This window comes from Papilio xuthus, unplaced genomic scaffold, assembly GCF_000836235.2.
Source record: "Papilio xuthus unplaced genomic scaffold, Pxut_1.1 DF824888.1, whole genome shotgun sequence".
Classification (NCBI taxonomy): Eukaryota; Metazoa; Arthropoda; class Insecta; order Lepidoptera; family Papilionidae; genus Papilio; species Papilio xuthus.
The window spans coordinates 1,786,230-1,847,834 of NW_013533761.1; the positions used below are offsets into that span (position 1 = coordinate 1,786,230).

A 61,605-nucleotide genomic window follows, 5' to 3' on the forward strand; every position below is an offset into this window, starting at 1 on the left:
AGAAAAAGAAAAGACAAGGAATAAGAAAGTTATAGAGGTGTTTAAATATTTATTTCGTATGAATTTTTTTTATAAAAAACCTAAATTTCTTTGTTTTTTCGCTGGTTAAACTAACCTATTGGCATATAATTTGTATGTTAAATGCAAATACAAAAAAATAGCTATGTGAATGTAGGATAAATCCAATCTCAGTGTAATGAAGCAACTTTGAGTACTTTAATTGGCTTTCACACGTTTTCGATTTATAAAAAGTGATGTATTTGAATAAATAAATTAGTACTAAAGCTCGTTATGAAAGTACGTGAGTTAGAAGTGTAATGGGTTCAGTTAACATTTAGAATGTATATTTAAAAATACCTAAGCTGTTAAATTGGTGCGTGAGATGATTTTTTTTAATATTATAAGGTGGCAAACGAGAGAGCTGTCACCTGAAATCGCTGCAATAGCGTGATGACCCATAGACATCCGCATTTGCAGATGTGTTGCCTACCTTTAATTGGAGGAGGGGATGCACAGAAAGAGAATTAATTTCTCTTCCTATGCATTATCCGAAAAATCGACTTGTCATGCTTTTAGAATAAAAATGGTAGGAAGTGAATAAATAATCATCATCATCAGGTCACTATATATCCCCACTGAGGGGATCGGATCCTACCCTAAGTCACGGGTGACTAAGCCATAGTCAGTGCGTGTTGGTTAACTTCTCACATATCATTGAATTTCTTCTCAGATATGTTACGATGTTTTCCTTAACGTTAAGAAAATAAATAATACTAGGTACTATTATCAGTAATATTAACTTTAAATATTACCAACATTTCTAAGGGTCAAAGTTAATGTGTCCTACAATTCCACAATTAAAACTAAAGTTTAATTAAAAAGATTAGTATCGTAGTAAACTTTAAAGATTCAATTTAAGATTCTATTCAATAGAATAGGATACCATTTATTTAATTTATAGCATCAAATGATGAAGGGAATCATTTAAGGGTCTCTTCCATTTATCAGTTGTCTGACGTAAATCTTGAAACATTCACACCCTAATAACTAATTTAATTAGGATGGTTTCAATTCGAATTTCAAAAATATTTAACGTATTCTATTTATAGTAGCAAAGAATTTATTTTTCTTTTATTCACAGGATCTTAACTCAATGTACTATGACTGTGATACAATTAAATTTAAGCCAATCTTTGCAGTTTCATAAGTGATTAAGAAATAAAAAGGCCTTAGTATTTTCATTCCTTCCTTCAATTAACCACCATCGGTGTAACTTTTATTTCTATAAAGCAAACGGATGTTTTCAGCCAGTATCAGCTATAGTACTTAAAAGAATTATAGCCAGAGTTATGGGCCATTACGCCCTCCGGTTTTAGGAGGTATAAATTTTATATCAGCTGTCAGCTCTAATTAGGATATTAATCTTCATCTCGAAGAATTAATCCGAAGCACTTTCTTCATAACGACTTAGGGATAATTTACGTTTAAGAATAGGCTGAAAACAATACTTTTGAGTCTCTTGACTGACACCATTAACTGTCCAGTATTGGCCAAGTGAACACGTCTGCATGTGCTATGACTCATTTTGTGTTTTATTTTTGTGTTCTTCTATTTTTAATTCGCTTTAATTTGTAATTGTTTTTCTTGTATGTGTCTGAAATAAATATTCATTATAATTATTATTAGTATAGTGGTTTTCAGATATTTGAGCGGCTCCGAACTTCGCGTGAATCGCTTCGTAGAATACAATTTTTAGTGTAGAGCGCGTAGCGTGATACGGAGGGTGGACACTGCGTAGCTCGCCAATAATCTTAGACCGCTAAGATATTTGAAATTATTATACAAAATACTATCGATCGGGTACAATATTCCAAAGATACAGTATGGAACTCGATATTTTGGTAGACACAAAGTCACTACCATGCATGGAAAAATCGCCAATAATTATGTTAAATTATTTACTTTAATTATTATACAATTATTCATTAATTACACTATACCTAAGTATCAAAGTTAAAATGTTGTATTGATTAATTAAAGGTTCACGTTACTTTGACGATACTGGTTTAAACGTTACATCGAAAATTAACATCTGCTATTGACATAACAGTTTAAACTACACGAGTTACATCAAAGTTACTTGCTTTGATTGCTTTTCATTATTGCTTATCAATACCGCTTTAATTAATTATATGAAAATGGGTTCGACACGTTTAATATTGTTTATATATAAAAGAAAGTCGTGTTAGTTACACTATTTATAACTCAAGAACGGCTTTACCGATATGGCTGAAAATTTGTGAGGAGGTAGACTTAGAGCCAGGAGACGGATATAGGATATTTATTCATTTTTTTCGAATTTATGCCTTGACGAGCTGCTTTTTATACTTTATTTATTAAATTTGGCATACGTATAGATCATAGTCTGAAAGAACACATAGGCTACACTAATTAAGCTTTTATACATCCACGCGGACGGAGTCTCGGGCGATAGCTAGTTGTTTATAAATTATAAAAATTAGCAAAAAGTCATTAAAAATTAAAGATTCTTTTATCTTTCGATGGTATGTGTGAAAGAGGATATGTGTAAGAGGTGATTGAAGTCAGTATGACGGCTAATAAAGATGTATGAAGAGTAATACCAGTACATACAAAACATTGCCTACCGTTCATAGAAAAAAGAGTAACTTGATAATGTTTCTTCCAACAATTCTATAACATTATTCTTTTAATTTTTATGTAAAGCGTAAACTTGGTATAATGTTCAATTTCCTTATTTGGTAATATCTCTCTTTACCTTAACTATTTTAGTATTGTAATTTATTCGAGATGTCGAACTCATTAGCAAATTACAAAAACTCTATGAGATACTTCAAAATATGTACTCGTCTACAGTTAGAGCATCCGTTCAACATCATCAGCTCACTATACGTCCCCACCGAGGGGAGCCTACCGTAAGTTAAGGGTGATTAGGCCATAGTCAACCACGCTGGCCAAGTGCGGGTTGATTGACTTCACACATATCTTTGAATTTCTTCTCAGATATGTGCAGGTTGCATCGCGATGTTGTCCTTCACCGTAAGAACGTCGGATAAATGTACATATGTAAATCGGAAATCGAAAAACACATTGGTACATAGCAGTATTCGAACCCAGGACCTGCAGATTGCAAGTCAAGTGCTTGACCCCTGAGCCACCGACGCTCTGGCATCCGTTCACAATGTATATTTACAAAACAAAACAAGTTAAACACAAAATACACAGTCTGATTGTTTTAATAAATTGTTTGTATTAACGTTACCAATGTAAGTAAATTGTTTCTCCTTTATTAGACCCGAAAGTTTAACCCTAAGGTCGGTGAGATTCGGTTCGGACTCATTAGGTCCATTGCACGGAGGACCTAACTTTGTATCAACTATTCCAGGCACGTGCCAATTCGTATAAATTGTGGTACTGCAATCAATGTTGCTCAACCCTTGATTTTAATCAAAGATGCTAAATCTTCTTTTGTTTATTAATATGTATGCTATACTAGCTGTCGCCAGCGACTCTGTACGCGCGGTATGAAAAACATAATTAGTAGCCTACGCGTTCTTCCAAAGTATGTTCTATATGCCAAATTTCATTGAGATCTGTTCAGCCGTTCTGGAGATACGTTAAACAGACATCGATCCATCCGTCTATCCCAACATTCGCATTTATAATATTAGTAACACTTTACTCTATGGTTAGTCTTATATCTATGCCATACAATCCATTCATGGCCGTCCCTCCCTTGGTATCATCTTTTTAAAAATGTAGCAACTAATGCATTATGTGAACCATTTCCATAGTCATAAAAACATGTTTTAATTCTTTTAATATTTTAAAACAAGCAGCTTATCTATACTTATGTAAAGTGAACATATTTGTATATTTGTATGTTACCAATAAACTCATAAACTACTTAACCAATTTCAAGACAAGAATATATTTTTTTATACAACGCGGACGAAGTCTCGCGCAAAAGTAACTTGGACATAATGAAGCAGACAATAAGTATACAGATTAATTATATCAAGGTATTGAATTTTTAATCTGCGACATGCGCTAATGAACCTCATATAGACGGATTAATTTCTTATACTAACTTTATGGAAAACTTTCAATGTGAGTCTTTGATAGAATATGTAGTATGAGTAACTCAGTTTTAATTAACTCGATAACCATTTTTAAAACCCTTAATGAGTATATATTAATATGTAATATATGCATAGCAATTATATATTTTTTTATACTATATGGTAGCAAACGAGCGAGCGGCCACCTGAATCGGTGAAATAGCGAAGCGACCGTTGCCCATAGACATACGCAATCGCATATGCGTTGCCTACCTTTAATCGACGGAGGAGAGGATGCACAGAAAGAAAATATTTCCATGCATCCTCTCATCCGGAAAGTCCACTTCCACTTCCCATCCTTTCCTTATAAGAAAAAGCGTAGGAAGAGAAAGAGGACTAAATCAGGCCTCCGGGACGCACACTCATCAGACGAAACGCGGAATTGCTTCCACTTCACGCCTGTCTTCTGTGAGGTCGTGGTATTTCGCCGGGCGAGCCGGCCCAATTCATGCGAAGATGTTAAAGCGGACTCTACCACTGTTAACTCAAATGTAAATAATCGCATTCAATAATTGTCTTCCATTACCAAGGAAGTTACGATTTAATTTCTATTTTGTCCCCCTAGTGAGATTGTGGACAATTTTATAATTATCTTATATTAAATAAGAATACAATACAACGTTTTAATATACAGTATTATCTTTTGTATTTTTACTTTAAAGTGTGCATAATGTAAATATTTGTCACCGTCGAAGTATCGAGCTACGTCGATACAAAGCGCTTGTCCCATCTCTCAGTAGAAAATATTTGCTGTTCAATTTTAATTTACATCGCCACGGTCACGAAACTTTAGAGCATGTCACTTATGCCCACATTAAGCTATCAAAAGGTTTATCATCTTTTTAGTGTACATGTACATCTTTTATATATAAAAATCAATTGATGTTCGTTAGTCACGCTAAAACTCGAGAACGGCGAAACGGTTTTTTCTTATGTTGGTCTTGAAATGTTCGTGTAGGTTTAGGGAATGTTTTAAAGCTCAAAAAAATCGTGTAATTGCCGGGAAACCCCTAAAATCAACTCTTATCTTTTTCCTATATAAACGGAAATAAATGTAGATCATAGTCTGGAAGAACACATAGGCTAATAATTAGGTTTTTTTAATAACGCGCGGACGGAGTCGCGGAGTAGGTATAATTTAGAGCTTTTTCTTTTAATAACTTAAGCTATTCTTTTGTTAGAGAAACTGATTATTATTAATTGTAAAAATAGAATCGTTTGAAGAATAAGGATTCCTCCGCATCTAAATCTTTGTTTTCTTTATAACTAATGTATCAGTCGCCCGACATTGTTGTTCTGTAGATACTTTCTAACAAACATTCATCCATCCACTAATATTATACATACAAACCATCGCATTTATAATATTAGTAAGATTTTCTTCACAATGATTCTTTTGTTATTGCTTATTCTTTCCAATAATCAACCCTTTTATCATACTAAAGACTTTTGGTATGACTTCCTCAGCCGCAGGTCATATTTCTATATACATATCCAAATAATAAAAAACAGAAATACAACTTAAAATAAATATAGCGTCATCTATTTTTCAGTCAGTTTTTAATACATTTTCGTCGGTGTTCCGCGGTAGAGTTTCTTGAAATGTTTTGAAAATGTCACTAGATGGCGCTCAACGATTCATTTTAGTATTTCGTGAAGTTTTCACAGGCCTTTGTACGTACACAATTTTACTAATAATTACTTAATAAAAACATTTATATTGTACAATGTCCGCATTTTGCAAAATATATATTTGAATTGTTAAGACATTTGGTTCCATTTTGTTATTGGTACTAAAAAAAAGTACAAAAACACAGAAACATTGGAAAACCTTCTCAAAGTACTTTGACCATTTGATAGTATAAAGATTAAATCGTAATATTATTAGTATCATAGTATTTCCAAAAATCTCGGAAGTAAATAAGGAAGTCTTGTTGACTGTCACTATTATTATCATGACGGTCATTAGTTGGTAACGGCTGCGTGCAAGGCGCTGAGGCTACAGTCACGCAGTCTTGTACGTCCTTGACTATTCTGTTCTGCTAAAAACACGCACGCATTGCAAAAAATATACACGTCATTCAAAGTACAAGACATGAGTCTGAATACACGACTCCACTCAGCTGACCTGACCACTTAGAAAGAAGTTTGTATCATGAATTCTAATTTAGTCCTTTTTCCCTTCTCACCCTTTTTCTTATAAGGAAAGGATGGGAAGTAGAAGTGGAATTGCTGGTTGAGAGAACGCATGGGAAGGGAAAATATTTTCTTTCTGTGCATCCTCTCCTTCGTCGAATAAAGGTAGGCAACGCATATGCAATGGCGTATGCGTATATGGCAACGGTCACTTCGTTATTTCAGCGATTTCAGGTGGCCGCTCGCTCGTTTGCCACCTTATGATATAAAAAAATGTCTAGGACCAATAACCGTGGGTTTATGAGACCGAAATATCCGTATAAACATATCGTCATCCCTGTCATCGCTGACAAAACAGATATTATTTTTCAAACAGATTTTGTTTACAGAAGTCCACGGTAAGTGGCCAACGCCGAACGGTAGTACAGAGTAAATTTATATCAACTGGTTGTTGTGGTTATTTATCAGTATTAAAGTATATAGTTACGTTAATGTTTTACAAATAGTACTAAAATATGAGGAAAACATTTATCAGTTTTAATCTATAATCAAACAATTACAAAGAAAGTGAGTGAGCTAATTTAGCGCAAGGAAAAATGTTATGTTTACAAAGTAAATGCTTATTTCCTTAACCTTGGTGAAAATTCGCGTGATCACAGGAAATGCAGTAAAATTATAAACAGCCAGCTTTAAAACAAACGACAAAATATTTTTATTCATTAATTTACAAGAAAACACGTTAACTTTTTGCAACATAACGTTACACCTGCGTTTATTTTATAATGAACTAGTAATTTGCATAATTTAAAGAAATTCAAAGGCATTTCTCATAAAAATTACTAATTAATAATTTTTAACGACCTTCATTATGCTTTTTCATCGCAAGGGTGTCGGTGGCTCAAGGGTTAAGCACTTGACTTATAATCTGCAGGTCCTGGGTTCAAATCCCGCCGTGTACCAATGTGTTTTCCGATTTACATATGTACATTTATCAGACGTTCTTACAGTGAAGGAAAACATTGTGATGCAACCTGCAGAAATCTGGGAATAAATGCAAAGATGCATATGTGTGAAGTTAACCAACCCGTACCGGGTCTAGACACCCCTGACTTAGTATAGGCGACAAGTCTTTCAGTGGGACTTATAGTGAGCTGACTTTATCCTAAAGCAAATATCAATACTCGTAGAGATGAAATGAAAGTAAAAGTGTAACAAAATATGTAGCAAGTGTAAAAAGATTGTCTAAAGTCATATAATTATAATGATATGGGTTTGCATATCTTAATGTTGGTATTAACTTTGTCATAATTACCAATATAAAAAGTACACTACAGTATGTACATATTTAGCAATTTATTATGCCCCTATTGCATATGACCATGCACGCAAGTTATGTACTCTATTTTACATACCCGATTAAATAATATATGCCATGAATAATAGACTAACTTAATTTAAATGTTTGATTGAAATTAATGTTTGCGTTTGAACAATCGTTAATATTAGCATATTTTTTTTAAAAATACTAGAAAAAAAAACTTGGACAAAAAGAGCATAGTTCAACTACAATAATCCTGAATAATCCCGTATTTTTTTTACTTATTTGACTCTATGTAGAATTTCTAATTACTATATTTTGCATGGTATTTATATTTTCTTTTGTTTTGTAACATTCTTAATTAAAACGTTATACTCAAAATCGCTTTACTTTCAAAGACTTACGGATAATATTTGTTAAAATATAATAGCAATCTACCAATATGATTCAACCAATTCAAAACTGGCAATTCTCAAAGAATACAGTCAATCATTACATCTAATTAACCCATTATTAATGTTGATGATACTTAAGTACAGTGAAGAGTCATAATTCCTTTAGCAAATGATACACGTAGCGAGTCTGGCACTGAGTGCGATGCGCACGCGCCTGGGATCTGGCAGCGATCGTCGCATACAGTTTATTTCGGCCACTCGCTTCACAACGCACAGATAATTAAATTTTTCAGATACCAGACGGTGTTACGTAATTAATATTGACATATTGCGGGCTGTTCCCACTCATATGTCATGATATACTCCCTGGAAAGGTTTAAAGCTGGCCGAAAATAATATAAATTCGTTGTTTCGTTGACGTTGATTTTGTGAATCAAATCTATGTCTCTCACTTTCTCTATCTCTCTCTCTCTGTTATTTTCTCGTTTCTTCTTTGTTTTGAGCGATCTCAAGAGGAATATGATATTTTATCGTAATATTTTGACCTACTATTATTATTATCATCTTATCAACGTTTGTTTAATTATATTCAAATTATGTCATAATATCTTATTTGTTTTTTATTACTATTAACTGTAATCACAATACTTCGTATCAAATATAATTAAACACATGTTGCTCTTGTGAATTTCATCTCTATTTATGTCACGTCGCATACGTTGTTTTCACTCAAAGGATTTAACGTTAATTTATTGAGAAAGATCGAAGAAATTGTCCGTGCTCTTTAATTTGCCATCTTATCTCTAAATATAGAGGACCTCGTTAGCTTCTTTGCAGTTCTGCAAATAACGTTTCTTGTTTGTCGCTTTTACGTTTTACATTTTCATTCTAATTTATTTCATGTTTTTGGATAACAATGTCCCATTTTATGTAATGTGTTTAGCGAAAATAATATTGTAATAGAAAATAAGTGGAACAATTCAAACATCACACTTTTAAGAATTTGGCAATTATTTGCCTCAGTAACACAACTTTCTCTAAAATTACGTAAAGATTTATTCCATGAAATTTTGCCTCCAAGCTACCACTTCTACATTGTTCATCTACCGGATTGTTCCATAACTTTTTCGCTTACAATACCATCCTCTCTAAGATATTGCTACCAGTTAGAATATAATAAAGTCATAGACAATTAAAGTAATCGATACACATCGAATACAGGAAATAGATAAGAGATTAACGTAATTATAATAAAGGACAGACTATTAGCAATGTCGGAGTATCTACAATGCGATGTATTAATAAATCTAACATTGACAAAGACCGCCAAAACACCTGGCCAGTGGCCAGACGTGAAAAAAATTAGCCTACGCATACGTTGCCACGTCCCGGAACAATCCCGTGACGTCCCGGATGAACAGTCGTCTGCGCTCTTTAAATACCATCCCGCTGAAATAACAAAGAAACATTATGTTTTTTTTTCTTTCGTAATCCGATAACACGTGCCGCAAATTTACTTCGCTAATGTAGTTGACCTTGTTTGTTCTCGAATTCACAGACCGATCATATTTAAATCTCGCTGAAGGTAATAAAACTAATCTGTGATGATTCTTTACACTATCGGGATGTTTTTTTTATTGTATCTTAATCTTTTTATTGTGTCTGACATAACTGTCATCGCGAAATGCGTTTTCTAAATAAACCCACGTCCATAATAAAATTAAATGTTTTCATGTATTAGATTCGTATAGCGCATTTACTAGTGTTCTTGTGTGTTCAAGTTAAACAAAACCCAAACACGAATAATGTTTTTTATTTGTACCAATGCTACAATACTTAGAATGTTAATGTCCTTTTTCTGTATATAACTACTGATTAACAAATTACTGGCTTAATACGAGATAGCATCTTATGTGACTATGACGCAATTTAATATGAAATTGTTACTTACTTTTGCTCTGTTACATTAGACGTAACAAAAGAAGTAATAACTGTCTCTATTTCAATTTATTTTATCCATTATCTGTTTATATTTTTACATTTCATAATTATATTACTTTACAGTCTTATATAATGAGTGAAGCGTCATAATTCCATCTGGATCGTAAGACTGCTGTCTACGTCATCGCACCGCACGCATCACGCATCAAAACATGCCCATGTATTTATAGCGAGCCTTTAAATCATGTTTAAAATGTCATATATCAAGATTTGGCTGCTAAATTATGATTATCAAAGGTCGTACATAAGATTGCTAGGGAGTAAGCACGGACACAATATCAATGACATTCCATTCATCGCTTTTACACTCAAAAAATAATTTAAAATAAAAATAACTTCGCCTATTGTTAGGCATAATGTAGGCAAGCCTTTTTATTTATCTAGAGTTAACTTGTAAGACTTGACAAGTCGCGGAGACTTAACATTACCTAAATAAACAAACATGCCGACGAAATTTAAAAATTTTCAATTTTAACATTATTATAATTTAACTTAGTATGTAATTACAATTTTATACGTAATTAACAAATACGGAACATCGTAAGCAGTTCGCTTGGAGGCGACTGACGTGTTTATTGAAATGCCTCTTATATAATTGAATCGATCACAGCTGATTACTGATTTAAATCTAGCACTTATGATTGAGACGTAACACGCTTCAAAAACAAAGTTTTGCAATTCGATAGTTATACGGCCGCATACTGAAATGACGATTAAATATGTAACAGCGTCTTATCGTGGGTTTTTGAGACCAAAGTACCCATTTAAAACATCTTTATTTTGTCAAAGATAATGACAGTGATGACGATATGTTTTATTCAGAGGTTTTTGTCTCAGAAACCCACGCTTAAAGTCCAAAATTCTATTGAATTTTCGTAATCCGACAGTAAGCGGCGCTTATTTTAAGATTAGTTTTAGTATTCGGTTGATAGAGGCTTAGTTAATACATTTTTTTGCTATATTTGTTTTCGAATAGATATTAATTGCTTCCAACAAGCCAACATTTTTCTGCAATATAAATTAACCATGTCTTTGTACGTGGTAATTAACACGGATACCGCACGATTTAAAATCAGTTAAGCTTTTATTTGAGCTACAGGTTGTAACAAAAAATGCCAACACCAAAATACATTTATAAACTCTTCAAATATACTATAGACTTAATTAGAGAAATTCCAATTACTAATGTAATTTTTTAAAAACATGTTCGATGTTTTTTTTTTTTCAATTACTTTGAGATGCATTTATTTATTAGCTGCCAGTCATGTTATAATGATGGTTGGATCGACATTGCAGGGACAAAGTGAATCCAATGAAATGCAAGTTCACCTACATTGCGTCACATCACATCTCGTTACATAGTCTGCTAACTGCATTTACATCAAAATCATCCATTAATATAATTACGGAGAACCTATAGCTTTTTTCTCCAACACATTAAGTATTATTAGCTGCCAGAAACAAATATTTTGCTTAGCTTAAAAACAGATTCAAACTTTTTGTACTCATCTTAAGATACTTCAAGAAGACTCTATTTGAATTATGTTAAAAAATAAATGTGCTACAAATATGTTCTAATGTACCGTTTACAGTTTTTTTAAATTCTGTAACATGTTGCTTATTTTCTTTACTCTACGTTGCGAGCCTAGGATATAGAGTAATGACCGAGCTATGGTGAAAGGCATGTGGATAGTAATAAAGTTACGTTTTTCATTTTAGTACAAAGAAAAGAGACACACTTGATGAAGGATAAAGTCATGGCTACGAAACATCAGAGAATGGACGAGGACAGAGTATTTATTCAACTGAAGAATTGTTTTGCCACGTTGGCGACCGAAAAAAATTTTAAAAGTTGACGGCCAACATTCAACGTTGTAGAGGCACCATCAGAAGATGTAAATATTCTTAAAAACTTAAATCGTTGCAGATATTTATAACTTAAAAATTTAATGTTAATGAATGTTATCAATGAGTGACAATTAGTACCTTAATATTTAATCAAATATTAATAGCGGTTAAAGAACGTGTAAATGATGTTACAATCCTGTCTGTTTAATGACTGTTGTTTGTATTATAGTCACTGCTAGTATATTTGCAAAGTTGAATGTTGCCTAACTTTTGGGCACGGCAGTGTCTGTCACGCAAACTTAACACGCTCCTAAAACCTTAGTTGTTCTTTATGTTCCATATCTGGTACAATTAGAACTAGCTTATTATTTCTTGTGTTTTGATAACAAGACAAATAAAAGTGATAAATCGATTTATTTTTAAGTAAAGTGATGTTATGCCTCTAGTTATTCGCAGAACTTTGGGATAAAAGTAATGTAATCTACGTTTTTCATTTTTTTTTGGAAAGGCAAATATTTGATGTGACATTCTGCCATAAAGTCGTGAGCAATGCCACAACAATAAACTTGCTGCATTCTTTTTTATAAAAGGCAAAGTCGAGTGTGATTATTCTGCCACACGGTCGCGTGCAGAGCTCGCTACGTAGCGGGCTACGTTCGAAGCGTGTCGCGAATTAGTTCCCGCGCCACATCACAGGGTGAGATCGCGCGGAAGCGAAGGTTACGCCCGTGACCGCGCCCGCCGCCACCGTCGCTACAGTGCCGGGCGAGCACCGCGCAGTATCGCGCCGCGCTCGCCGCTTCTCGGACCTGGGACCTCGGCGCTCGCGACCCGCTAGTGATGTGCCTCTAGCCGATCATGTGCAGGCGACGATTGTGTTTAGTGAGTGTGTGCGCGCGAGGCTTCAGGCGGCGCCGGCCCGCGCACCCCTAGCCTCCAGAACATGTGGACCCTCCTCGTACTGCTAGGCGCGTTCGTCGCTCTCGGTGGCGGGGCCACTTTCGCGCCAAACAAGGAGCTACTAGAGTGTGCAAGGTTCGTAGAACTCAATGAGTATATAATGAATGCAAAAAGTGACTAGTAATTGCAATATAACAAATGTAGTTATTAGAAGTGAGACCTCGAATGAGCTACAGAAATAATTTCAGATGAGCACGCCAGACATGGCTGTTTGCCCGTATTGTTGAGTGAAAAATAATTATTATATATCTTGGTGTACTCTCAACATCATTTAAAACTACCATTATTTAGGTTTATAAAAATAAATTACGGTTAAAAAGCGTACATATGTGTTATGTTGTAATGTGTTGATTTGACACTAATAATATAAATTCAAATGTTTTAAATTAAACGTCTCTAAAAATCTGGCAACTGCTTTCCCTCGGCTGAATTTCAGCGACTGAAATCTTGCAGTTTGAAAATCCACTTTGTCTCCTTGGCAAGGCCAGTTGTTGACATAAACATGTCTCCCACCACTCGGCATATCGTAGAGGAGATCGAGTGAGCTTGCCCAGATGCTATCTGGCATATTTTTGATCAAACAGCCAGACGATATTGACATTTTTAATTGTAACTAGATAAATGTTCGATGAGTTTTTTACTACCTGACGCCTCTTTCCTGCGTGGTCGCGGTACCGGTCGAGTCTGTTCGTGCAGCAGATGTTATTGCAGGCGTCTACCACTGTATAAAAATATGATATAGCTACGTACTTAGTAGCTGTTTGAATGCACTTTATTTGTCCAACTCAATGTAAGTTTCCGTATTGTCCAAAATCGTCATTTACCAAACTCGTTTACAGCGTAAAAAACGTTGTCGAAGCTTCATTGGTTGGGTACAAAAGTTGAATATACTTGCAACTTTGTTTACATCGAGTGAAAAATTATTATGTATATTTCGAGCTTAAACTATGTCAGTCAGTTAACAAGTCATTTAGGATATTCTCAAGTCTCTGTTTGTTAAAATTTACTTATTAAAACAAAATCCTTATATTCAATACTCTAAAAAATAATTCTTGAAGTTTACTTATACGATGTCTCTTTCATGTTGCATATCATGGTCAATATACACTGTATTACTTTATGTTTATGTCGAAAGAAAGGAAATTAGGGGGAGTTGAAAATAATAATATATTTAATAAGTACTGTTGTGTCCGTTTATTATGAGAATGTGTTTTCTAGTATCGCTAACGTTTACCTAGAAGTAACGAAGAATCAATTACTTGAACGCGGAAAGTTACCTGTAAAAATGTATAGGAACTACTAATTCCTTAGCAACTTTCTAGTAATTCTAAGGCTAAGTATACTATAGTATATTTTTGCATTGTTACAAGACATTAATAGATGTAAAATAGAAAATACATTAACATAGCATAAAACGATCAAATATATTTTAGTACTGCATAAAGCCCGTTACACACCTTCAGTTTTAACTGCACAGTTTTAAATGCTAAAAAGTCAGTTCCTATATTGTAAGTTCATTAACTAAGTTTGTAAGTTCCGTATGAGATTTAAATCCAGTACATCAGGTTTTGTCGAAACATTAGTAGTATATTCTGATATTTAATACTCAACCCATTCCAGCTATTCAGCTGCTAGTCAGATTTTTAACTCAACCCTTTCCAGCTAGTCAGCTGGAAAGGGTTGAGTTAAAAATCTGTATATAAGATATAAAAAAAGAATAATTTGTTGCATTTAAAGTTGCATTAAAATTTGTTTATTTGTTGTATATCAGAAATTTTATATTTGTTTTCTTCAATAAAGATGTACAAAACATTATGCACGCTCGACAGACATTTCCGCTGTCAACATGTTGCACGATATTCACGGTGCAAACTGTTTTGCAAAGTATACAGTGTCCAATGCATTATTGTTTAATCTAAAAGCTGTGGTTCGTGTTCACACAATAAATGAATTCATGGGTTATAGAAAATCATCTCGACAACCAATGTTATTATAGTTCCATGCAATCTATTAGACAAAGAAATCTTGTGGAACCTTTAACATTGCATTCGTGAGTGTATTTTTATTATTCTATATTTACTAATCACGTTATTGTATCGCATTAGTAAGATATTGTAAAATCTACTGGAATATACGCCACTTAGTTTGTGTGTTTTAAAATTAAAAACGAGAGTGTATACTATTGAAAATTGCAATCTATTTCAATTCCAATCTCATCCATATTCCTAAGCCTTTCTTGAAACATCCATAAAGATTTTTACATTTATAATTAGGTAACTAGTTGTCGCCCGCGACTCCGACCGCGCGGTATTAATAAAAAACCAAATCTCAGCGAAATCCTTACAACCGTTCTAGAAATATATACAAACATACATCCATCAGAACATTCGCATTTATAATGTCAGTAAGATAAGATGATGTCAATAAGAACTAAAACTCCACACTTAAACAGAAATGGTAATGAATCGCATTGACCTGATGACAACAATAGCTATTCAGTGGCGTTGCGCCCGAATTGAAGTAGTTTATCACAGCTATCTGCGTCACTAATAACCCAAATATAACGCGACCGACCCGCCGCGGTTACTGTCACAACAGAAATAAACCCTCGCCCCGAATACCACTCTCGTTACAGACTGTACCACGTCTGCGGGGATTATTTGCGATTGCGATCATGCCGCGTCTGTGCGCTCAAGGTCGTTACTGATGCTACAAACATCTCGGGGGTTCTATTAGTAATGTAGTAAACACATCGTAACACCTCTTTATTATAACATAACAAATGAATCCTCACTCAAGTTGTTTATTTCGTTCAGCAGATATTTAGTGTTGGTTTCTCATAATAAATCTATATTAATATATTGCAATTAACTTCGCACTGGACCATCGTGATTGATTAACGTATAGTCAACTTTAACGAAAAATATAGGCTTCAGATTACTGCTGCTGATGACTAAGGAAAAGGAAGGGTGGTAAATTTTAAGCTGTAATAATTTGCTTTAACAATTAAAGAGTAAATTATGATCCTTAGCACTAAAAGTTTTTATCCATACAATGAAACACTCAATTACTAGAAATATAAAATAAATAGATCAAGGTAAAAGGTATTTAAAGCGCTATTGTTTTATTACACTCGCAGAGACACAGATTACATACATATATCTAGATTTTATTATATGCCATCTGTCTAGATAATTACTTATATACTTATACATAGTAAATAAAAATGTCTACGCGTAAAGAAATTACATCAAGTATGACCAAAAAAAAAAGTTACGAATGTACAAGCATACTATAGCCTATCTTCATAGTAGTTAAAATTCTACACTATTGTACTTCACGTAATGTTAGGAAGAAAATCCGACACCGTGCCGGTGTATCGGCACAACATTAGCCTTATTAAAATTTCAACGTTTATGTCCCCTCACTAAATCAAGCTGACACTTGACTTGGGAACGAAAGGGCGCCATTCGCTCCAAAGAATTCTAACTAATAATGTCTAAAAGTTAGTAGGAAACTAAGGCAACGCATCTGCAGTTTCTCTGGTATTGCTGATGTCCATGGGCGTCGTTGAACATCTCGGTGTTCCCGCTGCTCGTTTGCCCCCTGCCGTTATAAAAAAAATATATAGAACTCATAACCTATGTCACATACAAATCATTCATACGCATATGCAGTGCACTTGTAATTAGAGACGTCAGACAATCTGGACTCCGTCCAATACAGATGCATCGGATAGCTTTGTTACTACACTGTCAAATGGTTCAGTTCTTATGTGCTACAATGATCAAATTAATACATTTAAGAAGGTACACTCTGCAAGTAGCTGTTCTATATTTTTATTATTGTCTTTGAATTTATTATACGTAGTATGAAATAAAAGTTACTCGTATAATTACAGATTCTCTGAGCCTGATGTTCGTTGCAACACCATTCATAAATAAAATTGACATATGTAACGTATTCATTTATTTATCATATTTCTAATATCGTACAATGCATATCAAAATAATATATAGGTATATTTTCTTAAAAATAGAACACCACCGGCTGCGAAATCCCATGACTCAAACAACCAGTGGTCAGGGCTGCAGAGACAGGAACCTTCTCACGATGCGCGCGGTTTCTAGGATAACTGCCTTTTGTATCGGGCCCTTAATCCAACTGTGTAGCGAGAGCTTCTTGAGATTGACATTATTATTAAGGTTCTACGATCATTAGAAAATTCTTCCACATTGTGTCCAGTCTGGTTTAAGAACACTTACTTCTTGTCATACACTTGTCTTTATAGATTTAAAAAAATAACTGCATTACATCCTAGCTATAACTACTTATAATACGATTTAACCTCTTATGTACACTTAATCTCATTATAAATATATTGTACAACTAGTAAACATAATAGTCTACTTAAATTATTAAATAATAAACAATCCTTGTTAGTATAATATATTAAAATTAACTATAAAATATTAAAAGTAACTATTTGCTCAAAAGTATACGAATAAAAAAACACCACATTCGTCAAAATAGATTCATTCATTTACCATGGGTTTCTGAATCCGAAAGCTCCATTTAAAACATATTATTATCTTTGACGATACATTTTATATCGAGATTTTGACGTCAGAAACCCACGGTTAGCCTCTAAGCCGTTACAATGGAATTTATATGCATACTACGTCATCCGGGTAATAAATACCTTAGAACACTAACCACTTATTATAAAGAATATTTGCTAACTATGACACCCCTATAGCCCTGTACCTTTATTTACCAGTTGATATTTTTATGCGTTTAATCCAACAATGTGGGTACTTAATAATTTGACCTCATTATATCTACAGGGTCTTCATCATGACAACAATGTCATTTCTAGAATAAGTAGAAGGTTAAGAATAACCTATTTTAAAAAATTAGTTAGAAAAATGCTTAATAGCGAATTTTCATACTTTCTTTCCATAAAACTCGAATATATTTCCAGCTACATTTTAGGGTTGTCAAAAATTCTTTGGCATCTTTAAAATTAATTTCCAGAGCTTTGCTATGCTTCTTGTTTATATTTATGTTGTATAAACTGTCAGTTCTAGTCTGTTGTTATCCGTGACAGATGACCCACGATTATTTCACGCACGCGAAAAGGCGCTTACAATTTTTGGCTATTGTTTTGGTAATTATTAAAAATGAGTGAATTTTGCTGAATATATTGTATACTGAAGAAGTGTGCTAATAAAAGTGTCAATAAAGTAGTTTTTTATAAATAATTTGAACTAAGTTATGTATGTGACATAGCCAAAGGAAAGAGAAAGTGGATTTGATGTAGGATGGGACATAGGAAGGATAAATATTATTTTTTGTGCGTCTCCTCCACCTTCGATTGAAGGTAGGCAACAATATCTATTGGTCGTTTCTACATTTCAGCGTATTTTTGTGGTCGGAGTTCAATTACTCGTTTGCCGCATGATATGAAAATCGGACAACTATGGTCGGTGTTATCGACAAACAATAATTTAAAAAAAATAGTCGGCATGTCACAGACGAATTGTGAACCTCCTCCTTTTTGAAGTCGGTTAAAAAAGGCATGTCTTAACGACATTAGTTAATGTCAGCCTTATATGAACAAAGATTAGCGGTCAAACTCATGTAAAGGTAATTATGTAGGCAGAATTGCATGCGAGAATGTTCACATGCCACGTTATGTGATTGGAGGGAAAGCCTGACTTTAATGTAATTATATGGAGATTTTCTTTTGTTTTACATTATTATAGCCAATTCCATGTCATAAAAAATTTAAAGTAAATTAACTATAGGGTTAAATAGTCAGTAGTAATTCGAAACATGTTTCGAAAGACGGTACCGGGTTATAAATCCCTACAGATATGACATCGACAGAAAAAAAAATTGGACGTCGTATTTAACTCTTGGACATTAATTGCAGTTGTTTTGTATTTTCTTTTAGAAACCTTTTTTTATCTTTATATCAAAACTAGCTACTTTTTACTCCCGCGACTCCGTCCGCGCGGGATTAAAAATAGATGTTGGCCGATTCTCAGACCTACTCAATATGCTCGCAAAATTTCATGAGAATCGGTCAAACCGTTTCGAAGGAGTATGGGAACGAAAATTGTGACACGAGAATTTTATATATAAGGAGTAGCAAACGAACTAACGGCCTCCATACTTCGCCTAAATAGCAAAGAGATTGTTACCCATAAATATTTGCATTTGCAGATGCTTACCTATATTATTATAGAAGGAAAGACAATGAATGAGGATATTTCCCCTTACTATGAGTGCCAAATCCGAGGTGGATTTCCTTCCCATCCTTTTCTTATAAGAAAATGGTGGGCATAAAAAAATAGGACTGTAACACTCACTACTCAGAAGAACTTCTCTGTAGTCGTAATATTTCACCAGTTGAGCCGGCCCATTTCTGCCAAAGACGTTATTGGGGGTCAACGGCTATTAAAACGTTGTTTAATTTGACGTGATGATGACGTAAATATCAAGGTATAATAGTTTGAATTATTTCAATATGGTGGATGTCAAAATATTTACCACGTCTCGACCACGGTAACCTTTAAAGTGTAATCATGCAATATCGATAAGTAAACTGTGAGTGAATGGATAAACGGATAATCGTTTATGTACTTCACTATCCGAATCGACAGCTTGTTTGATGTATTAAATCACTGAACAATCTATTTTATTATCTTTTTCAACTTATAGTTACCACTAAATAGGCTTAAGCCTGCCTCTTCTCTCCTTTGACTGTCTCCTTGAAGCATCTTACTTCTTAATATCTTACTAAAATATTATAAATCCAAATGTTTAGATGAATGAATGGATGGATGTTTGAAGATATCTCGAGAACGGCTGAACGGACCCCGATTTAATTCTGCATAGATATAGAATGTAGTCAGGAACAACACATAGCCTACTAATTAAGTTTTTTATAATAGCGTCACGGAGTCACGGGCGTCAGCTAGTATAGGTATAATTATAAAGTGTGTATGACTTATATGGTCATTACATGTTCAGTTATCACATAAATAAATGAATATCAAACAACCAGATGTCTTGGTAATAATAGCTAAATGCAAAAGCAAGATAACACGACTTATCGAAACATTTTACAAATAGAAAAATCTTTCTAATATCCTACTTCTTACTAATATTATAAATGTGAATGTTTAGATGGATTGGTGGATATTTGTTTGAATGTATCTCCAAAATGGCCGAACGGATTTCGATGAAACTTGGCATACGTATAGAATAAAGTGTGGAAGAACACATAGGCTATACGTTTTTTTTCAAATCCGCACCGAGTCGCGGGCGACCGCTAATACTAGAATACTCTTAAATACGTACTTTAAGCTATCTTCACTATTGCTTAGTTATGTTTATATTGCAAAGGTCATTGATATATTTGAGTTATTTGTAGACAATCCGCTTAGAGGAATACAAAAGCACGAAGCATTATATAAATGCTCACGCAGTCGGTATATAAATAAACACATAAGCCTTTAGCAAAGGACATTGTCTTAATCCAAGCGAAGAAACGTAATTCTATTATATACATTTAATACTTGCGCAGCATGTATATGTGCGGTTTCCTGCTTTGAAATATCGTTCACTTTTTGCCTGCATAGAAACCAGCATTCTTTTGGAAGCGCTTACAACCAAAATGATATTAAAATTATTTCAAGGTCGAACCGATTGATTATATTATAAAAAGCAGGGCACAGTACCGACTCTATGGTAAAGCCCTGGACGCTACAGGTCTGCGACTACCACAGTCTCACATGACATTGTTAACATCCCTCCGGGGGGATGGATTCCCTACCTTTAGTGGGGACTAAAGGTACAGTGCAAAAAGGAACGCCGTTAAAATCGAGCCCAGAGCGCTTGATAGCTAAAACTGATATTGCAGAGACTCAAAAGTTAAACAAGTCAAACACCTGTGCAAAACTGTTATCCTCTTATTTTCTCTAAACAAAAACAAAAATAACAAAATTGACAATCAACAAAATACCTCGGAGCCTATTATTAATATGACTTCATATCTTTATTAGGATTATTGCAACGTTCATAAACAACACGATAATCGTCCGTAAACAATATTAACATACAAACAGATAAAAGGAATGTCAGCTGATTTGTGTAAATATAATTAAGTGTGAATTATTATGCTAAGATTTTTATTATTCTTTCCTAAATTTCTACATTACTATGTTGTTTAAATATCGTGTCGTGTACTTGATGATAAAACTCATACAAATATTTACAACTTATATAAGCACGTGACTTGTAGTAAAAAGAATTAATTATACAACGATTGTCTAAGTAAACTGGTTGACAACAATTCTATCTCATTTTTATTTATTTCATTTTTATCACTTTGTTAAGAAAAAAACACTAAATTTGGAACTTATTTCTTTATTAACTCAAGTAGGGATTGATTTTTTAACATTTTTAACCGATAGAAATATTAAGAGAACCTGCATCCAACTTCGTATGCGTAGATGTATGAATGTAAAAGACGCAAGAAAGTTACATTAAAATCGTGCCAAATAGAGGTCCGTTGTCTCTGCCTACTCCTTTGGGTTACGGGCGTGATTATGTTGTTATTTTTGATAGAAGTAGTGTATTGACTAACATGTGCGCTTATTATTTCAATGTTTAATTTATTGTAACATTTTTTTCAGCCAGATCCTGTACATGAACCAGCACGCGTACAAGATTCCTGAAAATTACAATAGAAACATTCCACCTGGTGAGTTAATTTTGTAAACAAAAGCCTTGGGTGTCATAAAGTAGTAAACGCCCTTTGAAGTTGATAAGTTCTTAATTACTCGTTTGCGTAATCTCATAAATCATACACACTATAATTATTTCTCAATCTAAATTATTATTTATTATATCTGAAACTAGACATCGTCCGCGACTCCGACTGCGCGGTATTAAAAAAAACATGCTTAGTAGTTTACGTATTCTTTAAGACCATGTTCTACATGAGGGCTAAATTTCATCAAACTGCGTTTAGCCGTTCCGCAGATACCTTCAAACATCCATTCATCCATCCAAACATTCGTATTTATAATATTATTATAGTAAGATGAACATTAATGTTATTAAAGTGATGGAACTAATTTTAGAAGCAGCTATCCAGTTAGCCGGACATTATTCAGCAAAATACTTTCGACGCTCGGACGGTCATTATTCAAGCCATCGTCTCCAATCATAACCTCAAACGACATTCTATAACCCTCAACTCCGTTCGCGGCAAAATAAAAAAATAATTAGTAGCCTATGTGTTCCTCCAGGCTTTGTTCTAAATCTATACCAATATCAGCGAGATACATGCAGCTGTTCTGAAGATGCTCTCTAACTAACATCCTTCCATCCATCTATAAATCCAAACATTCGCATTTGTAATATCAGTAAGATAATAAGATTAAAATGCTGACAAATATCACTACGAATATAAACATAAAAATATTTAAATATCTTGGTGAAAACTACGAAATAAAATTATCATTTTTGTCATAATTAGTAAATAAATTTCAAGTCAATGTTGGATCCTTTTATAGACATCGTAATGAGTTGATATTATGTTTACGTATAAAGCTAAAACCCTGTTCCCGTCGGGGATATCGCCGAGTACTGCCATAAAACGTTTGCTTGTAATACTGTTCGTACTGATTCAATAAAACCGCTCAAAATCAGCTATAATTTCATTCGACGTAGTCACGATAGTCTAGTGACAAAGATACTTTGACTTAAAGATATGATAGGATCAAATCCTGTACGTTGTACTTTTTAATTACTGCTAATTAGTGTTAATTATAAATTACTAATTACCTAGTTAAAGACAATGATTATATAGTAAACTTTAATTCACCAAAGAATTTTAAAAGTGCGTTTATCTTATCTTATTATATATATAAAATTCTCGTCTTATATATAAAATTCTAGTGTCACAATTTTCGTTTCCATATTCCTCCGAAACGGCTTGACCGATTCTCAGGAATTTTTGTGAGCATGTTGAGTAGGTCTGAGAATCGGCCAACATCTATTTTTAATCCCGCGCGGACGGAGTCGCGGGCGACAGCTAGTATTTTATACCTTTTAACACCATGATATGGAGAGACTTTTAATACATATTCGATTCTAATCATTGGTGGTTGCATACTTTTATTTAATATAAATATTTTTTCAGGTAAAAACACAACAGTTTACATTGGAATAAACGTCAATCGAGTATCTGGAGTTGATGAGAATAAAGAGGTATTTTCTTCAGTTTACTTTCTACCTACTACTAAGTACCTTTTTTATCGTGGGGAAATTGCCTTTCGCATACCATCGTTGCGGCGACAAAGGTGGTTGTGTCGGGCTTGCACCGACTAATCGACGACACCGACGGCGGTCGCCACTGCGCCTACAAGGGGGTAGGCGGGATATCCGTTCGGAACACAACCGCCACCTCCAACGCCTAGCTAGGTCTTTTGGGTCCAGCTCCAAACTACTACTAAATACCTACAAAACAAAAGCAAGGATCTATATGTGACTTGAAAGGAAAAAGATTTTTAGATATTCTACTCATATCGTGGTAAAAATCGAATTAAAAATATAAGGACATTTCCGTTTTGTATATCCACAATCTGGTGTTCTGAGGGAATAAAATCCTGAATATGATTTCCAGGAAATAACACTGGACGTGTTCCTGCAAGTGTCATGGGAGGACGGTCAGCTGCAGATCCCTCCGGGGCTGCCTTTCATCGACCTACCCTGGGAGTTCCGGCAGCTGATCTGGACGCCGGACCTATACATCTGGCAGCTGCAAACTATGAGGACTATGTCCGTACTGCAGGAGATGGCCTCACTCAGGATCTATTCAAACAGCACTGTCTCAGTTAATATAGGGTGAGTAGGATTCTTTTATCCACTTATTTTTTAAGTTAGTAAATTCTTTGTATTTATCCAAGGTTCTCAAATTTAAACCAGTCTTTGTCTGATATTTTTTTATGATTTTTTACTAAATGTTTATAATTGAAGAAATAATTGTATATTAACGTAAACTTTAATTTATTTCAGAGCTACTATAACGATCAAATGCCAAATGGATTTCGTTCTGTATCCTCTCGATGTGCAGAAGTGTGCTATCGATTTTGGTAGTTGTAAGTATCATGCAATTTTGATTATTAGTTATTTTACGGCACTCTCCTCCGGCAACGCATATGCAATTGCGTGTGTCTATGGGCAACGGTCGCCTCGATATTTCAGCGATTTCAGGTGGCCGCTCGCTTGTTTGCCACCTTATGATATAAAAAAACCTTGGTCAAAATTATTATTGATTCGCATTTTTTGTAATTTCCTATAGCAGACAATGATTTGCATAAAAATATGTACGTCATGTCATCAACGGCCGAGGTTTCAGTTAATAATTGGCAACCATTAATCAGGGTAAAATATAAATTACGCTAGTAGGGTTTAAAAATAGACAATGTATTCAGCTATTATGTTAATCAAGGTTATAACAAATTATAGTCTGATCTAGTCATTTTAGTTTTGCGGTTCATAACATTTAACCTTTACGAATTTTCTGTAATATGTTCTACAAAATGTTCGTAAAAACTCTTTCTTATTTTATTTATGATTACAATTGAAATTAAAGAGAGATCTTTTGAATCATATAAAAAGGGTCTTGACAGACGAACGGACAATCCTCTTATAGGATTCGTTTTTTTCCTATGAGGTACGGAACCCTAAAAATGAATGTGTTCCATTTTATCACCTGCTTTTCTCACTTTGATCTTATTTTCATTGGTATAAGATACTAAAGCTTTTCATCGCAACTAAGCATCTTGTTCTTAGACAAATACACATCAGAGGACGTTCGATTCGAGTGGCACGCAGGAGCCCCCTGGCGAGGACTGGTGGGGAAACAGCGCAACCAGTTCCGGCTGCCGAAGTACGTGGTCACCTTCGTCACGGACAAAAGTAATCATATTCGAAATTTTGGTGAAGGTAAATGTATACTTATTGCTTTGCGCTTCAGTTTGCGCCTCATAACATGTATGTTTTTTATGCTAACGCTCTGTCGCAGTTGCATGTTGCTGCTATGCTGACGAGGATGTAGGTTGGCAGACTTTAGAATTGTATTGTTTGGGGATCCTAGATATGAGTTTTTCCTGGTAGTTTTTGTGCTGCACAAAACTCAACAAAAGTCGACTCGACTCTTATTAACAAAAAAATGTTCAAACAAATATCCAATTTAATATTTACCCTAGTGAAAATATGTTTCTTAGTTAATTTAATCCTTTAAAATAACAATTACTTACATTCTTTATCAACCGAACATCCGCGGCTAGCCCAAAATATCCTTATTGTGTAGTTTTATTTGTAAAGTGTGGTGTACTTGTAGGGAATGCTTTGTGTTAGTTGCACTTTTATAAAACGCACCTTGAACCTCTCCCAATTATCGTTCTGATGTCAGAAGTGCCAAAATACATGTGAAGTCCCCAATATTCCTTCTGGAGAAGACTTAAGAATAAATTTAGAATTGCTACGTGTATTGTCCTAAAAAATCTGTGGTCTCCTAAGAAATTCTATGTCCGTCGAATGTGTTTGATAGTCTTAAGTGATGTTATATTTTGTAGGAGAACATTCAGCAGCCCGTCTGCAGATCAAGCTGTCCCGCGAGCTGCGCAGCTACCTGTTGGAGAGCTACCTGCCTTCGTCGCTGTTTGTCATCATCTCGTGGGGCAGCTTCTGCGTCATCCCGGAGATCGTGCCTGGCCGCATGGTGCTGCTCGTCACCACACTACTCTCTCTCGTCACGATGTTTGACACAGTCAGGTTAATATTGTGTAACTATCTAATGCGTTTTTAGTAGGAGACCGATTTTAATAAAGGAAAACTGAGATAACCAATTTGAGCCCTATTCAGACGGTTTATAATCGTAAGACAATCTTGCTTATGGTAGCCGATCTTTTTCCACGGAAAGACTTTCAAAATATTTTATTAACTTATTAGTTGCATCTTATGGCAACCTATGAATTAAAATCTAGTTAAATTTACTATGGTACACAATTACTGTCTGCAGTACAAACTCGCCCGACGCACTGGAGCTGAAGTGTATAGAGGTGTGGCTGATCTCGTGCACGATCTTCGTGTTCCTCGCGCTGCTTGAGTACTTCGTTGTACTGTTCGGCATCCGCTACGATAAGAGCTGGAGCAAGCGGCGCCAGGACCTGCGACGCGCGCACTCCGCTGCGCAGCTCGCGCCACCACCCCTACACGTCAACCATTCACAGGTGACCAAAGCATCTTGATACTTAAAACAATTGGAAACTCTTTAATTTATTTAAGTTCAAACTCTGTAGAACGTAGGAAGTAGACACACATAGAATTTTGGTTTGAAATTTTAGAAATATTTCCATTAAATTTGTAGAGAATGGGCACACCGGTGACAGGAACGCCTCAAGGCGGCGTCTTTTCACCGCAACTAAGCGTTGAGGACGATGGCCTAAAGCAACAATTCTCACATCAAACTATACAAAGGGTAAATATCATTTAATTTGAACTAGTCTATTGCACAAATAATAAAGGCCCCTGCACACGTATTTTACCTACATTTTTTAAACTAAGGTCACCAATTTCTAGTCGTCCTCCTCGGATAAAAGGAGTTGGAGAGACAATAAGATTGGATGCGAAACAAGATCAGTCAGTAAGGTAAAACTTATTTAAGGCACGGTGTGTCTGAAGTTCACCGTATGCGAATTAGTTTCACGTAATTACAACTAATTTATTGGCGATATAATACGTATCCAGTCTTTTAATATTAATGTATTTTTCTGTTATATACGACGAGTAGATATTAGACGTGCAAATATGTTGTGGCAATATTTATTGCTTCAGAACTTAGAGGGCCTTTACACGCGACTGTGTTGTTAGAATTAAACTTAGCGATTAGAAGTTACAAGCAAAGTTTGCCTTAGGAATTTGTGTAACATTGTTATTTTGGATTATATTTAGTTTTGCACTGAAAAAAAAAATTAGATTTAGAGACTGACAAAACTAGAGAAGCGATACGATCAACTAAATCAATATGTCCAACAGTGAGCTTTTCTGGTTTGTTAAATTGTAGAAAATCTGTATTGAGTAATAATTAATTAAATCTACGGCTTTGTTTAAATGATGATAAATAAATATTTATTTTATTTTAGGATTCACCGATACTGGACACAATGCCGCCGAACGGCTCGTCTAGGGGTTTCATCGCACGAGTGTCCACCATGGTGGACCACGGTGTTATGTTCTGTGGGGCCCAACATGGGGCGCTCGACAAATTCGCCCTCATGCTGTTCCCAATATGCTTTTTTCTTTTTACCGTAATTTACTGGACAACTTACCTTAGCGAAGCTCATCGAGCAACTCTCGAGTAGTGACAGTGTGTAAAAGAAATTATTAACTTATGTGAACAGTGCCTAAACTTACCAAGTGATAAAGACTATTTTTGTAAATATTAGACAAATTGCTAGTCCATTTTTGAAAATTTAGTTCAATCCTAAGGAAATTATATTGAAGCATGTTAATGTCTATAAGTTTTAATATTTTTAAGTTTTTTTTTCTGTTAATTTAAAGTGAGTGCAATTATTTATTGAATAAGGAACAATTATTGTATTAACAATGCTGTTACAATTTAAGGTTATGTTTACATTTGTTATTTGTTGAAAAATTTTTCGTAAATTATTTATTTTTATAAGTGTTATTGTTCTGAACAGTGCCTTCAAAGTGCGTTATATATGTAATTCATACTAGATGTAACATGATACGTATGCAATATACCTTTAAATTAAAAACTAAATAAAAAAAAGTTAAACTATTATCCCACAAAGTAACTCTATCGCGGTACTGAATGAAGAATTGTAAAGAGCATTTTGGAATAGAACTAACATATTAAAATAGTCCAATTAGTTCAATTAGTCAATAGTACAAAACTTTAACCAGATATAGACATAAAATTTTGTGATTACCTAATTCAGAAATCTGAACCCGTTTTGCCTACCTGCACTTCCTATAAAATTATATAATAGTTTGCATCTATAGAAACACAGGAGATCGAATGCTAAATAAAATTTAAAAACCGTGTTTATATCGTTTTTTAAATTAAATTCTAGAGGAACCTGAAAATGAATCGAATTATAAATATCACTTTTAATCATAGACAATTTATTAGTGTAATTTATTGTCGAATTTTTAGGATACTTATTAATTGTATAAGTGCTTAATATTATGACGTAAAATTAATTAATATTATATTATACAGTTAATATCTACAAGTTACGAAATCTTCTGGGGACCATAAGGCTTATACTTAAATTAAAAATAGTTGGCTTTAATTTAGGTGCCTTGTGGTTCATGTCGAATCAAAGTATTTTTATTCATATGACATGAAATACAAATCACTAGACAAATTATGTTTCATCCACTAATAAAGATAAAAGATCTCATGTCATCAAATGATCATATTAGAAGTACAAGTGGTGATCAAAATAATCGCCATTAAATTGTCTTCATTAACTCGAGTTATTTTAAATGTGGTACCATAGAGTTCCGCTGCAGAAACACCTAACCAGACATTTTTTTCAGATTTTCATAGCCAATCTGAGAGATGGCAACATTATTTCGTACAGATGTGCTGCTTTGTAAATTTACCGTGAAGTGTCGTTACTCAACGGTGAAATGCTGTCTTAAAACGGCAGTTGGATTAAAGAAAAAGTTGATAATTTTAATAAGTTGTTATGCTATTTTATATCAATCACTTAGCTTTACAAGTATAATATGAAGCTAAAGATCTAGTCATTATTTAATAATTACAACCATAGATAACTATTAGCACAAATCATTTTACTGCACAAAATGTGATATACGTTATGTATTTATCGAATTGTTATCTAATTATCTTAAAAGTAATATAAAATTGGATATCAAATTAATATTATTTTCAGAAATGCATACATTTTAACTAAAGTAAGATTGAAACTTCGTCCATATAATATTACAATTTGTGCCTTATAAGAATTAAATTGCTTTTGAAATTAAATATAAAATCTTTTAGAACGTTTCAAATAAAAATGTGCACGTCAATAACATCGATCTGTCAAAAATCATCAATTGACAACAAATTAGTAACTTATTAGCGCAATTATCTTTTAACTCAGAGATTCAGACTATAGATAAATATATTTTTATTATTAGTAAATATCTGTGTTGTTGAAATGATTTTTTATTTAAAACGCACATTTTTATTTTAAACGTATTAAACTAAAGTTAAATACCAAAATGTTCTAGAGTTATGTTTAAATTAGGCAATAAACTTGTAAATAGTTGGTGAAATAATGAAATAAAAGACATTATTTTAATCTTGAAATTCTTTTTTATTTCGTTTTCTACTTACAATCTACTTATTACAAACCAGTGTTATTCATAACCATAATATGCAGCCTCTTTGAATGCTCGGAGCATATCATCTGAATTGCGTCTGATCCGTCTACCTATTGGTTCTAAATCAGCATAACATTTCGGAAACACCTTTTCTATAATATCCACAGCTTCCGCTTTACCAATTTGACGAACTGCCATCACAGAGTACAAAGCTTTCGTTTTAACACAATCCTGGGAAACACAACTGAATTTAAATGACAGAATAAAACAAATCATTTGGTTTTATAAAGTAAAGAGCATTGTTTTTATAGTATAGATTAAAAAAGTTATCTAAATTGAACTTATTACCTGATGAGCTTGCTTAACTTTCGTCCAAGAGGCATCACCTTGTGACCAAGCGCTGACAAATGAGCAATGTGTCAGATTTGCGGCACGGATTTCAGAGCAGGCGAGATGTTCCATGTTTTTAAAGTTGAGGTCATTGCGGCAGTAGTCAAACATGTGTATCATCTCATGTGCTAACACACCTTGCACCATACCTTTCCTTGTTGATACATTTTGACATACAACAATCTTGAACAAGAAAACATAAAGAAATTAATTGAAAATAAGAAAAATATCTCCTTTTGGAATTTGGTTAAAATATCAATACATAGAACATTTATTATACAATATAATATAGTTGTCTTTAGAAGTGGCTCTCTATTGATTTAAAAAAAATAAGATTCACATTCAAAGTTATTCACGTAAAAACTTGAAGAATACACATGAAATAATTATTTATGATCTCAAGAAAGGTAGCAACTGGGTTAATTTTCTGATAGTATAGATATTTTAGAACATTTACCTGATTCAACTCAGGATCATAACCTCCACTAACTGAATAATCGCAAACCTCACAAGATATGTGTCTTCTTATATCCACAGGGCTGAAATTTTAGGCTAATAAAAACAACTAATACTTTAAAAACATACATATTACAGTCAAAATAATTTTTAACGTGAAATAGTAATAACAGTAATCTTTTTATCTCGTTATATTATGTAACTTACCAACCAGAACTTTTTAAAGCTGCCATCATCACTTTAACTATAGGACCTGAAATTTAAAAATAACAATAATATTTTGTTTTCTGTCCGTATTAACATTAAACCAATTTCATATACTTACTATTTTTAACACACTCGTATACATTTTTCTCGCACTTGAATTTCTCAATCCCTTCTTTCCCTTCTTTACCAATTAATATGTTTGACAGTTTCGGTGTGAATGTTCCTCGCCTTTCAGGATATAAATCATATCCCCAGGACTCTTGCTTTTGTTCTGTTTTATTAACCTTACTTGCATTTTGTGTTGGATTACTTTTATCTTCTTCAGACATTGAAGATATATTTTAAAATTAGTGATTTTATTTTAGGGCTTTTGGGTAATAAATGAATTAGAGAAGTCTTTTGAATAAATAATTATATTATTGGTAAATAGGTAACTTACATATATTTAAAGGAATTTATGATAAAAATGTAAATAATTGTAAAAATCGTCATTTATGATGACATGAATTCGACATTGACATATACCTGACACTTTAAAGACATTGACAAATGGTGCTTGTCCGGAAACCTATCTTTATAAAAACTATCAATTAAATAAGTCCTATATTAATTTTATTTAGATTCACAACAATCTAGCTCGAGATGAATTTAAACAAAAAGAGTAATGTAAAATTTCGAATTGTACACAATCAATGAGAATAACAAAATTATAACTTCCCGGGAGAGTAGAGTAGTGAGTGGTTAAGGAATGGACAAAGGCGGCCTGACTTACTGTAGTTCCAGTTTGAATATGAAAATTGCTACTTTTAATAATAATCCTAAATTGAAACTAATTTAGGAACAGCGGTTGTTCCACCTGTATACTACTACAACTTAAAACTTTAAATGAATTAATGCCTAGGCAAAAACAATAAAAACTGTATTAAACAAATTATTACAATTACTAATATAATATAAAATGTCATACATTTTTTCTTATTTTCAATATACACCTTTTCATTTCTTGATTCCAATTCAAAAAGACACATTCCGTTGGAATCACCTTATCAACTGCAACATTAATATTATCTGAAAAACAATAGATAATTTAATAAATTAGATTAATTCATTAACAAAATACCAACATTGTTAGCTGTCACTTACCTAATACTTTTAAAAATTGATTAAAAGTCTCTTCATTCCTTATAATACTTGCAATATACACTTGTAACTGAGGATTTCTATTGAAAAATTTATTTAAAACATTACAAAGAGGAAGCAGTATTGATGGGTCATAAACTATATCAGCACCAATCACAATATCTGGGTAATAATTATCATTTATATCTTCCGGGCAGTGCCAATCTAACTTTGTTACATCTGTGAAAGAATGCCATGGTGAAATTAAGTGTTGCTATAAACAATTAAAAAATATATATTTTTTTCAATTAACCTTAACTCTTCAAAATCAATTTAAATTTGGTCAATACTTAGTAAAACGAAAATTAAACATACCTATTACTTTCTGATCATTCTTAAAACTGTGATATTGTGAAGTCGCAGTTTTTTGTAAGTCTGAAAAGTTAATTGCAATATTCTCTACGAGTAAATCAAGGACATCACTGTGGCAATCAGTTAATGTTATAGATTTTGGCATACAGAATTTGCCAACAGTAATTCCTGTAAAGCCAACCCCTGAACCTAGTTCCAGTATTCTTCGGTTATAGAACAATTCTTTATTACATAGTATCCAATCTGATAGCATTATAGCAGCCTATAAAAAAACATTAAACCTTCAAAAACATTATTGAACAAAAAACAAGTCTCATAAAAATCAAAAGGAAGTTTTGGATTGTTGTTTACATCTTACAAAATTTGTAAACTTTGGATCTCTTACCTCCCAAGTTTTCATACCAGTTGTCCCATTAATAACCATGTTATTTGTTTCTTTTATTGTAATAATATCTATTAAATTATTTGCAATAATATAATGTCTATAGGAAAATTTATTTTCCTCATTTTTTATTTTCATCAGAGAACATATAAATTCATACATATCATCATGAACTTCAGAATATTGCTCCAAATATTTAATTAGTTTCTTAAAAAACAATCTACAAAACTCAAATTTTAAGGGATACTTTTTGTAAAGAGAGCTATGAATTGTTAATTGCATAAATATTTCTTGATTGTCTAAAGATAATTCATTTACTTCATCTTTCTGCAACATTACAAAAATAAATATTTTTAACAATAATGACCATTTCTAATACAAATAATTTATTATAAGATGCTTACAGATAATTCATATTTCAAGTTTCCCATAAGAAAGTTCTTCACGAGTTTATGTACTACATCGTATTTTATGTTTTTGTTATCATCAGCCATGGTATGAAAATTCAAGATTTTTATTAATTTTAAAAATTCAATATCTTGTCAGTGTCACTATCACCTGTTCTGTCATCTGTCACTGTATTTTATATACTCTTTGGTCCAAGCCGTCCAAGCCATCGACTTTTATTTTTATTTTTCCACAATATAGCGACATGCTATATTTTACTGGGCCATAAAAATAAGACTCACGTGGAGTCGGCGCACAAGGGCACAAGGTTTGAAAATTATATTTGGTAGAGCTTTCAATATTTTGTGATTTTTTGTTCATGTAGGTATACACTCTTTGACTGACAATGGCAACTGACTTCAACTGTCAACTGGCAAATCGTTTGACTTTGAATTTGAACTTGAAAGCATTTACAATAATTAATATTTACATTATTTGACTAAAAGTATGGAAAATACCAAAAAAACTGCAACAAAAAGAAAGTTGCAAGTAATAGAAACGGAAGGCGTTCCTAAAAAAACAAGAGTTAAAAAGACTAAAGATTCTGAAAAATCTGTAACTGAAAAACAAATAAACAAAAAAGTTAATAAAGTTTTGAAAAAGAAAACAACAGATGATGAAAGTTGTGAAGACACTGTACCAGCTTTTCAGATAAATTTAACAAATAAAAATTGGGATGAAGCAAAGATTTTATCTTTTGAAGAAAAAGTTCCTCAAGAGTTAGCTGAAAGGTTTATTACGTTACTTAACGAAGGATGCACCTTACCGTTCATAGCAAGATATCGTAAAAATGTTGTTGATTATTTAAAACCTGATCGGTAAACATTTTATCTACTATTTTTTCTACATTATTCAAAACATTCTTTATATTTTCTTTTTACTTGTCTTAGCAAATTTTTAGTTAAAAAGAGTTTCCTGAAGATATTAAAGGATATTATTTTAATATTTCGTTTAAAATTTTAAAATTTTTTGCTTTCAATTTTATAGCCTTCAAGAACTATTTGAAAGTTATCAGAAGGTTATACAGTTTACAAAGAAAGTGAAATCTGTGATAGAGACATTAAAGAAGTCAAAAAAGCTGACTCCTCAAATAGAACAGAGTATATTAAATGCCCGTAACTTATCTGAACTTGATTTGTTGGTATGTTGACTATTTAGTTAATGCCTTAATTGTTCTTATATTTTTCAAACATCTGTATTTTTATTATGGGTAGCTTGTCATAGATACATCTAATTTATATGTTTCCAGTACGCACCACTCAAATCTAACTCATTATCATTAGCTGAAAGAGCTAGGTCACTTGGTATTGAACCATATGCAGTTAAAGCTTTAAATGGAGAAAATATTGTGTTACATAATCTATGTAATGGTGAAGAGGAATTGTCAACGGCTGATAAAGTGGAATCTCATATAACACACATAGTTGCAGATATTATTTACAAAGACTCGAGGGTTCTGACAGAGATGAGAAGTTTGTATGTTTCTTTTTAAATTATTCAGAGCAAAGTAAGTCATATAAAGTATGTCTGTTTTGTTTTAAATTAATTTATTTACACTTTGTTGAGCACCCTATATAGTATCCTTATAAGGCATTGTTTCATAAATTAATTACAAAGCATAATTTTAAAAATATGAAGACATTACTTGCATCTTTACAGAAAGGAACAAACAAGATTCATAGTACAGAGTAGTCAAACGAAAAGTTCAACAAAAGAAAAAAAAGATGAAAATAAAAAATATGACAGTAAATCAGATCCAGAAACATATAAGATATATTTTGATTGGAAATGTCCGGTTCAGTTTGTTAAATCTTACCAAATATTAGCCGTTAATAGAGGGGAGGATGAAAAAATTCTTTCCGTCAAAATAGTGATTCCTGATTGGTTTTATAATAGACTTGAAAGGTAAAATAATAACTTTGAAAAGAAGGTTATTAATTTGTCTATATTTTTCTTAAATCAATTAAATGCTCTACTAAAATCTTATGCTTATAAATAAAAAACATTGTTTATTAAGAAAAAAAAAGTTTCTTTAGCAAAAGCAGAATCTTAAAAAAAATTAATTCCGGTTAAAAATATCTGCTTAGGGAACATACTCATACTATGTGACCCGTTTTGGGGGGAGTCCTTAAAATACTATGGTTAGTCACAGGAGCGGGAGGGGGAGGGCCCAGATTTCAGTCACATAGTCGTTAGTTGTTTTTTTTAATAATACATAATTCACTAGTAATTTAAATATGCATGCAGTCTTATGCTATAAAGAAGAGTATGAGCCAAATTATTTGTTTTTCGACTTTTGCCTGTGCAATTATTAAAAATTCTAATGAATTACTACATAAAAACTAAAGGCGGTGTCTTGGCCTTTACTACGAGTGGTCACCGAGGGGAGGGAGGGGTCGAAAAAACTAAAAAAATAAATCACGTAGTATGGGTATGTTCCCTTAGGTAGCTATTTACAAAAAACTAACTATTTCGTAGGTACTGTCTAACACTGTGGAACAGTAAACACTGGGTTAAGAAAGGTTTGATTGATGCTTACAATCGCCTTATAAAACCTTGGCTCTCTCGACAAGTGAGATCAGAACTAACAGCTGCGGCACAAAAAGAGGCTGTCAAAACATTTACTGCCAATTTAGAGAAGTATTTGTTAACTGAACCAATAAAAAATAGAACAATAGTAGGCTTGGATCCAGGGTTTAAAGCTGGGTGTAAGGTATACATGAAAAATCTAGTTTTTGTTTTAAATTAAACATAGTGTGTGTTAAGTTGGTTACAGATGTTCTCATTTAACTCAACAGTTATAATTTTGTTAATATTTGTAAAATATAACTGAACAGTGCGACTTTTCAGTCAAAAAATATGATAGAGCTGGTTTAATAGTGCTTCTGAAAATCAACTTGTTTTCACATAACCCTGGGCTTTTACTGCTCGAAACACTCGTATGTTTTTCCATCTCACTCATTCTCCTTAAAAACACTGAGACGACGATATGATTTTGTGTGTTGGTAACTCAATGCCAAGATCATAGACAATTAATTTTTTTCGTCACAATTTTTTTTTAGGTTGGAATTATAAATGCTAATGGTGAAAAGTTAGATGCTTGTACCATTCATCCTGATTTACGACGTTACAATGTAAATGATCACGCAGCAAAACAATTAGAAGAAATCATAACTAAACATAGGTTAGTTATGTAATCATTACCATAGGTTTCTGAGACCAAAAACTCTGTATAAAATACTAGCTGTCGCCCGCGACTCCGCCCGCGCGGAATTAAAAAGAAACTATTGGTCGCAGCATAATGTTATATAGCCTAAAGCCTTCCTCTGTAAATGGACTATCCAACCAAAAAATATTTTTTCAAATCGGACCAGTAGTTCCTGAGATTAGCGCGTTTAAACAAACAAACTCTTCTGCTTTGTAATCTTAGTATAGATATCGTCATCCCACTCTGTCATCTTTAACAAAACAGAGATAACAATATATTAAACGGGAATTTTGGTCTCAAAAACCCAGAATTACTCATTTTTTTTATTAATTTCTTATTGTTTTTGTTTAAAAAACATTTTATTGTTATTCTAGAGTTGATCTAATCGGTTTGGGAAATGGCACTGCTTGCCGAGAAACTGAAACATGGTTAAAAGAACATGGGATATCTGAGAACATTCCAGTAATCATAGTACCTGAACAAGGAGCTTCCATTTATTCTATCAGCAAAGAAGCCCAAAAGGTATATTCCAAACCTTACAATCCAGTCCAGGAAGTATTCTTTTTCCTTGATATGTTGATACTATGCAATTAGGTCGAAATCTCTTCATAGAATTATAGATAAATGCTATTAGCTCTTATGTTAACTAATACGATAATAGGACTTAAATGGGAAGGAAATTTAATACTTTATCTGTACTTCTTAATTAAAAATTTGACAAACTAATTACTCTTACACAGCACACTGCTAACATATATCCTTAACTTTTTTTTCAGGAACATCCAAACATGGATCCCAATCTGATATCAGCGTTATCTATAGCCCGAAGAGTATTGGATCCATTGGGTGAATTGATTAAAGTAAATTATTTATATTACTTTATCATACAACTCCGTCCACCCAAAGTTAAAAAAAAAACTTCATTAGTAGCCTACGATATCTTCCAGACTATGTTCTACATCTATGCCAAATTTCAACAGACAACAAACATCCATCCATCCAAACATTGGCACTTATAATATAAGTAAGATTATTTAATACATTGCTTCTATCAGGTAGATCCTAAAAACTTGGGAGTAGGACTTTACCAACATGATATTCCACCGAAGATGTTGGAGACAGCATTGGATGCTACAGTTGAGAAAGTTGTCAGTTTAGTTGGTGTGGATATTAACACAGCGTCGCAAGCTATGTTAAGGTATGTCTACACTTTCCAACTTTGTCAAAATAACCAAAGTTTTTATAAACAAAAAAAAATAGTCTTGACAGACATACAACAAAGTGATCCTATAAGGGTTCCGTTTTTTCGTTTTGAGGTACGGAACCCTAAAAATAGACTGTGAGAATAGAATCGAATATCTTATCACGGGCAATACACAAGCAAAAAACATCCAACTTGATTCTTCTGCCCTAGATCTACATAAGTGATTCTGTGTTAAGATAAAACCACTCTAAAAACTAATCTTGTATGAATCTTGAAGAAAATTTAAACGATTATATATTTCTATTAGCTGTCGGCCGCGACTCCCTCCGCGCGGGATTAAAAATAGATGTTGGCCGATTCTCAGACCTACTCAATATGCTCACAAAATTTTATGAGAATCGGTCATGCCGTTTCGGAGAAGTATGGGAACGAAAATTGTGACACGAGAATTTTATATTATTTCTATAGTATTTTGTGCAATGACCCTAACATAATTAAAGCTATCGTTGTTTTTAGACGTATTTCAGGTTTAAATGAAGGCAGAGCTAAGAAGATGATAGCATATAGACAGGAGAAAGGCGGCTTCAGTACACGAGCGGAGATACTGAAAGTGAGCGGCATAGGCAAGATCACGTACCAGCAATGCGCGGGATTCCTCAAAGTGCTGACTGGTTCTGAACCTTTAGACGCAACAATCATACATCCTGAGAGCTACGGTATAGCTAAGCTGTAAGTTTTACTTATAAGAAACTGTCAGTTGCACGAAAATTCGTCTGCGAGATAGTAAAAAAAACTTAATTGGTAGCCTATGAGTTCTTCCTGACTTTGGTCTGACTCAACTGATGACACTCTGGGGAAGATTAGCAATTGAATAACACCTCACCCGTCAAAATCTGATTTATTTAGGCTACAGTCAGTCAAAATGGAACTTACCTACTCGCATACTTAAAAGCATACATACGCACAAACATACAGAAACATTATACTCCTTAGTTAATCGAAAAATCAATACAATGTTGTACGATTAACCCTTGGTTTCTGAAACCAAAATCTTTGTATAAAACATAATGCCACCCTTTTTATTATCATCGACAAATCAGAGATAATAATATTTTTTAAACAGGGAATTTGGGTCTCAGAAACCCATGGTAAGAAGTCAGTTGAAGATTTTAGTTCAACAAAACAAAGTAAAAATACTATTTGAATTCCATTATTTCCAATACAATATTATAATGTTTGACGTGTGTTTATTTATTCGATTACAGATTTGCCAAGAAAATTAATGTCAATATAAAAGAGCTAAGTCGACCACATTTTCCTGAATCAGTTGAACGTAAGACTGCAAATATAGATCTGATCGCAACCAGCAAAGATCTAGATACAGATGTGTCTACTTTAGAACTGATAATAAGTGCATTCAAACAAAAACCTTATGAAGATAATGTTATAAGTTTCTGTCGACCTGTTTATTCTGTAACTATACAGACGACGGAGCAAATCGCTAATGGGACAACTTTGACAGGTTAGTTAATATTCCAATCGAATTTGAAGCGTCAATAGCTTAATGGTTAAGGATACGGGTTTCCGATCACAAGGTTGGGGGTTCGAATCCCGCCATTCGACTATTGTCGTAAACCATATCCTAGCACAAGCCTAGAACTTAGTTGGAATGGTTAAAGAAATATTAGTAAATTTACAAATAAATCTGCTAATATTTTAAATTAAAAAAAAAATGTCATAACCAAAAAAGACGTCTTATATCACACATACGTGGTATATCATAAAAGTGGTATATGCTAAAATAATTATTAGTTAGTTTATTAAAAAAAACAATTGGTCGCAGCGTAATGTTATATAGCCTAAAGTCTCCTTCTACAAATTGACTAACCAACAAAAAAAGAATTTTTCAAATCGGACCAATAGTTCTTGAGATTAGCGTGTTTAAACAAACTCTTCCGCTTTATAATATAGGCAGGGCAAAAATTTAAAAATACTGTTTGGATTTTTTTTTTGGATTAATCTATAAACTGAGAATTTTGCCGCCCTTTGAACTTGAAGCCCAGGGCATGGTTCCCGGTTTGCCCTTAGATCTTGGATTGAATGAAAGTGAAATGTTTCAGGTGTGGTCCGTAACGTGGTTCCTTTTGGTTGCTTCGTGGACTGCGGCGTTGGTGACAACGGTTTGATACATAGAAGCAATTTAGGCGGAAATCAAACACCAAAACTAGGTGATAGGGTATCTGTCACTGTTATAGGCACACCAAAACCAAAAAAATTACAACTCAAACTTGACAAGATACTTAATTGAATTTAATCTGTGATAATTGTTAGGTTAAGATTGAAAATGGAATTGTGCTTTTTGTAATATTTATTGAAATAAAACGTGACATAATTAAAAATATGTTACTCCGCTTCCAGAATGGATATACTGGATTTAGAATTTAAACTGTAAACGTTGAATATTGCTTTATTGACAATAGCATCGCATATACCAGATGTAATCCTGAAATAAATCATATTAAATGATTGCTAACTAATTTGTTAAATAATTTTTAAGTCTTTTTCATTAAAGGTTTTTCTCTATTTATTTATACTTTTATTTATTCTATCCTGTTAGGAATAATTAATAATAAATATTAAACGAAACAATTGTAGACAAAGTGCATTCGCTCCGAAGTGATTCCATAACGAACTTCAAAAATGTATGAAACTGACCATAATTTTGGATAAGTCACGTGATTGTCGCGCGTCACTTCCAATATGGCCAAAGACAATGTAACATTCGATTATCGCCATCGTTATTAGAATCGACAAAATGTATATCAAAAATATGTCACATATCGACTTAATGTCATTTTCATTCACTTTTGACATATCGATTAGCAACATCGATTTTCGAATGTTACTTGAGGAGCGCTGAAATTGTACAGAAATGTGTTATTAAAAATCGTACCTCTTACTAAATCTCGGCTTCGAATCACTTTCAATAGTATTGACTAGATGTTGATAGGTGGGTATTTCTTCTTTGGTGTAATGCTCAATTTGATATTTAAACATTTTGCTATTTAAAGCATCCCTAAAATAAATTTACCTTTGATTATCTGTTAAATGTATAATTATGAATTACTATCAGCCGTGACTTTTCCCGTTACAAAACTTAATTAGAAGACTATGTGTCCTTCCAGACTATGTTCTACATCTATGCTAAATTAAATCGAGATCTGTTGAACCGTTCTTCAGATACCTTCTAATTTCCATCCATTCATACATCCAAACATTCGCATTTACAATATTAGCAAGATTATTAATATTTGCTTACCACAATATCCCTTCTATAATTCGAATGATTTCACTTAGAGTCATGTTGTTACCACTTGTGGTTAATTCCTTGCCACAGTCATGTAAGTGCATTTCTGTAGATAATAAATCGTAAGGTGGAGTCTGGAAAATATTTAATAAGTAATGGTTAATTGGTTAAAAATAAAAAAAAATATCTATAGAAAACTTGACTCGAGTTTTCCAGATCACATAGCGCAATCATATAACTTTCTTCTTTGCTAATAAAAATATTTTAAAAAAAAAAGTATACCTGTTCCCACATTTGCTTCAAAAGTAACCGGGGATAACCATCTCGTTGACCCTTAGACGATATCGACACAGACATGGATAGATAAAATGGCTGCGGCTTTTCAATATCCAATACGTAAGGGGGACTATCGTTAATTCCCTTTAAATTAAAACATACAATTCTAAATTATAATATATATTATAACTAAAAACTTTTTATTAAACTCCATAAAGAAAAGGGAGAAATTATTTATTACATACAGGATGAGATAGTCCTTCTTCTGTTATAATGAATTCCTGATTACATTTCTCTATTTTAGTCTTTTTTAAATGTTCATTGCACTGATATCTTCGTCTTTCAGTCAAGTCCAAAACTTCACAGGACACCGTTGTACTAAGTGATTTGTCATACACAAGCATATGAAAAGAAAAAAACTTTAATTATTGAAGATTTATTGACTAGTGATTGGTCATTTATGGTTTTATAGTTCTCCGACACCTCTGTAGATTTACTCTCTTTGATGAAACGACGTTTGCAAAGAAAATTCGACGAACTTACAACCTACAGCTTAGTTAAAAAGGGAAAATCATAATAACAGTGAATGTGTTAAAAGTATAACGGCTTTAAGTAATTTAACATGAGGCAATCTAGATGGATGCCTCGAAGCATTCATAGATAAATCGCTTAATGCATTTCTGTGTATAAAAATTAATTAAATATCAAACATACGTAAATGTGGCCGGCTCTTGCAAAGTATAAACAGTCATAGTAATCCACTCCGTCGATTTTGGCTGTATAACACCCCACCATGGAGTTATTACTATGTTTATTATATTCGCAACTCTTTCCCTAAAAGAATTTACTTACATTGGAAAAGAAAATCTTATTTTAATTTCAGTTATTTAAAAAAAAATTAGAATATTAACTTACGGTAGCCATATGAACCTTATTAGGTGGTCCGTATCATTACAGACCGCTAATATTTCTCTAGATAGAGAATGAGTTGGCATTACTGGTAAGGTAACGTGGCTCTTAGATAAATAAACCTAGAAAAAAAAATACCATAGACACTTTTCGCGCCTTATTGTTTTTATTTGAGCAAAAAACAATGTACTTACCACATTTTCTCTATACGCTGCTCGTATATTTCTCTCTATATAACTTGGAATATCAAGACGTGTTTCAATGCAATTAGGCAAACCGCCTTGTCCCTTCACCAATATCTTGATTATATCATAACCGAAAGAACAGTTAAACACTGTCTATAAATAAGAAAAAAAATCGGTAATGCATATAACCTTAAAACTGCGAAAGTGAACAGGAAACGCAACTAATCTCAACGCAAATGATTCAAAAACAATGTGAAAAAGAATGCAGAGTTTTCTCAAAGCTATGTATATTTTGTTTTGTTGCTAAATTTCCTTTCGTTGCTTCTTTTGGGCTTCGCTTCGATTTTTAGTAGTGTAGAATTCCCCAGCCATAAACTGTTTTACTTACCTCATAATCAACCATCTCTGTTGGTAAGAATGCGAAAGGTATCGCCAGTTTATCTAACGGCGACACCTCAGCGAAGTATTGCAGACAACGCAGAGCTGAGTCGAAGGCCGATGTATTACCAGCTAGTAAACGCCATGTCGTATACACCTCTGTAGGATTATACAGCCAGACGATCTAAATAAATATTTGTACCACCTTTAGTTTCCACTACTATACGACGCACATTTTTTATCCCAAAACAGTAATGGAAACAAATCTGTATAAAGAACTGCTATTTCCTTGGAATTACCCATTAGAACTTTTTGACAACACAATACTATTCTTTCTATTTTGAGTGGTTACCCGAATAACAGGATCCAAATTATTAATCGGAACTCTTCCACAATCCAATACGGCCAAATAATCATCAGATTTTTGAGGACGTCGTAATGGTGCTAGAGTGCCTTTGGTATTTAAATGCGCGTAAACATTTATGTATATATGAAGAACTCTCTGATTGGGCATCGTCATCACAAAGCATAAAGTATTGAGTCCTTCGTAACCGTAATCGATGTCTACAAATAGAAGATTTGGTTTTTCCGGCTGAAACGTTTAAATTTAATAACTACCAGCAATTTAAATATACCGACTTTAAACCATATTTGATATAATTTTCTTTCCCCATTGTAACTACTTTTTACAACAAGATAGCTCAGGTCCGTAACTAAGAGGAGTAAGCAGACACTAAGGACCTTCATTTGACGCGGTTAACTACTTTTTAATATTGCAGAAATAATCTTATAGCCACTAATAATAAAATTGGATCTCTTTGGAATATGTAACGTAAATTATTAGAATATTCTTTTACCGAGACAATTCCATTGCTTGGTGATAATTTAACATAGTTTCTATGACCGCATGTATGTCTCATCTCGAATGTTGAAATACCAATTTGTACTTCAACCATGGGACAGTCGCAGATTTTCCTTCTTCTTATATTCCATGGCACGGAAACTGCGTATACACAACCGAAAACGAACACTAATTCCACTTGACCCGCCTTAATGCACAATTCCGGTGCGAAAAGGTTTACGTCCAAAGGATTGTTAGGTCTAACGTCCATTAAAGCTTTATTTAACCTTAAATTATATAGATTTATTAAAATTATATGATTAGTATTAAATGTCGTTAATAGTAAAATACTTACTCTTCCACATTAGTAATATTCCATAAGCAATGATTACTCAATATTATTGGACATTTTACAGAGATTGTGCGTTTCACCTAAAATTTAACAAAATAACTCAATCACGCGCCATCGCTGGCAAGAAATGAGACTACTAATATGCTTTAAAACGATTTAACAGCATTTCAAGTTAAACTATTGAATTTTTATCAATATAGACAAAGGTACCAATTATTGTACCAGGACTGCTGCTGTGTTCATCTTTACATATAGCTAGTTAATTTTGAAAGCGTTTGCTTCCAAATACAAATTGGTCTGGCGAGTTGGCGTTCATGAAAAAATCTTAGTGGCATAGAACGTGTTAACTCACCTTGAGAGTTGGGTAAATTCCATCATACCAGAAAGTACAGATAGACTTGGTAACGGGTTGTATCTCTTCAATCTCATCGTAAGCAGACCGATAGAGAACAGTGTATCGTATATCAACTTGACGAGAGCCCGCACCTTTAGGCGTTACCGATATCTTCACTTCGCAGTAATTTGACGGCTTAAGACTGTTCTGATATTATAAATAAAAGCAATATTAGAAAAATTATTAAATCCCCAAAGAATTCAAATTTATCGTTTCTTTTTTCCCCTCTTGATTTGTATCGGACTTAAAATTATCATGAAATCTGTCAAAATTTCCCGCGAAAAATCGCCGCCATCTTAGATTGCCACTCGACTTTGTTTAAAAAAAATACTTACAATAGAATTATCAATATCGATCCTATCTCCTTGGAAGTCATCACCCATGCCATCGATGTCATAATACAGTTTGGAAGTGAAGAAACAAGTGCCGTAGTTGTATAGGGTGACATTGAATGTTGTGGTCGCACCAACGACCAAGTCATGAAGATTTGTCGTCTTAGGGAGAACCTTTAAATATTACAGTAGGCAAAATATTTTAATTCGTGAACAATGGAACTTTATTAGTTACTTTATGAATTTTAGTATACACTTTTATGAAATCATAAAGGCATATATAATATATAAAATTAAGGGTTAGAAACCCTTAATTGTACATTATATAATTTTAAATGTTATTAATTCAAAAACAAAAACTAACCCTTAAATCCGGCGTTTCTGAAAATCCTGTAATGTTAATAAATATTTCTGACGGCTCACCAATGGGTCTGGAATTCAATAGAAAGAAACAAGATATAGACATTACAAACATCATATTCCTAAGGAAAAAACGACTAAGTTGAACCGAATATGGAAAAAAAAATAATTTAAATAAGTACTCACTTGCCATTTATAAGGCAAACGCAAGAACAGCAAATAGTTGTTCCGTAGACTTTTCCGGTCTCCTTGGGGAAGAACCACCAGTGGTAGCGCACAATCTCGCGCGGTGGCAGCACTATCGTACCGCCGTCGTCCGCTCCCAGCCACTCTACGTTGTTGAGAACTCTCATACTGTCAAATATTGGAACCATATCAAGTTTTATTTTTAATAGGGTTCTTCGCTAGATTTTATTAGTCTTCTGCATCTATTTATCATTTTTGTGCGATATGGTATAATCGATTATAGACATATCGATTTTGTTTACTCACTGTATTTCCATTCTTGTCAAGTTGTGTAGGTAAGCGGTACAGTAATTGGTGCATCCAGTGATAGTCGGTGGGAACTCGTACATGGCGTGAGCAGACGGATTGTAGCCGTGCGACATCACATCTATCTGGCTCACTTCTGCATTCCCACATAGAGACACGCGCGCCTTTAAAAATATTTCGTATTAATAACTAGGGATGTAGATTTCAGATAGAACTCTCTATAGATTTACACAATATGTACCTTATGAGCTCTATTAATAATCAAATCCCATGATTCGTAATATTCGCCAAATGACATTGGCTCCAAAGCCACGGATACAATCTGCCAGCCTCGGCCTTGAACTATTCCACACATTGGCATTACTACAAAATTTCTGCAAACATTATGACTTATTAGTAGCCTGCGTTGCCTTGTACAATGCCAGTAATATATTAAAGTGATACAATACGTTTTATAAGGCGCTTGGAATTTAAAATACATCGGTATTTCCAATTTATTGGACAACATGAAGTTAGTAAACGTAGTCCGAGCTGGAACAGTTGGTGGTAGAGTGACCTGTAATTTAAATTTTTGGTATACCAAAAGATAAGCTGCTAAAATAAATTTAAGCGTCATTTAATAATATTAGTATACCTCAATAGGACAGTCCCAAGCTGTTAACCATTCAGTGCAGGGAGACCATGTATTACCAATACACGGTATGCGGACCCAAGTGTGTTTGAATTTAACTGGTCCTTCTGTTGTGTCGACTTTATATTGATAATCGCCGCATAGTAAGTATCCATATGCATCATTTTCGATTTTCGGCCTAATACAGTGGTGTTATGTGAATTTATCAAATCCCATACTCATAATTAGCTAAGATTCATTATTATTACTTATTATTTTACCTGAACCGTATAGTAAATAATCTTGATTCATTAGAAGGGATCACTGCATCGATTGGATCCACTAAGAATATATTATCGGGGTCTGTTAATAACAGATTAAGTTTTACTTAATGCAATTTTACGACGTAAACCACCTTTATATAAGTAGTAAACAAATTTCCGATTCTCTTTCAAACTAAACATGGAATACGAATACAAATAAAAAAGATTCGGAGTTGTCTACAAAATATTTATCATTATAAATATACTCTCAAACCTGGTATCCATTGCATATAACCCTCCACTGGTTCGTGATTAGTGACACAAAGTGTTTGTGATATATTCAGGCTGATATCTGTTGGACTTCCCATACCAAAGTCGAGATATCTTTCATAAACTGAGGCTGAGGGTATGTAAGTCAAACGGTTGAGACTATTCTCCATGTAATAGTGATAACGACTTTTACGTTTCCAATGCTTCTCAAACACATGTTCGTCTACGTTATAAGAGATGCTAGCCGGCAATGAAACTGTGGCTATAACACTTACAAATAATGGTTCCTAGAATAATATTTCACGCTGTAAGTATAAAAAAATATCAAGTCTTTGTGTATTTTTAAAATTCCATGTTACCTGATTCAATACTAAGAAAACTAATTCAGCTGTATACAAGCCTAAAGCAACACCAGTAAAAGCAATGGTCGTTGGGATATTTTCAAAAGCTCGAATCAAGCCACAGCTGCCCGTTGAAATCTGTACAGAGAAATTAACTTCATTATTTTACCAATTCCATGTGCTTAACACCTTAAGGACATGAAAGTTGCACATTCACCAATGACATGTATTTCCAACGTACAATACGTAAGAGGTTTTATTAAATACTTACTTGGAAGAATCCTTGACCACCATATGGCAGAAGCCATTGGTAAGTCGTGTCAACGTTAGTTTTATTTAGGATATTAATCGTGTCTTTCCTTTGCTCTGATACATTCTTGCAAATCGTGAAAGTAATTTTTTTCTTACTTAATATCACCTTTGGTCCTGTGGTATAGTCAATCATCAAAATCTATAATATAATGCTTGACAGAATAGAAGTTTTTTTTCATTGGTAAAATTAGCAAACGTACCGAAGCATTTGCCCGTTACAGTTATTCTGTAACTGTTCCCGTAAGTATCGTCAACTATATAATATTCTGTATAAGATAAACCCACAACATTCGGTTTGAATATAATTTTCACTTCAGCACTTTCTTGTGGTTTTACAGGAGTGGAAGTTACCTCTACTTTAAAAACTTGATCTATTGTGTTCAATATGTACAATAATGATATACGATATGTGGCTAGCCTCTGAAAATTTTTTATATCGTTGAGTTGACGGTATTTTGAAATTTGGTACTTTTATTTATGGACTAGCAGTTGTCCACGCCTTCGTCAGATTATATATGTCGTCAGCAGCTATAATATACGCACATACAGACAGAAAATTACAACATTTAAACAAATGGTGTTTTATTTTAACCAACATAAATACATGATGTTCACGAAATGTGACATTTTTCGATATTCTGTAGAGAGACTCCAAGTTTACTGATTGTATAGAATAGATATAGATACACGATAGTTAATAAGATAACAGTGACTTTCAAGTTAAAATACTACATACATCGGATACATTTTGTATTAGAACATATTTTTCAACAACTGTATCAACGGCTACGGATCCGAAGTTAACTAATTTAATTTCGCTTATGCTTTCATCCGACAAGTTCTGCATTGTGTATAACAATAAAATATATATTATTTCGAATAGTTATACTTCACAAGAGCACTCAAAAAGTCGTTGATTTTTTGACTTATGCATTCTTTGTCAATCAAGTTGATTTTTTCTCCCAGATTTCCCCTATTTTAAAAATATTTTTCTGATTGCCGCAGTTTGAATTCTTAAATATTTGGATAATCATGAAGTTAATTCTTCAAGTACTATTTTTACTTATGAGTTGAATTATTAATATTTGATAACGTTATCACAAATTATCATGTCACAAAATAGAACCTCTGAATCGATTTTCCACGCAAACTCAACATCGATTTATGTTCAGCAGTCTTTGAAATCATTTCTGTATTGTTCGAACCACTTTGAAGCGATTAGTCTTTGAACTAAACAGATCCCGAAATGAAGTGAAATTTAATTGTTATTTTGTGTTTCTTTGAAAGTGTATTAATTTTCATTAAAAATATTATAATTGATTACGAATATAAACAGTATTTATGATTCAGAGATACTACGTCTTTAATGAAAAAACCTAAGTGCAGTTACAATATTTTTCCCAAGATAATTTAAGCTTCCTGCTTGAGATGTTACCTTCTAGTAGATTTCTAATTTATATATTGCAAAGGTAGTGCAAATTTTATTACTGTGAATATGGATTCCGGAACAGAATGGCTATGTGAAATTTTACAAAATGTGCAGCTGGAACAATTCTATTTGCCAATTAGAGATCAACTGCAGGTAAACAAAGCTAGCAAATAGAATTTTCTATTCATATATATTTTCCTTTGCCTTTCGAATTTTGTAATTGTTAAGATCATTAATATATAACAAATTTTGCACCTGATATTCAATATTATTTTAATTTTAGATTACAAGGTTAGCACATTTTGATTATGTGCATGCAGATGATCTTGAAAAAATTGGCATCAGCAAACCAGGTGTACGCAGATTATTCGATGCTGTTAAAAAGAAGAAACTGCAACTTTGGAATCGAAAATTTTGGAACAAACTGTTTGGCACAAGTTCAGTTACCAGAGAGAAAACAGATTTGGCTCTCAGACAACTAGCTCCTACTGAACCACGGAGCACAACATGCATTATACTAGAAAAAGATATTGTGTAAGCTACTAAAATGACATTTTCTTAATAAATATTAGATAACTTTTTAGGTTTGTTAAAATTTTAATCTCTGAATCAAGACAAAAACCAATACATTCAAAAATTTTAATGCTTTACAGTCAAAAGAACAATAATTTTATTGTTATACACTGTACACAATGTTTGCAGGTTGCATAATGAACTTGGTAATGGCTCATTTGGTGTGGTAAAACGCGGCGAATGGAGAGTATCAGATCAGTCAAGTCAGATGGTGCCAGTCGCAGTAAAAGTGCTCAAAGCTGATGCTTTCTCACAGCCAGGGATTTATGATGATTTTAGAAGAGAAGTAGAAGCAATGCATAGCTTGAAGCATCCTAATTTAATAAAGTTACATGGTGTTGTATTCCATCCTTTAATGATGGTGTGTGAGTTAGCAAATATGGGAGCATTGTTGGATTATATTAGGGCACAAAATGGCAAAGTCTCATTAAATTACATATCAAAATGGTCAGGACAAGTTGCAGCGGGAATGGCCTATTTAGAAAAATCACGATTTTTACACAGGGATCTTGCGTGCAGGAATATATTGTTATCCAGTTTAGATTTGGTAAGTATTGTTTGTCCAATTATTGTTGAATCAGGATAAGTAAGAATCCAGGGGACAGCCATTTTTATCTTAATAATGAAATTTTACTATTGGCACCAAACAATGACTTGTTTATTAAGGTTTTTCACTTATCCTATTCTTACTTATTTAAGTTTAAATGTAGTATATTATATTAAGATACCAACATGGTCTGATTAGTTTTTGACATAAAACAGTCAATAATAAATGTTTGATATGGTGGTGATCATGTACAACATAATAGGAGAATTTCATTCTTCTCTAGGTTAAAATAGGTGACTTTGGCCTTATGAGGGCATTGCCTGATGCTGATGACTGTTATGTGATGAGTGAGAGACGAAGAGTTCCATTCCCCTGGTGTGCTCCGGAGTCATTACGGTCAAGACAATTCTCACATGCATCAGATGTCTGGATGTTTGCTGTTGCATTATGGGAGATGTATTCATTTGGTGAAGAACCATGGATGGGTAAGTCCTTTATAATTTTTAGCTAGGAAATATGTATTAATCAATTTAAATTAAGATGTTTGTATTTTGAACAGATGGTTTATGTTTTTTAAGTAAATAGAAATCTCTTGATAATTAAGTTTTCATCTTTATATCATAGAGTATGTAATATGTTATTTAGCTTTTGTTTGTATACAATAGTCAAAGAATTTAAAAATATAATTATGATTATTACTCATGTATTGTATAAGCAATACCTAAAAGTAAATGTAAAGAAAAATGTGTTTATTTTAACAATTGGAAGAGCCTTTTACTAGCATAATAAAATGTTTTTATAACAAACAAAATTCAAAACATAACGACATGTCTCAAATTGATAGCCTGTCTATGAATATTCAATCAACAATCGTTATAAACTAATTATTCTGATATTCTAATCATTATAAACTATCATAAGAACTAATAAACATATCTATACATATAAATAAAATAGGAGTGTCTGTATGTAATGTCGGTCAAATAAATCATTTACTTTGATGATAATGAAAAACCAATTTTTACAATTTTTGTCTGTTTGTGCGCAAGGCCGCGTTTGTTAGGGGTAATCTCAGAAACGCCTCGATCGAATATGACAAGACTTTGAGTGGAAGGTGGCTGATGCACGCGGGCATATTATAGGCTACATTTTTAAAATTCTGTGCTGACAAAGTCAAGGCCTCCGCCAGTTTTTAGTGTTTTGTGTCTCTATCATATTAACACATTCAATGCCACTATATTCTTTGTATCACATAAACTCAAAGTGTTGGCGCTGAAAGTGGTAAAACTTTCATTGTTCTTTCTTAGGTTTAAATGGTTCAGAGATCCTCCGTCTCATAATGCGGGAAGGTCAACGGTTATCATCCCCCGCTGCCTGTCCACCAGATATTTATATGTTGATGATGCAGTGCTGGGACCTCAATCCTAAAGAACGACCAACTTTTGCTGGCATACAAAGATATATGGAAACTAATAAATTTGAAACTGCTATCGCAAGCTTAAGGTGACTAAGAAAATTTACCTATAATTAATTCTATTCAATTCTAGCCTTTTTTTATATTAAAAGTGGCAAATGAGCCAACGGCAACGTGAATTTACCGAAATAGCGTAGCGACCACTGCTCACGGACAACTGCAATTGCAAATTCGTTGCCTACGTTTAATCAACGATAGAGAGGACGCACATAAAGAGAATATTTCTTCTTCCTATACGTACCCTCCTCCGCCTAATCCACGTCCTCTTCCCATCATTTCCTTATAAGAAGGGTGGGAAGTGAACGTGGACTAAAATTGGGCCCTGCGGACGCACACTCATTAGATAAAATGCGGAACTGTGTCCATTGCACTCCTATCTTGTGTGGTCAAAAAAGACGTTTTTTTATTTATTTATCCTTTTAAGAATGACAGATGTATTTAATTTTTAATATGATTTGTTAAAATAATTCCTGGTAATGTGACATGCGTTATTTAAATTATTTTATTTTTTTTCTTATTGTAGTTACCATAAACAAGGTCAAATGACCATAGAAGCTGGGGATGCGATCATATTGATTGATAAGAGGCCGGAGTTGCACTGGTGGAAGGGTCAGAACATACGGACATTGGAAGTCGGCCTCTTTCCCAGGTTTGGAAAATTATATATAAAATATATTCAAGCGTCAATAGCCTAATGGTTACGGGTACGGATTTTCTATCACTAGTTTGGGTGTTCGAATCCCGCTATTCGATTATTCTCGTAAACCATACCTTAGCACAAGCCTAGAGCTTATTTGGTATGATACAAGAAATATTAGTAAATTAAAAAAAAATCTGTTAATAATTAAAAAAATATTAATCTTTTAATTTTTAAATTCTCTTGTAACACACACAGAGATTAAATAATGGAAATTGTTTATATTATTCATTACTTTAACTACAAGTTTTACAAATGGTTTTTTTTTTAAACTTAACCTGTTTTTTCAGTACATTAGTGAGTATAGCCAAAAGCAAAAATGTGACATCAATTAAGAAGCCGATAACTAGTTCGCCGATAAGAAAAGGTAAGTACCATTTATAATTGTTACATAATAATTAACAAATATGATCGTGTATTGAGCATCATTATATATATATATATAAATCAACTGCTGATCGTTAGTCTCGCTAAAACTGCAGAACGGCTGAATAGATTTATGTTATCTTGGTCTTGAAATGTTTGTGGAGGTCTAGAGAATGTTGAAAAGGTGAGAAAAATTCGAATATTGCCGGGAACTAATTATGTTTATTTTTAACCCCGCGCGGACGGAGTCGCGGGCGATATCTAGTTTGCATTAAATATATAATATAAGTAGATGGGAGGAAGAATAGATTTGATAGAGGAGGGGATTCCCTACGGGACGGATACGTATGAGTCTATCGGAAAGGGAAATATTCTCTTGCATGCGTAGTCGCTTGCTCATTTGCTACCTTATGATTTAACATAACTATATAATAAAGACGAGATTTGTATTTTTGTATGTAAAGAATAAACTCAAAAACTACTCAACAGATTTCAAAAATTCTAATACCAAAAGAAAGCTAAGTTATAACTGAGTAACTTAGGCTATTTTTATTGCTAGATTTTAATAATTATGTGCGGATGACGTCACGGGCAAAGTATTATATGAATCCAGGTCTCAATTTTTAAAATAATATAGTTTTTTTTAATTATGCAATATTTTTTTTAGCATAAAACGTAAGATTATGTCTATTTAGTTGCATGAATCAATATTGTTAGCGTAAATCCCAGGTCATTATAATGCAAAGGTCGTGTTGTCGGCGTGACTGGCTAACATATTGCATTTGCGTTCCAACATAATATGTTATTGTTTACTCGCAATAGCAACTGTTGCATCGCCGTCACGTTCCGTTTCACTTTCTATCTGAATGGCGCCCAATTATCTAATGTCAGTGCGTAAATATGACATAATTTATGGATGATGACAGAATGGCGCTAAATGTATTTGACTTTAATTGCATATGTATTTTTATTTAAAACTGTTTTTTAAAACGTATAGATAGACGTATGGATGTTTGTTAGAAGGTATCTCCGGAACGGCTGGAACTGTATGAATTCGGTATAGATTTAGAGCATTGTCTGAAAAAAGAAATAGTCTCCTAAAAAAAGTTTTATTTTTTTAATATCGCGCAGAGAAAGTTGCCAGTGTAAGCGCGACGTTAAATTATTTTAATAAGCAAAGAGTATTGTAAATATATCGTTTCTGTATTATCCCGTATGATGTACAGAGAATGAGTTTTTTGATTTGACTACTCATTGAAGAATATTTAAAAAATATTAAATTAATTACTAAAAAAAAATCAAAGTATTAAAAGATTGCTTCCTTATCTATAACCCAAATACAAAAATGTATCATGAATACTGACTACTATATATTCTTTCATTTAGAACTGAATATAAATATGGGGGGAGATGTAAAGGAAATGATACAGGAATATCGCCTTTCACAGGATATGCGAATTAGTGCGAAAGTGCTCACTTAACTCTACAGGAAATAAATACCGCTAGGAGCCAATATAAACTGTTATTTGATATGAAAACAAACTGAAATTAATGCTTTGTCTAGTTGTTTATTTATGCTGCTTGACCAATTATTTTTTACTAGCTGTCGCCCACGACTCCATCTGCACGGAATTTATAAACTTAATTAGCGGGATCCATGCAATCGTTATGGAGACACCTTCTAACTAACATCCACCTAAACATTCGCATTTATATTAGTAAGAAGTAAGATTACAAATTTTTTAACCTATGTCTTTTATTAAAAGGATTGCACTCATTCTTTACCGTGAAAAGGTTGAACTTTTAACAATAAACATAAATAATTTGAAAATTATAACACGATGTATAATAAGAAACAATTCCTATGTAGTTAACTTTATCTTTTTAGTATAAACGAATGCATTTATTAGCATTAATTGTGTTTATGTGACATTTCATTGATAATTGAAACGAGTTGATATGTTACGTAAGTGTTAACTTGCCATACTTGACCTTGACAGTCGCTAATCTATGACTATTGTAGGTATATAGACGTATCTAATTCAATTATAATGCAAGTAAGAACTACGCGCAATTATATAAATACTAGCTGTTGCCTCCGACTCCGTTAGCAAGGAATTAAAAAAAAAACTTAAATAGCAGCCTATGCGTTCTTCCGTTCTGCCGTTCTGGAGATACCTTGTAACAAACATCCATCCGCATTTATAATTCTAGTAAGACTAGCTGACTCGGTCCGCGTGGAGTTAATAAAAAAAATAGTAGCCTATATGTTCTTCCAGACTATGTTCTACAACCATTTCAAATTTCATCAAGATTTGTTAGCCGTTTCAGAGATACCTTCTAACAAACATCCATCTGAACTTTCGCATTTGTAATATTAGTAGGAACTAGTAAGAAATATATAATTCTGTTACCAACAATTAAAAATCGTTCAATTTCATGTTAATTTTAAACTACGCCTCAGTAAATAAAAGATAAACGAAATTATCTATAACAAGACGTCCGGTACTAAGCAAACAAGAACGTTATATTTGCATTTGGTTTGATATTTTACACAAAAGGAGTGCCTTTTCAGAATTATGACAAAGTACCTGTCGGCCGTGATATTGTACGCGCGGTATTAAAAAAAATCTTATTAAGTAGTCTGTTCTTCAGACTATGTTCTTTACCTATGCTAAATTTCACCAAGATCTGTTAAATCGTTCTTGAGACGATCAATTTTTACGTTTTAACATTACGTCACTTGTAAATTAAAGCTTATCCTTATTTATTGGAAAACCTGTTTCTTTTAGTCCAACCTTCCCCGTCATCACCAATAAATGGTGTTTCTGACGATTCCGCGGTCGTACTCCGTAAGCGTCGTACTATAGAATCGACACAGCCTCCAACTACGCGCGCTGGTAACTCCGGCAGCAAACATTTTAATTACAATAAATTGGTCAACGACAGAGCAACGCTCGGCGCACAAAGAGTCGCTAGAGACACACGGGATAACCATTCCAGGAGTCTTAATCAAGGTAAATAAACGGTTGTATCTTTTGATTGCGTTGGTTTAGAAGATTCATTTTTTCACAGTACCAAGGGACCGCAGACCCGAGTATTTGATGTAAATTCCAGCTTTATACCTTCATGCGTTTTTGAGAAAAATGGACAGACAGATGACGGACACCAAAGTGATCCTATAATGTTTCGTTTTTTTCCTTTTGAGGTACAGAACCCAAAAAATAGCTTTATTGTTGTCGTTGTTTCTTGTTTATGATTCTCCCTTAGCGGGTTGGGTCAGTGTCCAGTGTTTATGGTTATCTTCTAGTTTGGGAGAGATTGGCAACCATACTTTGCTAGTCTCTTTCAAAATGGAATGAAGTATAAATTGCTTTATTCTATACAAATACGTCTTAGTTAGTTAACTTTTGTTACTAAGTGCAGCGTTGCTATTTCTGCTGAACTAAAAAGGCGTAATCTTATATACCAAATAGGTAATAAAAATAATATAACGCACTGTTTTTTTCATTTAACATTTCGTAACAAACGAAACATACCAACATCTTTTACAGCTATTTTATATTGTTTATTCTTAATTTACAGTTAGAGAAGACTTATTAATAGACTTGGATCTGCCTCCGTCGATAAAAGTGAATTCACCAACAAAAAAACCTTTGAAAGACAGCGCTTCGTCGATTCTGGATGAACCTATTGATGTGCCTGAAATCGGTAAATATATCTTATTTATTAAAACAATAAAGTTATTTTAATCGATTAATCAAATTCTGTTGCTCATTAATTCCTTATTTTAAGTGTTAATTATAATTTTACAGTTCAGGAACCGAATTGGGGACAACCGAGTATAGAAAGTCTTCCATCATGTTCAACTTCACAGAATTACCCCAATTTATATGGTGCTAAATCATTAGATAATATTAACGTTTCTTCATCTACCCACAATGAGCAAAGTTTCGTGGGTCATTCAGACCCTTTCGAAACTTCTCAAGTGTGGAATTCATATCAAGATATACCAAGATCTAACTACGATATACAATTAAACGAAACGATACCTAGTAATAATGAATCTCAAATATACTCAAATAACACCCAAAACGAGACACAAGTATCCAATAATTTATCGATATTAAATAGAAGTAATTATTCTAACCAAAATAATATACCATACGGCACTCTTAATAATACTAATACATACAGTGGAAGAGAATCAAATAAAGATTTGATAAAATCCGTAACACAAATGTCGCTGGACGACAGAATATCTGAATCGTTAAATCTCAGATCGAAGAATACTAATACTGACATTTACTCGAATACTAACTATAGCGCACCGTCTACATCAAAATATTCACCAAACAACGATGTTTATAAACAAGACTTCACATACAACTTTGAACCGAATCTCTCGCAGCAATACTTTGAAAAAGATTACTATACAAAACAGAATGAAACTACTAAAGAAAATAATTACGAAAAGAATATTTACGTACCTAAATATGAAGAGGAAGGGGAGAAATTGAAGAATTTCAGTGATTCTTTGGAAAATTCTAAGAATTATTCCGCATTTAAATATCAAAATGCTGATTTTGATTTATACGCGTATGCATATCATCCGACAACATCTGGAATTCAATACGACGAAGTGGCGGATAATGGCAGTAATATTTATAGTGAAATTGGTGACGGTGAGAGATATTCTAATAGAGTGACGTATACTAACGCGTGTTTGTATGACGAAGTGTATGAGGAACCCCCCAGACCGCACAGGCCCGCGCCCCCCTGCCCATCAAAACCTAAATAAATTACATTCCTAAGTAAAAAATCATTTAAACTTGATTATAGACGCTTAAAAAACATTGACAATTTTTTTTTTCAAATCAATTCAAAGAAAAAAAAAGTTAATTTGCATACAAAGTCAACGATGACGTTTATGATTTTGAGATGTACAGTAATTATAAATTAAAAATATGGTGTCTATATAAAAAATTGACAAAGCTGTAACAAAATGGTTCTTAAAAAACAGACAAGTCTAAAGGAAACATAGAAATTATAAGCAATATGGTTAATAATATCTTACAAAGAGAATAATGCTTTTAAAAATATAAAAAAATATATTTTTTAAACTTGTGCATGTAGTTTGCAATAATACTCAGTATTTTAGTCAGTACATCATAAATATGGTTGCAGCTGAAACATATGCTGTCTCTGTTATTTCAAAGAGAATGAGCGAGATGGCAATATGTTTATTTGTCTATGCAAATTTACGGCTATAGAGTTACGGAGGGATTTTATTTTACTCATTTAGTCTTTAATTTATATTTAACTGATGAAAATAAATTGTTTAAATAATACATTAGTAATATCCGTATTACCGTGGATTTTCATTGGCGATATATAAAAAAACATATCGCTATCCCTTTCTATCACTTTGAAAAAAAAAATTTTTTTTCGTATTATATTACAAGTGTTCCGCCAGTGAAAATCCACGGTTACATATGTTTATACCAACTGATATTATTTTAGTTGTCTGATTGTATTTCGTGCTATATATATTTTTGCACATATAAATGCCAATAAAAACTTGAAATAAGATATTGAGATTTGATTAAAACTCGAATATTTTTACGTTTTTTAATTATGTTATAAATACTAGGACATATATGATTGCATGATGTAAGTTGGTATGTTTGTATGGTTCGAGAACAAAAGGTAATACGCCTAGTCAATGAGAAATTAATGGAACAATACGATTTATTTAGTTTAAGGAATAGAAAGTTTTGATGGAATATGTTTGAATTTTTTTTCTTCTTTTTTTAGTTTTTTTTACAGTACCTTTGCTTTTTTTTCTTTTTCAAATAAAATCTAATGTAGGTTGAATTGTGGCAGCTTTTGTTAGCGTAACCCGAATATATTTTGCACGTTTATTTAATTTCGATTTTGTAAAGTTTGTTTGCTCATTGTCAATTATTTCAATATCTAAATACTATTTCTTTTAGGTATTGTCCCTTTAAATGCAAATAAATAAGTCTTTATATATTTTTGAAGAGTATCACAAATAATTAAATGATGGATAAGTATGGTTTTAAATATCGTTTAACTTTATACCAAAAAAAAATCACGAAGAAAGTAATTTAAGATTGTTTTGATGAAAAATAACTTTCTTGCCAATGTTTTTATTTTTATTTTTTTAGTATAATGTCATACTATATATATATATAAATCTCGATAATATTACCAATAATAGTTGTACAACTCGTGCACAATAACGTAAGACCTTAGTAGATGACGTCACTGTTGTCTTTAATATGTATTAACAAGACTTATTTGGGTACACTGTAAAACTAAATAGTCGTATCTTCTGCGAGTCTCATGTTATTGGTAACGTGTTCTTTTTACTTCATTTACTGAAATTTATATTTTGTATTTGCTTAAGTTCAGAAAATTGATTTGAGAGTCGTTCAGCCATATTGAAAACCAGTGTAAATTGTGGGATACAACTGTCATAGACAATTAATAGACACATAGAATAGTATTTGATATGTTTTTTTGTCTTTGACAATTTGGAATTAAAGGAATTTAATAATATTTATGTATTTAAATTAACATGATGCCTTATAACCAGTTTATAATACATTATTTAGTTACTTTCGTTTTTCGGATATAATTTTGATTAAGTACTCTCGCACATTTTTTTACAAAATGATGATGATTTTTTTTCTTAAAATTTTATATAACTGGCAGTTTACTATATGTCATATATTTAATTGTTTCGTTTAGAAGATAGAAAGAAGTTAGTGTTTTTTTTACATTTGGTTTGGAGAAGTAAGTTGTTTGTAAAGACGTTTTTGTGAACGATTTTTCATAAAGTGATATGCAACAAGTTGTCTTATTACTCGCTACGTGTTTTTTTGTCTTGAATATTTGTTTTTAAAAGGCTTTGAATCCTTTTTAGTGATTGAATAATTTCTTTTATTGGATGTTACATTATCCGTGGTGCGAATAATTGCTTTCTTTTCCTTACTGTCGTTAGTTTCCACTTTTGAAGTGTTTATAAAAATATGTTTTCATCCTTGTTATTCTCTTTCATTAAATAGAAGTAACAATATATTTTTTTCGGCTGTTTCGCTAGTGGAAACTTACGCTAAATGGTAATATATTCGGATGTCTCAATTTACTGGAATGTTTGTATAAATCAAATTTTTGAGGTTATATTTTGTAACGCTATGTTAAAAGCTTACCGACTAGACATTAGCAAACTGTACGTATTACGTACACGTTAGATTCATACAGATACCGAATCTTTGATTTGTTTTTACTCAAGACGGGGAATAAGAAGCAATTTTCATGTAAAAATGTACAGAAGTATGTATAAAAACCTGTACCAACGTGTATAATTTGTTAACAAAGGACTAAATATATGCTTAATAATCTTTGTTTTATTAACCTAATTACCTGAGAAAATTCACATAACCTATGAAAACTCTTTGACATTGTTAACTGCAATGATTTAGAAACACCAGCTCTAAGCGGTCTACCGATGCGCTTTTTTGTTTATATTACCTTTTAGAGGAAAAGGCAAGTAACCCTGGGTTTTCATTCCCAAAGCAATAATAAAAACATGTAGATATCTCTGTCTTATTTTTTAAAGGGAAAACTATGTTTTTGTATAGGTTAATCGGCAGTAGAAATTTACGGTTTCGAATTAAATATAGCCAAACATAAAAATGTCGCCCTCATTTGTTTTCTCAGAAATGGATGCATATTGCAGAATAATAAAAGTATACGGTTGCCTTATTGCCATACTTTGTTTTATCAGACAGTAATGTGATACTTGGATTCCTTACAACTTTAACCTTTCTCACGGATGGTCATATTGCATTATTATTATAAATTATTTACTGTCACCCCGGACTCCGTCAGCGTAAAAAAAAAGTACCCTATGTGTTCTTCCAGACTGTATTCTACATGTGTGGCAAATTTCATCAAAATTAGATGAGCCATTCCGGAGATACCTTCAAACAAACATCCATCTAAACATTCGCATTTATAATATTAGTAAGATTATAGTCCTGTATAGTGAGTACATTATAAAATCAAAGTATTGCACTAGAACCACCGGTAGACTTCATAAACATACTATGAATATTTTGAAGAAAAAAAACTATCGATTTGATGGGAGGTCGCGATGTAACATGAATATAGGGGCCATTGAACTTGATCGTTTATTTACACTCCGCAAAATGTAACGACTTTTACATCAATTGCTTTTTACGTGATCAAAACAAAACAGTCTATTATGCCACAAAAAAAGGTTTCTTATACCCCGCTCAATTGTCTTATATCTTTAAATGAGCAATTCTTATATATAATTGGAATCTCGGAATCGGCTCCAACGATTTTCATAAAATTTAGTATATAGAGGGTTTCGGGGGCGATAAATAGATCTAGCTAGGAATCATTTTTAGAAAATGTAATTTTATTCGTGTTTTATCGATAATCAACTTAAACATAAACTCAACTTTTTCTATCGGGTAAGATCGAAAAATATTATTCATATTTTATCATTTTATTAGTAAATCGTACTTAAATATAATTTCTAAAAAACACAATTAAAAAAAAATACCGAGTAAAGCTCGATCATCCAGGTACTAGTATTTAATTTTCATACAGTTTATCGGAAAAAGCTTATAAATGAACATGGTCTCTCTAAAGTTATAATTAATCCAATTAGAATATAGCTACTCTTTACAGAGATATTTACCAGTAGACGTATACAAATATTAATTGGTATCAGGTTTCTGTAACAATTACTGAGTAATTTAAAAACATGTGATATTATTTATTATTTTTATACAATATTAACTATCGACGTTAACTTTCTCGTGACAAAATGTACAAATTGTTGTTTTGTTATTTTATTACAATGTCTCTGTGAAAATGTCAGCTGAAATATTTCCATTATATTTCGTAGCCACCCTTTTGTAGCCGTGTGATCGCCCACTACATCTTCTAACCTCTGACCCATACAATTAACTATATTTATGCATAGGCCCAGGAAATCAATATTCAAGTTATATTGCTTCCTACATATATAACTAAAGTGATAACGATGTTTATCCAATAATCTATAGCGGACGGTGAAAACTAATATCGTTCGTGACTTTTTAACCGGTAAAAGGTATGTACACATTAGTTGAAAACTTGTCAAAGGTTCTAGTGACCAATTAATAATTAAGGAGAAAAGAGAAATATGTTTTAAAAAGGCACGCACAACGAAATTACTTTGATATTGAAAAAATCGTTTCATTGCTGATTAAAAACTTGGAACACTCTTCGCTATATAATGGGAATTCACAGTGTTTGGAATTTTCTACGTTACATAAGTTTCACAATATTTTATAAGAAAACGCAGATGCGACTTAACAGACACGATTCAGCGAGAATTTAATAAAACGGATGCCAGATAACTCAGTGACTGCATTTTAATGAAGCGGCTATCCCATAAACGAGATGACATTTAAAATTAAAACATAAATAACGTTTCATCTCATCCCCAACTCTTCAAAAAATCGCTTTGGAGAGAAATTTAAATGTGCCGATGAGCATTAAATTTGTTAGCATTTTCAATTTAAAATACAAAAAAAAATAACTATATTTTCTGTATTTTAGTTTGAAAAATACAGAAGTATAAAAAACAGATCAAAAACATACCCACAGTAACTGGCTATAATAATAAGATATCAACAAAAGGTGATTTAAGACAGGAATCTGGGCAAAGGTATTGATTTGGTTTATAAATATCTCCTTCAATCTGTCAACAGCGCGTAGGTTTGCTCTACCTC

At 32.9% G+C, this 61,605-nt stretch overlaps 6 protein-coding genes across 8 annotated transcripts; 3 read left to right on the forward strand and 3 right to left on the reverse strand.

Moving 5' to 3' along the window:
- The first annotated feature begins 12,595 nt into the window (after positions 1-12,595).
- Positions 12,596-29,188, forward strand: LOC106127239 (glycine receptor subunit alpha-2). Of its 3 annotated transcripts, none has more exons than XM_013325320.1 (10): positions 12,596-12,893; positions 21,527-21,594; positions 23,041-23,108; positions 23,524-23,744; positions 23,916-23,998; positions 24,696-24,821; positions 25,481-25,679; positions 25,927-26,137; positions 26,275-26,385; positions 27,050-29,188. In XM_013325320.1, the coding sequence occupies exons 1-10, from the start codon at positions 12,802-12,804 to the stop codon at positions 27,266-27,268; spliced, it is 1,398 nt and encodes a 465-aa protein (XP_013180774.1). In that variant the 5' UTR covers positions 12,596-12,801; the 3' UTR covers positions 27,269-29,188. The 3 variants fall into 3 exon arrangements, with proteins under 3 accessions (XP_013180774.1, XP_013180773.1, XP_013180776.1); XM_013325319.1 differs by having other exon boundaries at positions 12,598-12,893; positions 24,696-24,848; XM_013325322.1 differs by having other exon boundaries at positions 12,810-12,893; positions 21,531-21,594; positions 24,696-24,848.
- Positions 29,189-29,248: 60 nt separating this feature from the next.
- On the reverse strand, positions 29,249-30,733 carry LOC106127013 (mitochondrial inner membrane protease ATP23 homolog). Its single transcript, XM_013324942.1, has 5 exons — positions 30,442-30,733; positions 30,324-30,369; positions 30,118-30,199; positions 29,619-29,843; positions 29,249-29,501 (listed from the first exon to the last, which is right to left on the reverse strand). Exons 1-5 carry the CDS (start codon positions 30,650-30,652, stop codon positions 29,307-29,309), a joined length of 759 nt encoding a protein of 252 aa, XP_013180396.1. The 5' UTR covers positions 30,653-30,733; the 3' UTR covers positions 29,249-29,306.
- A 130-nt stretch (positions 30,734-30,863) lies between these two features.
- Positions 30,864-32,724, reverse strand: LOC106127012 (protein-lysine N-methyltransferase EEF2KMT). The gene is made up of 5 exons (XM_013324941.1): positions 32,601-32,724; positions 32,200-32,523; positions 31,818-32,076; positions 31,467-31,682; positions 30,864-31,391 (listed from the first exon to the last, which is right to left on the reverse strand). Exons 1-5 carry the CDS (start codon positions 32,688-32,690, stop codon positions 31,285-31,287), a joined length of 996 nt encoding a protein of 331 aa, XP_013180395.1. The 5' UTR covers positions 32,691-32,724; the 3' UTR covers positions 30,864-31,284.
- A 297-nt stretch (positions 32,725-33,021) lies between these two features.
- Positions 33,022-39,371, forward strand: LOC106127194 (S1 RNA-binding domain-containing protein 1). The gene is made up of 12 exons (XM_013325252.1): positions 33,022-33,461; positions 33,631-33,784; positions 33,893-34,119; positions 34,303-34,548; positions 35,122-35,356; positions 35,706-35,827; positions 36,226-36,373; positions 36,628-36,711; positions 36,907-37,049; positions 37,572-37,784; positions 38,321-38,577; positions 39,176-39,371. Exons 1-12 carry the CDS (start codon positions 33,091-33,093, stop codon positions 39,361-39,363), a joined length of 2,388 nt encoding a protein of 795 aa, XP_013180706.1. The 5' UTR covers positions 33,022-33,090; the 3' UTR covers positions 39,364-39,371.
- Positions 39,372-39,451: 80 nt separating this feature from the next.
- On the reverse strand, positions 39,452-47,159 carry LOC106127192 (uncharacterized). The gene is made up of 25 exons (XM_013325251.1): positions 46,878-47,159; positions 46,637-46,791; positions 46,384-46,503; positions 46,029-46,311; positions 45,773-45,854; positions 45,516-45,690; positions 45,331-45,437; positions 45,123-45,255; positions 44,882-45,045; positions 44,576-44,743; positions 44,394-44,460; positions 44,033-44,203; positions 43,656-43,844; positions 43,307-43,383; positions 42,968-43,238; positions 42,463-42,702; positions 42,121-42,294; positions 41,742-41,885; positions 41,554-41,669; positions 41,353-41,472; positions 40,884-41,016; positions 40,645-40,782; positions 40,375-40,496; positions 40,009-40,131; positions 39,452-39,558 (listed from the first exon to the last, which is right to left on the reverse strand). Exons 4-25 carry the CDS (start codon positions 46,192-46,194, stop codon positions 39,459-39,461), a joined length of 3,180 nt encoding a protein of 1,059 aa, XP_013180705.1. The 5' UTR covers positions 46,195-46,311; positions 46,384-46,503; positions 46,637-46,791; positions 46,878-47,159; the 3' UTR covers positions 39,452-39,458.
- A 747-nt stretch (positions 47,160-47,906) lies between these two features.
- On the forward strand, positions 47,907-56,652 carry Ack (activated Cdc42 kinase). The gene is made up of 10 exons (XM_013325265.1): positions 47,907-48,259; positions 48,390-48,640; positions 48,809-49,226; positions 49,510-49,711; positions 50,534-50,729; positions 51,224-51,349; positions 51,688-51,764; positions 54,556-54,780; positions 55,349-55,474; positions 55,579-56,652. Exons 1-10 carry the CDS (start codon positions 48,173-48,175, stop codon positions 56,562-56,564), a joined length of 2,694 nt encoding a protein of 897 aa, XP_013180719.1. The 5' UTR covers positions 47,907-48,172; the 3' UTR covers positions 56,565-56,652.
- Positions 56,653-61,605: the final 4,953 nt, after the last annotated feature.

Bases quoted from the DNA above. Each gene is read 5' to 3' on its own strand.
- LOC106127239 (XM_013325319.1), top strand. From the start codon at position 12,802: ATGTGGACCCTCCTCGTACTGCTAGGCGCGTTCGTCGCTCTCGGTGGC. The intron at 12,894-21,526 runs GTTCGTAGAACT...CATTTTTTTCAG, and splicing joins GAGCTACTAGAGTGTGCAAG to CCAGATCCTGTACATGAACC. The intron at 25,680-25,926 runs GTTAATATTGTG...TACTGTCTGCAG, and splicing joins ACGATGTTTGACACAGTCAG to TACAAACTCGCCCGACGCAC.
- LOC106127013 (XM_013324942.1), bottom strand. From the start codon at position 30,652: ATGTCTGAAGAAGATAAAAGTAATCCAACACAAAATGCAAGTAAGGTT. The intron at 30,370-30,441 runs GTAAGTATATGA...TTTAAATTTCAG, and splicing joins ATACGAGTGTGTTAAAAATA to GTCCTATAGTTAAAGTGATG. The intron at 29,844-30,117 runs GTAAATGTTCTA...TTCTTGTTCAAG, and splicing joins ATGATCCTGAGTTGAATCAG to ATTGTTGTATGTCAAAATGT.
- LOC106127012 (XM_013324941.1), bottom strand. From the start codon at position 32,690: ATGGCTGATGATAACAAAAACATAAAATACGATGTAGTACATAAACTC. The intron at 32,077-32,199 runs GTAAGAGATCCA...GTTTTTTTATAG, and splicing joins CTGGTATGAAAACTTGGGAG to GCTGCTATAATGCTATCAGA. The intron at 31,392-31,466 runs GTAAGTGACAGC...ATTGTTTTTCAG, and splicing joins TCAATTTTTAAAAGTATTAG to ATAATATTAATGTTGCAGTT.
- LOC106127194 (XM_013325252.1), top strand. From the start codon at position 33,091: ATGGAAAATACCAAAAAAACTGCAACAAAAAGAAAGTTGCAAGTAATA. The intron at 35,357-35,705 runs GTATACATGAAA...ATTTTTTTTTAG, and splicing joins GGTTTAAAGCTGGGTGTAAG to GTTGGAATTATAAATGCTAA. The intron at 38,578-39,175 runs GTTAGTTAATAT...GAAATGTTTCAG, and splicing joins TAATGGGACAACTTTGACAG to GTGTGGTCCGTAACGTGGTT.
- LOC106127192 (XM_013325251.1), bottom strand. From the start codon at position 46,194: ATGGAGAATAGTCTCAACCGTTTGACTTACATACCCTCAGCCTCAGTT. The intron at 45,691-45,772 runs GTAAAATAATAA...CCACTGTATTAG, and splicing joins TTATTTACTATACGGTTCAG to GCCGAAAATCGAAAATGATG. The intron at 44,461-44,575 runs GTGAGTACTTAT...ATTGAATTCCAG, and splicing joins GTTTGCCTTATAAATGGCAA to ACCCATTGGTGAGCCGTCAG.
- Ack (XM_013325265.1), top strand. From the start codon at position 48,173: ATGGATTCCGGAACAGAATGGCTATGTGAAATTTTACAAAATGTGCAG. The intron at 48,641-48,808 runs GTAAGCTACTAA...CAATGTTTGCAG, and splicing joins ATACTAGAAAAAGATATTGT to GTTGCATAATGAACTTGGTA. The intron at 49,712-50,533 runs GTAAGTCCTTTA...GTTCTTTCTTAG, and splicing joins TGGTGAAGAACCATGGATGG to GTTTAAATGGTTCAGAGATC.